Here is a 72089-nt window from a genome sequence, read left to right as displayed (position 1 = left end):
TCTTGTTCCATGCCTTCCTCACCTTGATTACCACTCTTGTCTGCTATATCCTTATTCCTCTCTCCCTTCCGTTCGCTCCGCTGTCCTTCTTGCTTTCCTGCGCCATTGTTATCCTCGGTTACTTCCTGCTGTCCTTCTTCTACGTACACATTACTTTCTCTGCTACTTTCTTCTCCTCCATCTTCTTCGACGTACTCTGGACCATCTTCCCCTTCACATTCCTCTTTGATTGTCCTGCTGCACCTTGCCATCCTGTCCTGCGACCATACCTTTCCGTCGCTCAGCAAAGCCGATCGGTCGTACGGTTCCAAAACTTGTAATGGTGGCGAGAACTTGCTTTCACCCTTCTTCTTGTGGACTGCTAGTTTTACTCTTACCCAGTCCCCTTTCTCTAACTCTGCTCTCTTCACTTTGTGGTTCTTATTGAAGTGTGTTGTATAGATCTCCTGTGCTCTTTCCAGGTTCCTTTTTACCACTGCTGGAGACCATCTGCTCTGTACCACTAACTTCCTCCACGCCTGATTGTCCTTTGTGAACGCTTCTCTCCCCCTCAAGACCTTGAAGGGGCTGTACCCGGTGCTGCCCGGCGTAATCCGGTATGCCCAGATCATTTTTTCCAGCTCCTTCTCCCAATCTAATCCGTCGTTGATGGCGGCTTGGATGGTTCCCATGATCACGCGGTTAAACCGCTCCACTTGGCCATTTCCCGCGGGATGGTAGATGGGTGGGTGCTTCACTTCTATCCCATTCCTCTCGGTGAAGGTTGTCCATTTAGTCGAAGTGAACTGAGGACCATTATCACTAATGATGATCTTCGGAATACCTTCTCTTAGGAACGTGGACTGTAGGAAGTTCACCACCGCCTCCGTGTCCATGTTTTCTCTTATTTCAATTTCCGGCCATTTGGAGAATTTGTCCACCAAAGCTACAACATATTTCTGAGTACCTGCTTTGTTTAGGACAGGTCCTAAAATGTCCACTGATAGCATTTCCCACGGTCCATCTGGTATGGGGAATTTTCCAAGAGGTGGTCTGATTAGATTTTGAGATTTGTCTGCCTTGGCACAAGATTCGCACTGTCTCACGTGCCTTTCAACTTGCATATCGATGGCCGGCCACCAATAAGCTTGCCTGGCCAGGGCTTTGGTCTTTGTGATGCCCTGGTGTCCTTCGTGTAGTAAGCCCATCAGATGTTCCAGTACGCCCTTAGGGGGTATCACCTTGTCACCTCTCATCATGAAGATGGAGTCCTCGGCCAGCGATAGTTCCTCTCTGACTTCCCAGTACCTTCGGAGCTCTTCTCTTAGATGTCTTTTCTCCGGCCATCCGTGGACAACATAGCCTCTGATGGCTTCCAAATCAGTATCTTCTTTGTACGCCTCCTCCCACTCTTGCTTACTTATTGCTTTTTCTGCTTCTTCGATAGTGGCGACCACATAGCCTTCCCATTCTTGGTCCTCTTGGTCATTCCCAGCTTCCATGGCCGCTGCCCTGCTCAAAAAGTCCGCTACTTTGTTTTGTGGCCCGGGGATGTGTTCCACGTCGTACATAAAGTCTAACAGGCGCAGAGTCATTTTTGCAATCCTAGGCGTGGCATGCGCATGACCACTAGATGTCAAAACTCGGACTAAGGGCTTGTGATCAGTTCTTACTAAGAATCTCGCTCCCCACAGGTACTGACGGAATCTCTCCATGGCCCACACTACTGCTAGCATCTCATTTTCCACCACGCTGAACTTTTCTTCGTTGGGGGCTAAGGATCTGGATGCGAAGCTGACAGTGTGCATCTCCCCCTTTTCAGTTTTCTGCATTAGGACTGCCCCCAGTCCTCGGTCACTTGCGTCCGTCGTGAGGATTGACTCTGCTTGGGGATCGAATCCCTGGAGTGGGATGGTAGCACTCATCTCTTTCTTTAGCATTTCGAACTCTTCATGTTCAGCCTGACCCCACTGGAATCTATTCTTCTCTTTGAGCAGCTGTCGAAGGTGGTGCGTCTTGGAAGCGAATTGTGGCACAAACTTGCTGTAGTATTCGGCCATTCCTAAGAATGACCGAACGTCCTCCTTCTTGCACGGGGTGGGCGCATCTTGAATGGCCTTCATGTTGGCAGTTTTGGGCCTGATCCCATCTTCACTTATTTCGTGGCCTAGATAGGTGACTGAATTCACTCCCAATCTGCATTTCGACCATTCGGCAGTCAGCCCGTTGTCCTGTAGAATCTTGAACACTTTGTGGAGCTTCTCATTGTGGTCGTGCATGGACTTCCCCATGACAAGGATGTCATCTTGAAAGAATGGAACGTCGACGACTCCTTTCAGCAATTTGTGCATCATCTTTTGGAAGACCGCGGCTGCTGAAGCTAACCCGAACGGCATCCTTAAGAATTCGTAACACCCGAATGGTGTGATGAAGGAGGTGAGGTGTGTACAGGAGGGGTGTAGCTTGACCTGATGGTAGGCCGACGACAGATCCACCGTTGAAAACCATTTGATGTTCTTGGTCTTCGACAACATCTCGTTTATGCGTGGTAGGGGGAATTTGTCGATAAGTATATTTTTGTTCAATTCCCTCAGGTCCACGCATAACCTGACTTTGCCGTTGGGTTTTTTGAGCTACCACCAAGGGAGAAAGCCACTCTGCACTTTCTATGGCTCTTATCACCCCTTCTTTCTCAAGTCTGTCCAGCTCTTGTTGTACTGCTTCTCTGCTCCTGAACGGGATGTTCCTCACTTTGTGCACCACTGGCGTTGCCCCTTCCTTCAGCTTGATTAGGTGCTTGTATCTCGCCAGCTCCCCGATTTGTCCATTAAATACTCTTGGGTACGCCCTCTTCCAAGACTCCACGTCGTCTCTCTTCTCCATGTCCATTAGCAGGATTTTCTCGATTCCTCCCGGATTCAACTGGATCCCCAAAGCACCCTGGTCTCTCCAGCTCAGCACCGATGGGCCTTTCTCTGCTATGTACAGTTTGCACACGGCTTGGCGGTCCCTGAACTCGAACGTCAAAGGACAGTACCCCAACATTGGGATCTTTTGCCCGGTGTATGTGACTGGACGCAAGTCCATGGGACATAGTCTTTCTCCATGTGTGGACACAAATTTGTCTTCCCATACCTTCCTCTGAATTATTGAGATGGGAGCTCCGCTGTCCGCTATCATCTCCAACGGTATCCCTCCGATGTGCATGTCTAATCAGGGCTTGTCATTTCCTGAGTCGTCCATCTCCAATACCTGGACATCTATGTACAGGATTTCCTCCTGGTCATCCGTTTCTTCAGACTCGTTGGTGTCGTCTTGCTGTTCTCGGTCAACGAACTTCACTGTAGCTCCTTTCGGTTTCCGGCGACACACTTTCTCGTAATGACCAAATATTCCGCAAAACAAGCACTTTGCCCGGAAAGCCGGGCATGCCTTGTCATTCCCCAGATGGTTGACGCTCCCACATCGGTAGCAGCTCGGACGTCCTCCCTTATTCCCTCTCTGGTCTGTGGGATTGGTGGACTTCTGCTTCCTGCCATCTGGATGTTTCGGCGGCTCCTTTTGCTTTGGGCGGTCCCCTCTTTGTCGTGTCGATATCTGGCACACCGACTGCGTACCTCCTGTTTCTTTCTTTGCTGCTTGGGCGCAGCGTTTTGACAGTTCAGCTTTCTTGACCATGGCCCAGATTTCTTTGAGCGGGGCATCTCCGTTCACCCATAGTTTTTCCTGGACATGGGCGCTCGACGTGTGCATGATGATTTGGTCTCGGATTAGATCGTCGTGTAGTGCGCCGAATTTGCATGAGATGGCAAGTTTTTGCAGGGCAACTACATATTCATCGACCGTCTCGCTGCTCTTTTGCTTCCTTTGGAAAAAATTGTACCGGTCTATCGCGACACACACCACCGGCCGGAAGTGCGCATCTAGGTCGGCTATGGCGTGGTTGAAGACATCAGTGTCTCCGGCATCTCTTTCCACCTTCACGATGGTGTCGTAGATTCTGATCCCTTCCGGGCCCAGGTTGTGTAGCAGGATTTTTTTTCTTCTTTTGCTGGAGTATGGGGCGCCTGCCTCTTCCTCTAGCGCGTCAAGGTAGTTAAGGAAATACCTTTTCCAGTCCTCCCAAAGCCTCTCCGGTTCCCCTGGATTGGTTAGGAACGGTACTAGTTGCGTGAGGGATGACGAGTGCACCGCCATTCTTCCCGCTCTGTTCCTGGATGGTTGGACAGAGACTGTCTTCCCTTGGGGGCTGCCTGGACTGTTCTGCTTGGTTGGGTCCCCCTCTTCAGGGTCACTCTCTGTCTGCGCGGGCACTGTCGCTACGCTCGCTCGCTCGAGCTGCCGTTGTGCTCGGTGTCCAGGGCGCCGCTCGCAGGCCTACCTCCACTGCCTGAACATCCAGTGTACCTCAGGCTGGGGTGCGCTCCTCGAGTTGTCAGGTGTAGCCCTCTGCCACGCTCCGTCCTTGTGTGGTCTGCCTCTGTTGCTAGCACGCTCGATTCCTCGACTGCTATTGCTCTTCTGCAATATGTCCGGGGTTCTGTGTCAAAACGGAAGCCTCGTCGCCATTGTAAAATCATTTAATGATGACTGCAACTGGTGATGGTAGAAGATTCTTTATTAATGGACGGAGCGCCGGGGATGCACAACTGATTCCTTGAAACGGTCGGCGCCAATGACAGAAGATGGCCGCCTTCTGTTTCCGTTTCCCCTGTTTCCTGTTCCGCCTAGCGGAACACTAGTGCGCTAACGCTAGAGCGTTACCACAAAACCTTATCCTGCCGCCGATGCCGAACGCTGGTCGGGCTCCCTCCTTGTTCTGACGACGCACACCAGGCCACTCTGCTCCACGAAGCCACACCGACGGTCATACGAACACCTACAATAGAAAAATAGAAAATTAAACAGCCCCACGGTGGGGCGAGGAGCGAGCCTGGGGAACGCGGGCACAAAGAGGCCGCTACCCGCGCTCCCCAGGCTCTTAACCCCTTCGAGGTCGCGGCCCCGCCCCCTTGGCCCGGAAGTGCACAACTACTTCCGGGGCGAGGGGACGGGGGCAAGCCACCACGAAGGGAACGGGATATGGGAGGGGCCGGGCCCCGCCATGCATGCGTGGGGGCCGATTGCCCCCCCCTTTTCTAATGTACCATACATGCCAACATTTTGAACTTGGTAAGAGGTAGAATTTGAAAAAGCTCAGTTCTCCTTTCCAGGGCTCGAGGTGGATTCTGCTTCTCTCGCTGGGGCTCAGTGTCCTCCTCGCCCCTCTTCACAGCGCTCCCTTTGCTGAGTTCTGAAGGCTGCTCTCCCGGGCTCTCTGTTCTCTTTCCTGCCGCAGCTTCCAGCACAACCTGCTCCGAACAGGGGCGTAACTCAGTCCCCCGCACTGCAGGGGGTGGGGGGGGCAGGGGCTGCAGGGGGCCCCCTCAGCACTGTACCCACGCCAGAGAGCTCTGGATTAAATCCGGAGCGAGGCCCCTCTGTGTACCTTGCAGGGGGGCCCCTACGACTTTCGTTACGCCACTGGCTCCGAAGCAGCGTAGGTTGTAGTGGCAATAACATTCGACAGAGCGGTGGCACCCACAAAGCAAGGCTGACATGGTGAGAAGAATCACACAACAGAGAAAGAGACGCAGGAGGCGGGGTACTGGGAAGAAAGTGAAAGTGTTTGGTGGAATATAGGCGAACAACAAGAGGCAACAGAACATTTGAAGTAAGAAGACATCTGCTACCAAAATAAGTGGTAATGTCCAGTCCGAGCATTTTATCAAGGATCTTCCTCCCCCAAAACATGTGTAAAATGACGAAACAAAACATGTAGCTTACAGACTTCGAGAAATAGAACGATACCACGGACTACACACCCTTAGGCTCAGGTTATATAATTCAGCACTATCTACGAAGAGACATTTAATTTACAAGTGCAGTCATCACACAGAAGAGCTACCCTTCGCTGGAAGCAGGGCAGTTTGTGCATTCTAGAGGGGGCTGCTGATCATCGTGAGCCCCTCCTGCCACCTGTAAAGTTCGGGGGAGGAGGGGGTTGGTGGTGGATCTGCTGTGGGGGCCATTGCTGCACGGACTCACTCTGGTTTGACTCCAAGTCCCAGAGTGCTAAGTGTGTTTCCCGCCCCCTGCAGCTGAGGGAAAAGTCATCTGTGCCCCCTTAAGTGCCGCTCACAACTCACGGCACCCGTCTTGCGCCCATCAGCGACAGGAAGGGGCAGGAGCACCCCCCTTGGCTGCTGTGAATTATTATGATTTAGAAGCACCATCGGGTAAGACTTTAATTATTTATTGTGCCGTCGCACTGTTACAGCACCTAGCCCACCATACTGAGACGCTATTGACATCAGAAGGTAACCACACTGCAAACTGTGGAGTCTCAAGGAACACTGGACTGCAGTTTGCGCAAGAACTTATTTTCCACAACTTCTTGGTAAGCAAGAAAGGCCACTTTATTAAGACAGGTGTAGGCAAAACATCTCTCAACATATTTCGATTATTTATTTATTAATACTCAAATCCTTCAGCTCACTGAGCAACCCTGATAAGAAGTCAACCCCCCACCAAATAAAACCTAACAAACCCAGGCAACTGAATCCTGTACTATCCCCTCCTGTCCTTTACCTGCCCTTTGAGGATGGATAACCCGCTCCAGGCTGCCCACCCCCCACTAAAAACCGCCTCCCAGGAAAACCTTTAGAGTTTTCCTGCCCCACCAAAATAGTAAAGTAAACAACGCCCCGAGAACACCACAACTGCACATCCAGAACTTTTGCGATCAAATCCGCAATTCAAAAGATAGAAGGACGGACCCATCTGAGAAAGGTGAACCCCATCCTCATGAAACAAGTGCCGCTCAGAAACCTGTAGGTGAGGATGAGCCAAAATGAAAATATCATGCCAGTACAGAACAGTTGCATAGAGTGGTTCAGTGTCCTTGCTCTGCCCATAGCTGTGCGGTGTATAGCTCCATTCCAGCGTAGACGTGGCACAAATGCCGTCCAGGTCACCATGGTGCTCGCCCAGGCGCCGTGACGACATCCGGATCCATCTGCATCATTCTTAACAAAAACAGACCAGATAGAGAAAACCAGATCATTTTCACCCAGTTGAAATTCTAGCAAGACTGGCAGACCCCCCCCCCTCCCTCACGGAGCGGAGACAAAAATGAAACAATCCCCCCAACACAGTCCCCAATTACCATGCCAATACACTTCATGCGTGAACTGCTGAGACCAAGAGACCCCCCACCAATTATGGTATTCTGCAGGGATTGCGGCCCATTGCAAAAAGGAGTGTCCAAAAAACCAAACCCTCAGTTTAACTGTGACCATCCTGCGCAAAGGACCTAGGAGAAAAAACACATCAACAAAAGAAGGTGCACTACCGTCTGACAAATTTCTCGCAGCATCTCGACCTCCATCTCCCAATTCTGCGTGTCTGAGACCAATCCCACCCCAAACATGCAGCCACAGAACCACCCCAAACCTAAAAGAATGAGTGCTAAAGTGTAAAGGAGGCAACCCCAACCCCAAAAGTACCTGCCTGAAAAACGGTCCACAACTGGGTAACAAAAAATTGGGCTGGCATCCTCACGGCAAAATGAACTCCCGGCCTAAAACAGAGGAATGCGGAAAAAACCTCCCATTCCTAAACCGGGCAACAAGAAACCAAACCACTCCACCCCAGGAAAATCCGCGTACCCCACCCAACTCATCCGTCTCAGGCCCGTAGCCAAAGGCGCAATCCATACCCCTCCACAAACACCTCCGTACTGGACATGCCCGACCCGATACGCAAACCCAAGAGTTCGGAAGCCCGAAAAGCCTAAAAAATAACCATACAAAACAAAACCGAAACATGACTCACTCAAAAGCATCAGAACAGCAAGAAGGCAACGAGGACAACATTTGCCGAAGTAAAGCAAAAGGACAGGCTGCCGCAGCCGCTTAGAACCAGCCCGTAGTCTACCCAAACCTTTCAAAAACCTGTTCAACCAAAAAACACCCCCCACCGTATCCCTCCCCCAACTGAGCTGCCCATAAAAAGAAATCCCGGCCATGTAACCAGGGATAGTGGTGTGCGAAAAAACCTCTGTCCACCAAGTGTAATTAAAGGTCCCTGGAAGATGTTGTGCTTTGCAAACAATATTCAGCTGCAGGCACCACAACGGAAAGCACACAACAGCTGCAGCACACACAAATCCCGTGCTCTTCGCCCGGGAACCAATTCCACAAATGCCAAATTATCAACCTGGAAGAACCCAGTCCTGTTCTGGAATTCCGCGCCTCAGATGTACAGGGCCACCAGCAAATGGAACAACTCTAAAAATGCAACACTGCGACCCTGACGCTGCAGTGAACAGGCCAGCTTGCAGCGCACCAGCGCCCCACCCAGAAGATGCCAAATCCCAGCAAGGTCAACTTCAAAGTTATTCCCCACAACCTGGGGACTCTAGTTCGCGGACTGCAAGTCATCCGACCCCTACCCTGCCGGGTCCCCTGTAACCAATCGTGAAACCCACAGTGAAGCCCCGTAACAAGCGCACTGCTGCATCAAAGCCCAGAGAATCCTGCAACCACTGTTCCAAGACCGTCACCTTTAAAGGAGTAGGAGCACTTTGGGACAACCGAAAGAACTGGCCTCTGTCCCCTTGTCCCCCCCATTGAAATCCAAAAATCTGTCCCAGGAAGCAGTATGTGAAAGGGTGCCTGCCCCCACATTGTGAACACATGTTTATACCTACTGTACTGTCAGGTGACACAACAACAACAACAGCATTATACCAAATCCTGGATTTTTGTTTTGCCTGACAAGTGAGAAACCAGCGGCATACCAATACCTGAATAAGGCCATTGCATACGGTTGAGCATATCCTCTTCCTCCTGGGTCTGGTGGTGATCAGAGTCCCCTGTCCGCCCATGTGAAATGGCGGCATCGTCCCCTCGAGACTTATCATTCACAACAGCGTGCCGACAGGTAGCGGTTTAATAGCAACTTGCTCCCCAACATGCTCATCCCCAATCCCAACAAGTACACGTAACTGGGAGACTCTCCCCTTGTCAACCAATTTCCGTCGAAACACCACAGGGTCCCCTTGTCGCGGCTTGCTGGACGAAGAGAAAACAATGAAACACGTGCCTTTGCGTGGTCCGCACGAGACTCCTGCAAAAACGTGCCTTTGCGTGGTCCACACAAGACTACAGCTAAAAACGTGCCTTTGCGTAGTCCATACGAGACTCCTGCAAAAGACTAAGTGAACCAGAATGCCCAAAAACTCCCCTCCGAGTCATGACTGTCACAAGTGGAACTTCCACATCTCGTAATGCAACCTCCCCCAGATTCATCATAAACATCCATAATCAGTTCATCTGCATGCCCAGCATAAAACCCCTGCCACTGGGCCAGTTTCCATCACTCCCACCATCTTGAAAGTGCCATAAAAATATCGTCATTGCGCGCTGCGCCTCACACCCCAGAAGAGAAATCCGCTCCAGATCCCCCTCCTGTGCCCCCCCCCAGACTGAACCAATTCCTGTATAGGGTAATTTTTAGTACATGTTCTGGTCCCCTTCATCATGAACCATAGGTGTAGTAGCATCCCCTGTCCGCCCATCCTGAACGGCGGTGGCGTCTCCTCCAGACGTAGCATGCACATCAGCTTGCCGCACCGGCAGCGTTGTAAGACCAACTTCCTCACCAACAGCCCCATCCCCAATCAATAGATCGAATGCGCTGAACGGGGAGACTCTCCCCCTAGTGCCACACCTACCACCTTACCTTACCCGTAGGCAACTGCAGCAATGTCCGAAAGAATGCCATAAAATCGTCATTGCGTACTGCACCTCACACCCTAGAAGAGAAATCCGCTCCAGATCCCCCTCCTGAGCCACCTCCCCAGGCCGAACCGCCTCATGCGCAGTCCGCAATGTCTTCGCAAAGAAACTGACAACGTCACCGCAGGCGGTAAAAAGGCAGCCCCTACCAACCCTCCCAACGGAAGAGGCTCACCCTAAAGCGGCAACCCCCCCACCCCCATGCTCCACAACCAAGCCAGCTGGGAAAACAGAGGTTACATTTATTTATTTATGCGTGGTTATAGAGCGTGGACCTTACCCGAAGGTGTCAGAGCACTTTACCGTAGGAACAGCCAAAATTGAGAACATGACAAGAACCAATCACAAAAACAAAAGGTACAGTACATGAGAGACGAAAGAGTCAATCGTGGGCAAACAAAATACAAGAAGTAGCAAACAGTGCATAACAGGAAGAAAAATGACGTGTGCAGGTCCCCAAAAGCGTACAAAGTACAAGTAGCAGTAGAATACCGTATTAAATGGAAGACACTCAAACACAAGAACCAACGTACGTAGGCAATGGTGGCACCTGAGCCAGTATCTAAAGCAAACAAAGATAAGAGGCAGCAAACAGTATGTCACAAGAGAACAAAGACGAGTGCACAGTACAAAAGAACACCAAACACAGGCAAAAGGGGGGGCATTACTGCAATAAATGGCAGGCTCTCAAACCACACGAGCACACTGGGAAGACACGTCCATAGACATGGAGACTAGAAATTCTCCATACGAAAGGGCCCTCCCACAGACAATTACCAAAAACCAAGGAGACACAACAGAAGTCCTGAAAGGACACTGAATGGCCTGAGCAAAAAACCCGGCCAGGACCAAGACATACCGTGAAGCAGGGGCATTGGGAGGTGGGAAACAGTGAAAGCTACTCACAACGACAGGGCTCGCTCGCTCTTTCCCTCCCCCCCCCAAGAAGCCCGCCCAAAGGACCGCCCCCGCCTCACACCAGATGCCCCCCAGCGGCCCCCCGCCCCAGGGGGGGGGGGCAGAACAGACCTCTGGAGGAGCGCCCGGCGGCACGGGGGCATCACCTACCAACTTGCACCCGACCCCCCCACTTACCGGCTCATGGGGCATGGCAGCAGCGCCGTCCGTCGAGTCGACGGCGTAGACAGGCAGGCAGAGACCGCCTAAGCCACGCCTCCAGCCACCGTCCTGCAGGGACGTGTGCGCCCAACCAGCGACACCAGAAGCTCCAGCCACTATGGGGGTCCTCCCGGCCCACTTCCCGAAAGGACTAGGCGAGCCCACCCAACCTCCGCAAAACAAACTCCGCTGTCCGCCTCCCGCCGAAAAGCCCTCTCTAAACCCTGCCCTGGCCCTATATATAGACTCTCTCTCTCCCTAATTAACCTCACCTGTGGCCATTCCGTCTGCGCGAACCTTCCCAGGGAGAGACCGGCTCGCGCACGGCTCTCCCTGGGTCCCCCGTCATGTAAACTAAACAAAAACCAGGCTGGGCATGTCATAGTGAGGGTGGTCTCGGGGTGGTTAGCATCTTGTTCTAGTTTTCTGTCGTTTGAGCCTTTGTTTAGCTGTCAACGGACCACAGGTGCTACAGGATAGACGAGTGACGTTAAAAAACAGTGGTGCGTGAGCCGGGGTTTTATATCGACAGTAGGCAACAAAATGGGGAGGAGGACAGGCCCAGCTAGGGTCAAAACCGCTAGTACATCCTCACTCCCTCCAACATCAATAGATACAATGCTGCAGAGGGCCATAGGGGTGGTGGACACCGAAATTGAGTTAACGGAAAGGCAGCTTTCACTTACCCCCGATTTATGTATTCCCCCATCTGATTTGATCATGCTGCCAAACACGCCCAAAACTCAGCCAGACGTTCAGCCCCTACTATCGCCTGTGGTTGTTCCTTACAAGAAAGCGGTGCACAAGAGTAAAAATACTACGAGTATCCCCAAGAACGGAAAGCGCAAACAAACAGCTGAGGTTGGTTCTAAATTAAAGAAATTTTGCGAAGGGCACTACATCTAGCCCAGAGGGGGGTGAATAGCAAAAACATACTTTAGGGAGACCGCCACAAGCCAGCCCAGATAAGACCTATCCATTGTGGGCCCTGAATCTAATGGCAGATTTGCAGAATAACCTGAGGGCCACTATCATAGAAGAACTGTCCCCCAACTCCCCCGTAAGGCTTTTAGATATACAGGAGAAAGCCTTGGCAGAAGGGGATGCCAGACCAACTGACACAAAATCATTCCACGGGCAAGTCAAAGAGGGATTGATATGGGTTGTCAGGCGGACAGGGTGGGTCCAATTCCTCCGCCTGGGTTGGAGATGAATACACACAAGGGACCCTCGACAAGCTGTGAGACAGGGAACCAGAGTGGTCATAGGCACCGAAGAGATAGGAGTGCTAGCTCAGAGTACAGAGCAAAAAAACAGGTCATCCCCTCCCAGGCATCGAGCCACACATAGCCCCCAAGACCAAGCCACCAAAAGACAAGTGAGTAGACAACCCGTACAATAATACAGTGAGGGAGGAATGCTTGCCCAAGCTCAAATCTGCCGCATATAAATCTTCCTCCTGCTTGCTCCCCATACATAGCTATTGTAGCAGGTGAACCACCCATCGAATCCAATATAAAGGAAAACAAACGCGAGTTGAGAAACAAATGCCTGTTCTGGCTTGCAAGGTGTTGGACCCGGCCCATTAGGCAGGTTCACCCCTAGACTTTTTGCGTTTTCCTAGCCTATTGATGGAACCTGGTGTTGGTGATTTTAGGCCTCTGCGCACTTTTTCACTGTGGTACAGTGTAAAGTGCTTGAGCTCTCTGTGAATGAATGGTGAGTGACCTGCCCTCCCATAGGAATGAATGGGGAATATGTATGCCCATGGTAGTTCCTGATGCGTGGGGAGTGCAGGGGCGAGTTTGGTATGAGAGAACTCGTGAGAATGAATGCTGCAAAATGATGTATGCAACATGGCTGTGTCTAGTCTAGAAGTCCTACTTTTGGAAGTTGGCATATTTGTGTAAGTTGGTGCTAGCGTGTGATTGGCTGGTGAGCCTGGCCCAGAGTGCATGGGCCTGCTTGTGGATTGACTGTCTGGTTTGAGGATGACAGGGGCTGGAGAGCCCAGGAGGTTGTCTGAGTCAGCCCATGGATGAAAGGCAGCATCTGCTGCCAGGGAAGTGGGAGGAGATGGCACCTGATAGTGAAGGGCTGTTCCTGTGTAACTACAAAGCTGGCTCCACCTCCCGCTGGGCGACTGACACCTCTGTCCCTGATACTGAAGGGGACTTCCCTCTAAACCAGTCCAGCTGGTTCTCACACTGCCTGCTTCAAAGGACTTCAAAGAACTTCAAAGGTTTTGCACTGTATAAGAAGGGGTTGTATCCCCTTCCAAATTGTTCTTGTTTTCAACTTGAATCTGCCAGGAGCATGCTGCTGCTGGGGCTCAGGGGGATCCCTGGGCCCTGCCCAGCTCCTGGACATCTGATGGACTGCTGGGGGACTCTTCCTGGCTGTCCCCCTGCCTGGCTGCACCTTTGAGGACTGTTTGCTGGACTTTGTTTTGGCCCTGGAAGCCTTGACCTGTAATGCCCTGCAGCTGCTGGGACCCTCCTTGCTGTGGGGGTCCTTTCTGGGGCGTTTTGGTGCTTTCTGGGCTCCCCAGCGCCTCGTGGGCGCTTTCTTAACCTGATTGATGGCAGGGCGCTGTGGTTATCCCGTGGGGGGAAGCGCTCCTGCCCTGTGACTGTCCGAGTGCTTCGTGTGCACTCTCATCTGATTTGCGGGTGCCACCCCGACTATGGCGCCCTTTGCGAGTGCCTACCTCGCTTAACTATTTTATATTACTTTTGAGGGTGCCCAGCCCTCGATTTGCCCCCGTAATCACCGCCGCGGCCCGAGCCGCGCACAGGAAGTCAGGCAGCGTTTCGCCTGACCATAGGCGGGACTTCCGGGTTGCAGAGGAAGTCCCGCCCCATTGCCGCGCTGCGATTGGCTGCCGGCAGCGAGAGGAGAAGCGGCCGAGAACGGCGGAGCGGGCCGGCGGGGCTCCGTGGTGGAAGAGGAGCCCCGCGCTGGCCAGAGGAAGGAGCCGCCGCCCGGATGAGCCCCGCAGAGGAGAGCCCGGTGAGTCTGGGCTGGGGCTGGGCAGAATGGAGCAGGGGAGGGGCGCCGGGACACATTGCCGGTGTCCGCCCCCCCCCCGCAGTAGCGCGAGTTCGCGCTGCTTGTTTGAAGGAAGCCATGAAGGCTTCATGGGCGGCCCCGATTGGCAGCGGGTCGCCCCAACGTTTGAGAGCCCCAAGAGGGGCAGGGGGCATGTGGTGATTTCGAGTCCTCCGTGAAGGACTCCAACGACGGGGCATAATTAACTTTGGTGCAACTAGGGCGGCCCCGGATGGCAGTGGGTCGCCCCACCGTTGGCTCGAGCCCCCGAGGCTCCCCAGGGACATTTGCAGTTTTGAGCCCTGAGAGAGGCTCGTGGGGGCATTTTGGTCTATTTAGAGCCTGAGGGGCTCCCTGCCGCATTTTCTTTTGCTCGAGTCCCCCGTGAGGGACTCCAACGACCCCCGCAGTCTGAGAGAGCCTGTGTGGCTCAGAGGGGCCATATTTTGTCCAGAGCCTGTGTGGCTCCAACGTGCGCAGTGTTGGCTTTAGAGCCTGTGTGGCTCAGCTGGCGCAGTTTTGTTGATTCTTCAGGTGCCCAGCACTTTGTGGGCACCTGCCACGTTTAGGCCTTTCTGTGATGTACACAGTTGCCCAGCACTTTGTGGGCAACTGCCACGTTTAGGCTTTTTGTACTTTGGACTGGCGCTGCATGGCAGCGCGCCCTGACTTTGGACCCAGGGCATCCTTGCCCCATCAAGGCCAGTTGGCCTAGGGACTGCCACAAGTAGTGGCTTATGTAGTGTAGGCGCAATGTGATTTCTATGCTTTTAAATAGTAATTGCCTACTGTGTGTTTTTGCGCTATTGACTTATGTTATGGCACCTCTGAATGTTTATGCATTATGTGTCTTCCTTTCCATGCGCTGCACCTCTGAATGTTTAGTCATCATGTGTCTTCTTGCGCTGCACCCCTGAATGTATTTTATTGCATCATGTGCTTTATTCTTAACACCTCTGAATGTCTTGGGCGTCATGTGTTTTCTCTTTTCTACTCCTCTGAATGTAGGTTTATTACATCATGAGTAAGGTATTCTTTCTAAGACCCCTAAATGCTGAGTGATACTTAGGTGGTTGTCTTTTCTACTCCTCTGAATGTAGGTTTATTGCATCATGAGTAATGTATCCTTTCTTAGACCCCTAATGCTGTGTGATACTTAGGTGGTTCTTCTTTCTTAGTACAGGTGGTCCTAGTAAGGTCCTGGTTCCTGTTACCAGTGGATACTGGTGGTTATCTTTGATTATTATTTTATGTTACATTTATTCTTTATTCTAGAAGTGATTTGATAATCTACATTTTATCTAGAAGTGCTATATCTGAATATGACAGTGGCCCTTGTGGCCCTGTCTTGTGTACATAATCCCTGTGAATATTGCCCGTGCCAGTTGGCACCATGTATATGTGTGATTTTATCTGATGTGTTTTTACAATACAAAAGTTATTTTTATAATAACCTTGTGTGGAGTCTCTTCTGTGGTGTGCCTAGTATGTTGTTGCTGTTGTGCGCTGGCGCAAATGCTTTACACATTGCCTCCGAGTTTAGCCTTACTGCTTGAGCCAAGCTACCAAGGGGGTGAGCAGAGGTTATCTTGGCGTGTGACTTCCTTGCCCTGACTAGAATGGTGGTTTCTGCCTGGCTTTGGCGTCAGCCTTAGCCTACCAGAAATAGCCAGTTCTAACATTGGTGGCAGCGGTGGGATTTTGGACTTGTGTTTGCGCAGTGCCATAGCGACAACTGGCTACATTACAAAACTCTGCAATTGTTTTTTTCAGATAGTCACATGTTTGGGATTATTGTTTTTGATTTTTTTCCTCCAGAGTGTCATTTTCAAATGTGTTTCTGCGCTTTATGTTTAGTGGCAGATGAGAGAAAGTGACAGGGCGGGACGCCATTAGAGGGGGGAGGTTCCCATAGATTAGGAATCCCTTGCTGGGTCCCGTGTCCAATCCCAAATCCTGTCCCTGTGTGGGTAGACGGAAGAGAGGGAGTGTGAGGAGAAATGACTAGCTCAGGAGGGTGGTTGTTCACTGAGTGTAGTGTGTGTGTCTGGATTCCCCAGTGTGGTAGGATCCAGTGGTGGCAGCTTTAATGTGTCCAGTGTGTTAATTCCCATTCCCCGCTCCCAGAGTTTGGTACCTGTGTCACGTGTGGTCAGGTTGAGTGATCAGGGGTGGTGGAAACTGCCTTACCAGTCCAAGGGGGGGGGGGAGTGTGCGAATGAGTGATGTGCTGAACTGGAGGAGTTGGTGTGAGTTTTCTTTTTGTTAAAGAGCTTGCAGGAGAGGTGTACCTCTGGTGGTGTGCAGGAGGTCCTGCAGAGGCACTGGACAAGAAGGTGGATGTCTGGCGGTGTGCTAAATGTCTTGCAGAGGCATTAGGGAGTGGTTCCAAAAGGAGTGGCTTGTGTATCTGATGATCCTGTAAAGGGGAAGAGGTTCATGTGTAACCCAGCTTGGTCCCAGTAGTATGGTAGGGGTGTAGGGGCTCACGCCCTGTCTCAGTGGAGGCGGAGTGAGTGTGGGACGGTGTGTCCCACGTCGGCCTGAAACCCTATCTCAGGGCCTGGAGGGTTCCCTAAGGGAGCGCCAGGTCAGGGGCCTAAGCTGTACATAGGTCATTTGAGGAGGATCTTCCTGTGTCTAGAGGACGGGGAGTGTCTGTAACCAGAACTCCGGCGGTCCTAGTGTTGGGCAGTACCGCTCCTAAGTGGAGGGTGCAGAAGTCCTGGCTCGCTGAGCATTTGACCGTCTAGAGAGCTTGATCATTTGTGGGGCCTCTGGAGGTCGTTCCCCGAGGAGGGGGGAAAGCCAGGTTGGGGTGTGGCCTGACCTGGAAGGAGTACTGGAGGAGAGTGTGTCGCTGATACGCCGCTGGCGTGTGCTCTGTCTAGCCTGAGACATACTGGAACTGGAAGGGGGTGCAGAGGGACGGTGTCCTTACTTCTGACCCCGGTGTAACCTGAGGGTTTAGATCTTAGGTTGGGAAATTAGGAAACTTCTAGGTCAAGAGGAATCTCTACCAAAGTGGATCAGCTGAAGAGACTGAGGGGGCTGCCCTTGCTGTGTGTTCTGGGGCTCACCTGCAGTTTGTTGTTTTCACTAAGGTAGAGGAAAGGGGACTTTGCTGTGTGCTGTGTCCCCCCACCTGCTTGAAAAGGGACTGTGCTGTGTGCTTTGTACCTCAGAAGTGGAATAGTTTCCAGGTGGTAGACTAGTGATGGAGTGAGGTCCTGATCTGGTAGGAGAATTGTGTTCTGGTGAAGTGCTTTTCTGTGAGGGTGCGGAAACCCAGAAGTAGAGGTAGGGTGGGGCATTCTTGCCCGTGACCTCTGGTCAGCCTGAGGGTATGGTCCCTAGGTTGTTGGATCAGTGGTAGTTGTAGCTACACTGAGAGAGAGAGTGGAGAATGGCTATTGTGTGCCAGGGGTTACTACCCCCCACTCTGTGGATTAGTTAGGACCTGTGATTTGGATGGCCTATGGCCTGGTCTTGGCTGTGGATGACTAGTGTGTACCAGTGGGGTACCCTAGTTGAGTCAGAGAGTTATTATTTGGAGGAAACCATGTAGGGTCAGAGTGGCGCAAAACTGGACGGTGTCCCTGCTGTGCGAGGCCGTGTCCGTGGTTTTGTCGCCCAAAGCAGTGAAGCCCATCAGTGGTGTGATTGGTCTACCCTGCCTTTTGGCTGGAAGGGGGTTGTGTTGGACCCGGCCCATTAGGCAGGTTCACCCCTAGACTTTTTGCGTTTTCCTAGCCTATTGATGGAACCTGGTGTTGGTGATTTTAGGCCTCTGCGCACTTTTTCACTGTGGTACAGTGTAAAGTGCTTGAGCTCTCTGTGAATGAATGGTGAGTGACCTGCCCTCCCATAGGAATGAATGGGGAATATGTATGCCCATGGTAGTTCCTGATGCGTGGGGAGTGCAGGGGCGAGTTTGGTATGAGAGAACTCGTGAGAATGAATGCTGCAAAATGATGTATGCAACATGGCTGTGTCTAGTCTAGAAGTCCTACTTTTGGAAGTTGGCATATTTGTGTAAGTTGGTGCTAGCGTGTGATTGGCTGGTGAGCCTGGCCCAGAGTGCATGGGCCTGCTTGTGGATTGACTGTCTGGTTTGAGGATGACAGGGGCTGGAGAGCCCAGGAGGTTGTCTGAGTCAGCCCATGGATGAAAGGCAGCATCTGCTGCCAGGGAAGTGGGAGGAGATGGCACCTGATAGTGAAGGGCTGTTCCTGTGTAACTACAAAGCTGGCTCCACCTCCCGCTGGGCGACTGACACCTCTGTCCCTGATACTGAAGGGGACTTCCCTCTAAACCAGTCCAGCTGGTTCTCACACTGCCTGCTTCAAAGGACTTCAAAGAACTTCAAAGGTTTTGCACTGTATAAGAAGGGGTTGTATCCCCTTCCAAATTGTTCTTGTTTTCAACTTGAATCTGCCAGGAGCATGCTGCTGCTGGGGCTCAGGGGGATCCCTGGGCCCTGCCCAGCTCCTGGACATCTGATGGACTGCTGGGGGACTCTTCCTGGCTGTCCCCCTGCCTGGCTGCACCTTTGAGGACTGTTTGCTGGACTTTGTTTTGGCCCTGGAAGCCTTGACCTGTAATGCCCTGCAGCTGCTGGGACCCTCCTTGCTGTGGGGGTCCTTTCTGGGGCGTTTTGGTGCTTTCTGGGCTCCCCAGCGCCTCGTGGGCGCTTTCTTAACCTGATTGATGGCAGGGCGCTGTGGTTATCCCGTGGGGGGAAGCGCTCCTGCCCTGTGACTGTCCGAGTGCTTCGTGTGCACTCTCATCTGATTTGCGGGTGCCACCCCGACTATGGCGCCCTTTGCGAGTGCCTACCTTGCTTAACTATTTTATATTACTTTTGAGGGTGCCCAGCCCTCGATTTGCCCCCGTAATCACCGCCGCGGCCCGAGCCGCGCACAGGAAGTCAGGCAGCGTTTCGCCTGACCATAGGCGGGACTTCCGGGTTGCAGAGGAAGTCCCGCCCCATTGCCGCGCTGCGATTGGCTGCCGGCAGCGAGAGGAGAAGCGGCCGAGAACGGCGGAGCGGGCCGGCGGGGCTCCGTGGTGGAAGAGGAGCCCCGCGCTGGCCAGAGGAAGGAGCCGCCGCCCGGATGAGCCCCGCAGAGGAGAGCCCGGTGAGTCTGGGCTGGGGCTGGGCAGAATGGAGCAGGGGAGGGGCGCCGGGACACATTGCCGGTGTCCGCCCCCCCCCGCAGTAGCGCGAGTTCGCGCTGCTTGTTTGAAGGAAGCCATGAAGGCTTCATGGGCGGCCCCGATTGGCAGCGGGTCGCCCCAACGTTTGAGAGCCCCAAGAGGGGCAGGGGGCATGTGGTGATTTCGAGTCCTCCGTGAAGGACTCCAACGACGGGGCATAATTAACTTTGGTGCAACTAGGGCGGCCCCGGATGGCAGTGGGTCGCCCCACCGTTGGCTCGAGCCCCCGAGGCTCCCCAGGGGCATTTGCAGTTTTGAGCCCTGAGAGAGGCTCGTGGGGGCATTTTGGTCTATTTAGAGCCTGAGGGGCTCCCTGCCGCATTTTCTTTTGCTCGAGTCCCCCGTGAGGGACTCCAACGACCCCCGCAGTCTGAGAGAGCCTGTATGGCTCAGAGGGGCCATATTTTGTCCAGAGCCTGTGTGGCTCCAACGTGCGCAGTGTTGGCTTTAGAGCCTGTGTGGCTCAGCTGGCGCAGTTTTGTTGATTCTTCAGGTGCCCAGCACTTTGTGGGCACCTGCCACGTTTAGGCCTTTCTGTGATGTACACAGTTGCCCAGCACTTTGTGGGCAACTGCCACGTTTAGGCTTTTTGTACTTTGGACTGGCGCTGCATGGCAGCGCGCCCTGACTTTGGACCCAGGGCATCCTTGCCCCATCAAGGCCAGTTGGCCTAGGGACTGCCACAAGTAGTGGCTTATGTAGTGTAGGCGCAATGTGATTTCTATGCTTTTAAATAGTAATTGCCTACTGTGTGTTTTTGCGCTATTGACTTATGTTATGGCACCTCTGAATGTTTATGCATTATGTGTCTTCCTTTCCATGCGCTGCACCTCTGAATGTTTAGTCATCATGTGTCTTCTTGCGCTGCACCCCTGAATGTATTTTATTGCATCATGTGCTTTATTCTTAACACCTCTGAATGTCTTGGGCGTCATGTGTTTTCTCTTTTCTACTCCTCTGAATGTAGGTTTATTACATCATGAGTAAGGTATTCTTTCTAAGACCCCTAAATGCTGAGTGATACTTAGGTGGTTGTCTTTTCTACTCCTCTGAATGTAGGTTTATTGCATCATGAGTAATGTATCCTTTCTTAGACCCCTAATGCTGTGTGATACTTAGGTGGTTCTTCTTTCTTAGTACAGGTGGTCCTAGTAAGGTCCTGGTTCCTGTTACCAGTGGATACTGGTGGTTATCTTTGATTATTATTTTATGTTACATTTATTCTTTATTCTAGAAGTGATTTGATAATCTACATTTTATCTAGAAGTGCTATATCTGAATATGACAGTGGCCCTTGTGGCCCTGTCTTGTGTACATAATCCCTGTGAATATTGCCCGTGCCAGTTGGCACCATGTATATGTGTGATTTTATCTGATGTGTTTTTACAATACAAAAGTTATTTTTATAATAACCTTGTGTGGAGTCTCTTCTGTGGTGTGCCTAGTATGTTGTTGCTGTTGTGCGCTGGCGCAAATGCTTTACACATTGCCTCCGAGTTTAGCCTTACTGCTTGAGCCAAGCTACCAAGGGGGTGAGCAGAGGTTATCTTGGCGTGTGACTTCCTTGCCCTGACTAGAATGGTGGTTTCTGCCTGGCTTTGGCGTCAGCCTTAGCCTACCAGAAATAGCCAGTTCTAACACAAGATATAAGCAATTTGACTATGCCAGAGCAGGAGAGATTATAATGGCTCGCAGAGTGGGGTTGGTAGGAAATCGCAGAAAAAGTGATCCGGGTGAGTGTGTAGTTACCAATTTCAAAAAACCCCACACTGTCACCAACCTACTTAAAACCACCCTTGACTGCCACAACGCTCCAACAGGCAGAAGCCTGCGCCCCTTGTACTTTTTAGGGCTCTGACTAGCTTACACTGCGCAGCAGCGTCGCGCAGCCGAGATTTAATGTTTACAGTATGGGGGCTTGAACCCGCCCCTCTTCTCCATTGGCTGGCTTCCTAAATGGAGGCCAGCCATTGGAGGAGAGGGGCGGGTGTTTTTGACGTTCTTTTCTTTCTCTCCTCTTCCCATTGGCTAGAATTTTACATTCCAGCCAATGGGAAGAGGAGAGAAAGCAAAACACGCCAGAATGCAAAAATGGGGCGCTTTCCTGAAGCCATTTCTGCCCGACCGCCGCAGAAAGAAGTCTAGAAGCTGCCGAGTCCTCCGGTGAGTGCTCTCTTTTCTTGCCTCTCTTCCCTGATTGTGCCCGTGTTCTTGCCCATCATTGTGCATCTGCCCCCTCACTGTGCTTGCTTCCCTGCCCCCTCGTTCGTTGTGCTTGCTTCCCTGCCCCCTCGTTGCTTGTGCTTGCTCCCCTGCCCCCTCGTTGCTTGTGCTTGCTCGCCTGCCCCCTCGTTGCTTGTGCTTGCTCGCCTGCCCGCTTGTTGCTTGTGCTTGCTCCCCTGCCCCCTCGTTGCTTGTGCTTGCTCCCCTGCCCCCTCGTTGCTTGTGCTTGCTCCCCTGCCCCCTCGTTCATTGTGATTGCTCTCCTGCCCCTGCCCCCTCGTTCGTTGTGCTTGCTCGTCTGCCCCTGACCCCTCGTTCGTTGTGCCTGCTCTCCTGCCCCCCGTTCGTTGTGCTTGCTCTCCTAAACATAAACATACTATGAATCCAATTGTAGAACATAGCTGTCTAATTATGTTACCATATCACTGCTGTAGTAGCGCAAACACAATTTAGATTCTATAGTAAAACCCAGCGGGAACGCAATAGTACTCTGCAACGTCAAGTGACGAACCCGGATGTGAGTCTGTGGCATGTTGCAATGGTGAGTGCGGAAAACGACCCTCCACGATATTCGATGGAGAAGACGGGGGTCTCCGCCATGTTGGTGAGGGCAGAAGCGGTTCTTGGCACCCTTTCCTGCTCTCTAATTGCAGCATGGCAGCTCTGAGCGGTATTACCAACGGGACGCTGGAGGGTGGCGACGGGGGCAACCGGGTGACAGTAGTGCTGGGCGCACAATGAGGCGACAAGGGCAAAGGGAAGGTAGTCTACCTGCTTGCCATGGGTGCGACCCTGGTGTGCAGGTGTCAGGTAAGAGCCCGCTTAGAGGAGACGGAAAGCACCGCCCATCACAGAGGTGGGAGTTTATTGATTGAGGGCTAGATAAGAAGGTTAGTTAGTCAATTTGAAGGACAGTCCACTTTACTAAAATGTACATTTTAATTGGAGACTGCGGTGAAAGGATAGCCATTTTCAGGTCGGAAGTTATCTTTTGCCATATTAGCCTATAATACACATCTCACACGGCGAATAAGCTATGATCTACCCATAATGCATAGTCAAAATTTCACAACTCTGATTAAATGCTGCATCATTCTCGGACGTTGTGTCGACATTGCCCACTAGGGCATTTCAGTGAAAAATATTTCTTCAGATACTACGTTACCAAATGAAAGACTGCACCTACTAGATCAGGTGTACTGTAAGACAATGGCTTGCTCTAATGCCCCCCCTCGTTGTTTTGTGGAAAGTGAGCCAAAGTGAGCCCATAATCCTAACGATGCCCAGGCTGCTGGCGCAAACCGCCTCTCAGTTCCCATTCTGAATAATTACTAAATAAAGAGACGGGCGCTGGGAGCAGGAATCAAGAACAGAGTTTATTTCTCATGAGGAGAGCAAGTCATTTCGGACACGAAACACAGTGTCTTTCGGGAGGTGCTCTAACAAGTGAGCGTGAGACTCCGGCTTTTATACATTTGCAGAACATTTGATGATACAATCAGGTCAATGTGTCGCAAAAGGGAAACATTCCTATAATCCTCGTGATGATCCTATTCCACATACATTCACAATGGGGACCCTTGACCTGCTGATAAGAGGGGAGGGCAATCATGCAGCCGAGTGTGCCGTAGGATGTGTGCGCCTGATCATGGCCCAGGGGGTGGGGTGGCTAGGCATACAATAAGGGCAGTAAATGGTATCTCCTGGCTTAGGCGATGGCCTCGGACATGTGTGGTCAGCCGGACTCGGGGGAAGGGGTCATCAAAGGAGTGGTATTCAGGCCTGCGTGGACAATCGAGCGTGGAGGGAGGGCTCGTCAATAGAGGGGCATTCATGGAAGGGAAGGAGGTGCTGGTCAGGCGCGGCCGTGACTCTCAAGGACAAGGCTTTGCGGAAGAAGAGGGTTTATGACTTGTTCATGTGAGGAGAAGGAGGGGGGACGGGGTGCGTGCAGGACCAGAGCCGCGCAGAGAGGGAGAGAGAGAGATCTTACGACCTGTACATGGGGGAACAGGGGCAGCCAGATACAACTGGGGGGGCCATGTCAGCTGAGGCGAAGGATGCTTCTTCGAGAGGGGAATGGAGAAGACCTGGGTCAAGCAGGAGGGTTACCTTTCACATCAGGGTCGCGCAAAGGGAGCGGGTTTCATGGCCTATACATGAGAGAGGGGGTGCAAGATACGCGCAGGAGGGAAGCTGGGGAGTCTAATGGGTAAAAAGGGCCATGGTGCCTAGAATGGCCGTGCATATACACAGGGGTACGGGTTCTTACTGGCAGGGTGATATAGTCAATAATTTACAGTATCCATGGTGCCCACAGGGAGAGGAGTGGGAGAAGAAGTGAAATGAATGCTGTCTATGTACATCGAATTTGTCAGATTTCACAGTCGCCCCTTTTTACATAGCAGCAATCATTTTTACAGCTGATGACATTACGGGCAGGCAAGCATCGATGACGAATTAGCACTTTGTCGATACTAACATGTGGCGTACAATCATAGACAGTTAAGGTGAAGGGAAGAATGCAGTACATACGAAATTACATTTTCGGTGTGTTCCTAGCAGTTAAACGCATTACATAGCACAAGGCTTTCTGACTTAAAAAATGTGACCAATGAACAGTTTTGACCAGGCAGTTGAGAGCGGAATTCAGTTCAATGCACAGTATTTCTTCGTCACAGTGTCTTTTTATCAGCGAGCCATCACTGGTAGGCTCTAATCCGGGTACTTTCGGTGGCGCTGTTGAGCACCGGCGATGGAGCTACGGGTCCAGCTCGGTTCCATCCTCACGCGTTGCAGGGTGCGGTCAGTCCTCTGCTGTTAGACCACAGTCCTGTTCCCTAAACAGTCCGTTTGGTGGCGCCTTATGCTCGGCACCTATAGTTCTATGGCAACACCCTATTCCCATATGAATGCAGTTCTTTCCTTTGGCAAAAGGTGACGTGGGAAGGTGGGTGAATGTTGTTCAAACAGTCAATGGGAGAAAGAGTGAGCGGAGTTGGGTCAGAGTTCCTGGGACACACAAAAGGGACCAAGGGAGCAAAGGATAACAAGCAGGCAGGCCCATCAATCGGGCCCAAAGAAGGGGGACGGAGACTCCAGGCACACGTGGGTTAGCAGACGGAGGGCTTCAGGGCAGCCCGTCATTTTTCATTTTCCACGTCGAAAGTGCTGTCTCGTCCGTATCTTGTTGCTCTGCAGCTCCACCTTCGGTCGAGGTCACACGTGTCCCAAGATCTGTAGCCAGGCTGTATGTCACATCCGACCCATCTCCTCCGGTGATCGTGAATCTTTGAATGGGTACAAGACAATGTTTTAGAGAAATGGCAGAAGAAGATATCTACGCATGTGAATTCCTCCCTCAATTTTTCGCATTTGAGTCCTTATGGTCATTGGTCACAGTCAGAGGTCTATTACCAAGCAGTGCATGTGTCAGCATTCCTACTGAATTTATGGCAGGTATATTCATTGGCCCATTTATGATTCAAGTAAGGACAAGATAATATTTCCATCAACTGTGCATTACATCATTTTCAACATTAGCGCAGCATTTCCCTTCAGAACCGGCTAACATTTTCAGACAGGGCGGGGGTGCTATCGTCGAGTGTCGGGCAAAACAAGATATCCTCAAGGGTCAGCAGCTACCCATGGTCATTATGTTTATACCGGGGACAACGGAAGCGGTTCTATCAAAAATGGGGCGGGGATGCTTCAGGCGCTTGCGCTTGGGTGCAAAGGGGTGGGGCAATCTGGGTATTGGGTGTCAATCTAGACGTTGGCGTTCGTCTCTGAAGAACAGACATAGGATGCCATTGACATACAGTTCCCCTAGAAATGGCCTGATTTGGGGGACTTTAGTCGTCTTACCTGTCCTTTCCTTATTAGCCAATTCAAGTTCATTCATTTTGCAGAAAGGAGAGGCAGTAACATGGCAAGATACAGTCATTTTAGTTTTGGTCAATTTCGCTGAACACCTTCGTGTTCAAATACGTATCAAATCGGAGTGGTGCCGGTGGGGCACAATTTTACCAAATGAGCGAGGAACAAATAGGGAGACTCTCATAGAGAGTGAGAGTCGTCCGCAATCTAAACTAGCCATTCGGTACACGTATGACATGTAAGGAGAGACAGAGAGAGATAGAGAAAGAGACAAAAAGGAGCGGAGAGAGAGACGTGTACGAAAATAGGTCATTTAGTGCGCTCACAACACAGAACGGCAAAGGTCAGGTGACCTATAGATACAGACAGAGGGGAGACACAAATTCGTACGTTACATACACACAGACTCAGACAGGGAAGACGGCACATATATTACGCATATACAAGACATCCACGACGAGACAGGAAACAATTGTTAGTCTACAAGATCTGTTTTATATTTTCTACATATCGTTACTATCCTATTTATCTATGTGCTTAGCTCGTCCTGCCCTTCCCCCCTTTTCCTTCTCGTTTGTCACGCCTGTGAGCGTTCCCAATTACCAATACTCACACCTCCGTTGGCTGATCGGAAATTAACCTGGTCATGCTAGTTACCCATGGTTGGATCTTAAACCATTTTTCTGTTCCCTCCTTTGGTGGGAAGTTCTCCAGGCTGAGGCAACGGCAAGTATTGATCGGGAAAACAGTCGGACAGCTTGGCTATATCTGTAAGAGTGTGAGAAAGGGAGTAGTGCATTTTGAACATCGGCGACATTTCTAACTTCCTAGGCGGATGGTGCCGTGGCAACCCTTACCCGTACAATTTTTCTTTTTGTCCTTTCCCTACCTAGTCAAAACGTCCAGTCATTTCATCTAACGCGTCTTTTCTAGTCAATTTTATTTTTGTCACCCAGTACCTGTCCAGTCTCTATGTCAGTCCATCCTCCCATTGCTATGCTCTAAGGAGGAACAGTCATGTTTAAGTCTACGTTCTTTAAAAAAAAACCTTTATTTGTCCTAAGGACCATGCTCACATTCCCCTTCTACCCCTCTCGTCGGCGGTTCGGTCGTCGTCCATCCATACATCAGCCAGTGTTCCGACGTGACCTGCAGAAGGGAGGAAAAAGAAGGGGTGGGGGCAACATTCAAAAAAACTCATCAACGTGCAGTAATCCGGAAACGCTTTACCTACCACATACTCGACCTATTTTCACGTAGTGCATTTCCCTACCATCACGGCGTTTAAGCCCAGATGGACCAGAAAGGTCAGACAGATAATCATTGACGATCTGTGCGACATGAGCTACTTGGTCGTAACCTCTTTTGATCGGGTACAAGGGTGGCGGCCAGGTGGCATTTCTGTGGTGTCGTTTCAGGGCTTCTAAAGCACCTTTCCGGCTGCCTGTCACACATAGTGTGGCTGCTAAATATCGGGTCCTTTTTAACCTTTAGCCTTCATCATACTTTCTCGTTGCTCATAGTAGTAATTCATTCAAAACTCATTAATGCAATCCGCTACAATGATGCTTTCGTTTCCAAAATACCTTTAATAAAAGAGGGTTGACACATAAATACAGGCCTACAACCCGGTGGGCTAGCCACGGAGCAGATTGGAACTGTGCATGGGAAGAACGAAGCTAGTGGCAGTTCATTGTATAAAGTGCGGCAGTGCAATAAAATCATATTAAAACTCTCCTACAGAGCAAGCATGATGCATGTCAGTAATTCATCTTAAATACGTTCATAAATACATCGTCCAATGATCATTCATTTATACCAATTCATTTCCCAACTCATAAACAGTACCCACCCTTAAGTCAATTCATTGTTCAAGCACATACTCAATACCCTTCATATTTACTTTCATTATCCAAACGTTATATATATCTTGGTGCAAAAAGCTTGCGCGATCAGGGTGCAACAAAGTTCATTAAAAAACGTCACATTTCGCGTCGGCGCCATTTTGGGTGGGGTCAGGCGAGTTCTAGCATAGTCAGAGTGTCTCTAGTCTCGCAAGGTTGGCCCAGAACTTTCCATTGGCAGTTCAGAAAGTCTCGTGCAATGTGGTTAACAGTCTAACAATATGGACCATGAGTCAAAGAGTGGGAAGGGCGGCAACAATTTTCCTACCGGGTCATTCTGATGTTCCTCCGGAACTGAACAAGCCTGTGCCGTGGCGGTATCTTAGCCATTTCCGATCCAAGTCTGGTGCCGGCAGGAGCAGCACCGATGTCGAGGTTCCCAGTGAAGGGGGCGGGGGCACCCATGCAGAGGGTCGGGGGCCCCCCGGCTCTTATAGAATCTTCAAGGTCGAGGAGAGGCGATATGGAGCGTGTGCCCGTCCTGGGCAGAGGACCTCTTTTTGATGTTGACCCTTAAGCGAAGAGCGTTGGGGTGTCGCTGGAAGCCTCCACCTGGAGGGAGGTGGGGGAGGGCCGTTCGCGGCACCTCCCCCTTCCAGCGACCCTGCGCCGCTCCCCGGCTCCATAGTTTTCGACATCGGCCATGCCAGCCATTGATGATGGGGGGGGGGGGGTGGTCGGCGGCTGAGGCAAGACAGCCCCCCCCCTTCCCTCGGCGACATGTGGCGGGACTACCTTCGACTCTCCAGGGAGCGTGGAATGTGGCAGGACTGCCTATACCTATGAAGGCAGGCGGTGAATTTGGCATGTGGCGGGACTATCTGATTTGCCGCCGTTCTTGCCTTGGCTTCGGCTCTGGACCAGCAGACGATGGCATGCGGCGAATTTGAAATGTGGCGGGACTACTTGATTCGCTGTCGTTTCGCCTTGGCTCCGGCCCTCAACAGGAGCCGGATCGGGTGAGAGAGAGGGGTGGTCGGCGGCCGAGGCAAGACAGCCCCCTCTCTCCCCGCGGCCTGCAGGGCGGCAGAAGGGAGAAGACGGAGAGGTCCTTGTCATCCCTTTTGGACCGCCTGCCCAACATCGTCTCCTTCTGACCGTGGGCAGGCGAGTCCCTCGTGCCTTCAGGCCTCGCCTTCCGGATGGGCGTAACCGCGGGCCTGTTGCACTTCGGGAGCTTCCGGAATGGGGGTAGGTACCTATTGAGTTGTTTCTATTTCATGTGACCGTTATTTGGGCGTGGTGGGCAATGAGGCAGACATGTTGGGAACAGGAACAGGCAGTGAAGCCTAGCTACCTCGTGGCTATGTTCTGATGTCGAATCTTTTCGCCTTTTTACATTTCTTATTACGAACTACTTCTAATGTTTCTTATTTTTGGTGAAGTCAAAAGCTCATCAGGGGGTTACTGACTTAGCCTGATTTCCTTTTATTTTTCTTTCTCTTCCTTAGCGTGTTTCGAGCTAAAGCTTTTTGTTAGTAGGGAACGGTGATCACTTCATATTTTTATGTGTCCTTTTCACTAGGGGGGTACATCTGGACGGACCAGACGAGTCCCCTCCAATAAATGGTCCGGGGTGGAACGAGATTATCGATCAAAAGGGGAACATATATTCCTTCATTAGGGTATCATCCTGGACAGACCGAGCGATGTACTTCCACTTACTAGGGTAGCCTCCTGGACGGACCAGTCGGTCTATTTCTACTAAATGGCCCATGAGTAGAGAGCATATGTCCTCCATAAGAGTAGTCTCCTGGGCGGACCATGCGAGCTACCCCACAATAACCAACCAGTGGGGAGTGGGTAGGACTGACGAATTCACAAAGGGGCATAACCTACCCTTTTCTACTTGCAAAGACTAGACAGAGTGTTTCTATTTTACGTTGTTTGCAAATAGAAAATACCTCAAACGAAACAATTCCTGGAACAACAATGTCCAGGCAACCAACCAATCAGTGGGGAGAAAAACAGGCATGACGGATTACAACGGGGACAAATGTCTGCATTACCTGCCCTTCGCTATCCATAAAGGGAACAGAATATTCCTATTCATCTCTGTTTGTGGACAGGGAAGATCTCAAAGAGCAACAATCGATTATTAATCGACTTCAAACAATTCAGTGGGGAGAAAAGTAGGCATGACGGATTACAACGGGGACAAAAGTCTGCATTACCTACCCTTCTCCATCTGCAAAGAGGGACGACGTTCCTATTCGCCGCTGTTTGCAAACAGAGAATGTCTCGTTCTCACAAGAGAACCAATATGTCAAGTAGCCCTCAAAGCTAAATGAACCAATACCAACCAATACAATATCAGTATACAAATACCGATTTCAATACAAACAATCAATCAATCAGGTGGACAGGGCCACCCTACCAATCAGGTGTAAAAACACCCTACTTAATCTTACCCGGACCGGACCATACGGACAGTTCTTCGACTCCTTCCTCCAGCGCCCGATCGTTCTCTTACTCCATGTAGCATTCCTGTGGGATTCCAGTCAGGACAATAGGTCACTCAAGAGAGGTCCGTTCAGAATTGGTGAAGTTCTGTCGATCGGCAGCCGGGCTAGGGCCCTCTCAAGGCAGGCATACCCCGATCATTTTAGACGTTCACTTTTTCGTCTGGATCTCTCTTACCGAACCCTATGTCACTGATGGACCCCGCGTTGGGACGCCAATTGTGGAAAGTGAGCCCATAATCCTAACGATGCCCAGGCTGCTGGCGCAAACCGCCTCTCAGTTCCCATTCTGAATAATTACTAAATAAAGAGACGGGCGCTGGGAGCAGGAATCAAGAACAGAGTTTATTTCTCATGAGGAGAGCAAGTCATTTCGGACACAAAACACAGTGTCTTTCGGGAGGTGCTCTAACAAGTGAGCGTGAGACTCCGGCTTTTATACATTTGCAGAACATTTGATGATACAATCAGGTCAATGTGTCGCAAAAGGGAAACATTCCTATAATCCTCGTGATGATCCTATTCCACATACATTCACAATGGGGACCCTTGACCTGCTGATAAGAGGGGAGGGCAATCATGCAGCCGAGTGTGCCGTAGGATGTGTGCGCCTGATCATGGCCCAGGGGGTGGGGTGGCTAGGCATACAATAAGGGCAGTAAATGGTATCTCCTGGCTTAGGCGATGGCCTCGGACATGTGTGGTCAGCCGGACTCGGGGGAAGGGGTCATCAAAGGAGTGGTATTCAGGCCTGCGTGGACAATCGAGCGTGGAGGGAGGGCTCGTCAATAGAGGGGCATTCATGGAAGGGAAGGAGGTGCTGGTCAGGCGCGGCCGTGACTCTCAAGGACAAGGCTTTGCGGAAGAAGAGGGTTTATGACTTGTTCATGTGAGGAGAAGGAGGGGGGACGGGGTGCGTGCAGGACCAGAGCCGCGCAGAGAGGGAGAGAGAGAGATCTTACGACCTGTACATGGGGGAACAGGGGCAGCCAGATACAACTGGGGGGGGCCATGTCAGCTGAGGCGAAGGATGCTTCTTCGAGAGGGGAATGGAGAAGACCTGGGTCAAGCAGGAGGGTTACCTTTCACATCAGGGTCGCGCAAAGGGAGCGGGTTTCATGGCCTATACATGAGAGAGGGGGTGCAAGATACGCGCAGGAGGGAAGCTGGGGAGTCTAATGGGTAAAAAGGGCCATGGTGCCTAGAATGGCCGTGCATATACACAGGGGTACGGGTTCTTACTGGCAGGGTGATATAGTCAATAATTTACAGTATCCATGGTGCCCACAGGGAGAGGAGTGGGAGAAGAAGTGAAATGAATGCTGTCTATGTACATCGAATTTGTCAGATTTCACAGTTTGCGCTTGCTCTCCTGCCCCCCGCTCGTTGCTTGTGCTTGCTCTCCTGCCACCTCGTGCTTGCTGTCCTGCCCCCTCGTTGCTTGTGCCTGCTGTCCTACCCCCTCGTTGCTTGTGCTTGCTGTCCTGCCCCCTCGTTCATTGTGCTTGCTCTCCTGCCCTGCTATTGGCATTGTAAATGACAATGCCATTTATTTCTGTGTTAAAAACAAAAACATTAATAAAAATGTCATGAGCAATGCCAATAGCTCTAACTTTAAGAATGCCGAGACCATTGCATTGTAAATGCTTGTTCTATTTGCAACAGCAAACATACCCAAGAAGCCATGTACCCCCTTTAATGCCAGTAATTGCCACATGAGAGCAGCTGGTTTGCCCACAATAGGCTTCCCCTATTTACGAATCCCGTGAATAACAGATATGCCACTCTGGAGGAGCTAGGTTGACTGGGGAAGGGACCATGTAAGGGTGGGGACCCACAAACGCTAGGAGATGACCCCATGGGCAAAGTGAGCTGCGGCCAGAAACAAACTACAGAGGGTAAATGTTTAAGCATCACCCAGTAGACTGCCCAGGAAGTAGGGAGATCTAAATCAAGTTGTGTTCCTGATGTTATATCCCCGCTTCACGGGGTGACATTAGCAGAGAAAGTGAACAGAGGAGGGATACGGTTAGGTGTTGTGCGGTCCAACCAAGTACTTCGCCACCACAGAGTGCTAGTGCATACAAGGCTGAGAGTGGGCAAAGTAGGCACAAGAATGGAATCGGGATACTTTCAAGGAACCTGGCAGGTCTTAAAAACAAATTGCCCTGCCCCGAATGGGATGATTTTGAGGATAAACATGATATCCGTATCTTCCACGAGACTTGGGCGAGGGAGGACTTTCAGCGGGTGGGTTTTGCCACATTCAATAAGCTAGCAACCAGGGGTGGGGGGGGGGGGTCTCTGGAGGTTTATCCATCTGGGTGGGCAACAACCTTGGCTGCAGAGCAGATAACACCCACAAATGACATTCGGTGTGTCCTGCTCTCTTTTCCCGCAAAGATGAAAATCACCTTAATTAACGTGTATTCTCATCCTGTTAACATCAGCCAAGAATCTGCCACCATTGCCCGATTAGGACATTTAATTCCAACCTTTGACCCAGGGATATGGCTGATCGTAGGGTGTGATTTTCATTGCCATTTTGAACTCCTCACTGACCCTTCTCACTCTGTCCCTACGGAAGAAGACATGTACTGGTCTTTACCCGACCCCCTGACCATTTCCATTAACGTATGGTTTCCATTGGCCATAAAGCTTAACTCACTCACTTTAGCTCTTTCGTTAAGGGTATGTAATGGCCGGACTAAATCCGATCAGCCAGGGCAGCCCATATTTAACAGAGTAGGTCAAGCCTCCCCAATTCATCATGGTGCAAACAAGACTTGGGGACAAGGTCCTTGACTTTTTTTTATCACATAGATGCCTGACAGTGACCATAATGGCCTGATTATGATTTTAAAACCATGGGACCTTGGCATTTCTCCTGCTGTCCCTCTAAATGTGACCAGTGCAATAACGGTAACAAACAACAGAAGAATGTCGGATGGGGCCACTTACAACAATTTCCATTCAAGCTGGCTAAAGTTTATCAGCTAGCAATTCCATTCTTAACCAAAATGGGGGAGGCAGCGCAGGTGGCGGGTCCCACCTTGGATCTAGACAAGCCAGGGAAAATACACGCAGAGCTTGCCTTAATCCTGAAATGAAATGAAATACCAGTATTTGTAAAGCGCACAGCTACCTCCGAAGTGGTGTCCCAGCGCTGGGGGGCCTCGAGAATAATAAGCGAGCTATTGCCTAGAGTCACATGGTGCTGGGCTAACCTGCCACTGGCAATCGAGCCGTGAACACAGTAGTCTGGAGTCAGGCACCCAGGCCGCTGCGCCACACCTCTTCTACTATACACAATACTAGCGGATGTATTTCTTCCGGTTGTGCGTACTAGGGAAAATAGCTGAAACAAATGCGCCCGTTTTAACGATAAGTGGTGTAAGGTCAAGTGGGACCTTCTGGATGCAGTGAAGGCGAAGGACAGGCCACAAATTAAACTTTCTAGGGACAGGCACAAATGGACCACCCGTGTATGTAAAAAACTTCCTAGGCAGAGCACATTGGAAAACATAGGGCATGAAATTACAGCAAAGGCAGGCCAAAAGGTAAAAACTAAAATATAACATGAAATTAATAGACACTTATTTATAAAAATAATACAATTTATTCCACAATTTAAGCTCTTTAGTCAGGAAAAATAAAATCACAAAGTATACATTTTACTAAAAACAGTAGTCATCAACATGTACATAATTGAACAGTTTCTGTCCACAGAAACCAAGCATGAAGTGGCAAATAAAATCGATGCACGTTTCGGCGTGGAACACGTCTTCTTCAGGAGCCACAGAATTTGTAAATAAAATAATCTGAGACATACATAAAAAGAAATTCATCACGTATTATTCATTCACAGTCCTGTATTTAACTACATTCTGAAGTATACTTAATACTTTCTAAATTCACATAGTGCATTAATTTAATTATAAAAGAGACATAAAGGCACTTAACTGACATTTCATTTCCTATATATATATCTCATTGTTTTCCAAACAAGAAATGTAGCATGATGGTGACAAATTACAGTACCTACAGTTTTGGACACGAATAAAGATTAATGACGGGGGGGGGGAAGAAAAAAGAAGGGGGGGTTAAAAAGGGGAACAAGGTAAAAAGTAGATAAACAAGGAATTGATAAAACAAGTGATACAGAGGCATAAGTAAATCAAGAACTCAAGCGAACATTCTATTACAGTTTAGATCTTAAATGTTACAATGTTTTCCAATTGGAGGACCCCCACTGTACAATTCAATGGGTTATATTTGGAGGGCCCAGCTAGTCACTATTTATCAAGGATAACAAAAGAGGTATAACCATTGGTAAAGGTTATATATAATTTAAAAAGTGAGAGACTTACTGCTAGGATAACAAAGAAATATAACCATTAATAAAGGTCACATATAATATAAAAAGGGGGGGGACTTACTGTTAGTTAAAAACTCACTGCAGGTAGCAGTAATCTCAATACAATTTCAGTGGATTGGTTGCAAACAGGAAATAATAAGCTCCTATTGTTCCAACAGATATAATGTTACAGTTAAACCTTCTTTATCCTCACAACTATTCATGACAAGTCAACAAATAAATATTTTATACATTGGATGTCTTATGTATGCCCTAAATTGAATGCACATAAGAATTATACATAGGGGTTTTACCCATATAGTTGAGTAAATATCGAAATAATCAGGTATACTGACCGATTTGTGATACACCTTTCGTATGAACAGTATTATTTTCTGATATGTGAATACTCAATATCCACCTAGGCATATGGTTAAGACACGAGTACGAAGCTGGGGATACCTGGTAAGCTAAAGTACAACAGACCTACTAACTATTATTTTGCTGTCAAACAGCACCCCAGAGGCTGCAAAAACAGAGGATAAAGCGATGTCACAGTCGATGGATACTGTCTCAATATTGTCAATTTTGTGTTTTTTTATATAAAAAACAGTGATCAGGACCCGGATTGTTATGTACAAATCCCTTACTGTTATCATATTACATAACGGACAAAAAAGAGAGATACACGAACATTAAATAGGTATGCCCACCTTTTACAATTCTTCATGCAGGCGATAATTTCACGATGAATCAAGACAATAGATATTGGGCGCTCAATATCGGATATAGAAGCGCTGTGGCATATTGTGAGCCGAGTTCCTAAAGGGGTATAGTAATTAAAAGCATATCCTTAATACCCACAAGGGATTAAGAGGACGATAACAAAGATAGTTAAGGGAGGGTAAATACCTTCGAAAAGTTAGGTGTACTTGTCTTGCTTGAAGGAAACCTTAATACAGCCAAATCTTTTTGTTTCCCCGAAGAAAATAATTTTCTTCAATGCGATGGTAGGTCTAAAACTTCCTATTGGTAATCAGGAATCTATTAAAACATAAATAAATCTCCTTTTTATTAATGGAATGGCTAGAAGTTCTCATCAATTAAAGAACTAATAACATAAGACTCAGTATGCCGAAATAACTCTGGGTCCGCGAAGATCCCAATGAAAAATATGAAACCTAATCGTGGGGCGCTTACCTTGGATAGAAGAGACGTAATCAGTCAGTCCGATATGGAGGCCACCCGCGAGGTCGTCGGCCTGGATACGGCAACAAATGAAACAAAGTACTTCACAAGCAGTCCGATTTAAAAAGCCCGCCATAACGTCATATTACGTCTTGGAATACAAGTTCTCATGGGGGTAGAAAGTTGACTCCTTGAAAGCGTAACTAAAAATCAAAAATGGACTAAATCGGAAAATAACAGGCATGGTGTCCGCCGTAATAGATAAAAAAGACATCAAGGGGCAAATATTGTGAAAACCCATAAAAAGGAGCAAGATACATTAACGATATAGCATATACGTCTAAAAATAGGAGTCATATTCGTACTCCACGGCTACTGATGTCCTCAATGTATATAGAATACCGCATAAGAAACGGTCACAAGGTGGACAGCTAAAAAGTTAGATGAATATCGTTGATCACGATAATAGCGGCCAAATACGAAACAAAAGTTACAAATATAGCTTAAACAGGGCCATGCCTATTAACTAAAAAAAATTTAATAATAAAGAAACCCAATGGGACCAAAGTGAGGAAATAGAAATTTTTATGGTCAATGTGACCCCCACTCGCACCCTATCCATGCACCTGTGCCCCATGTATGTCCTGTAATTCCCTTCCCGTGTCTGCCTTGATAGTGCCTCTGCATTTCCGTCTAATGTTAGCATGTCTTTTAATGAACCCTCCATGTATAAAGTACTGATTCCGCATTAAGGCCTACGTTTCCAATGCATTTACATGGTGCACTTTTAAATATCGCAAAGCACACGTTCTCCACGTTTTTCTGGCTCAGTCGAGCCAGGTCACTAATTGAGGCTCCGAGCCTCTTCTGTCTCAGAAAGCTGCAGTTTAGGTATGCATCCCTGACCTCTACCTTACTTCCTGCCCAGCCGAGCGGTGCCCGGCTCGGCCTGGCCTGCCTGCCAAGAAGGTATTTTGCTTACAGATATCTGCTCATCCTCCGCAAAAACACATTCCAGTCTAGTGAAATAGGTAAACATATTCCCGGCTGCAGAGCAAAGGGCCCGGCCTTCCTGTCTCCTTGCAAGTGATTTACCGAACCCGTTGCCATGGTAGGCCCATGGCCCCCGCGCATTGCATGAGGAACCATATGCACGCACTAGCATTCAGTATTGAACGGCCTCTGCCCGAGAGACCTTTTACTTCAGATAATACATCCTCTAAACACAAGATACCAGATATGCTATAGGTGCAGGTCGTTCTGACATCCCAGACACCAGACTCCTCTACTAGTGCTAAAGTCAAGCCCCCACCTCTCCCCAGTTACACGTCTACACCACGTCATGCTCAGTTGCGCGCGCATATGTGGTAAAGGTTTCTGCTGACCCTGCAAACTTTCTCTAAGCATCCACCCACTTGTGACACTTCTCTGACTCATCAAGTACACGCCTACGTGTACGCCTCCTTACACGCCTTCTTTTACGCCCATGTGTTCTTATCTCTCTCTCTTTTCACTTGTTACGCCTACTGTATTCATTTCAATTATACAGTTTTACTATATATAATGTGTGATGTTAATAAAACGTTGAATATCCCTTCCTGAACCTTAGTGGTGATGGAACCCGATGTCCAGTGTCTCGAGCCACTTAATTAAAGCCCGTATGACTCAGATACCACGGACTCTGCCTCTCATTTTGTTGAGCTATCCTTATTGTCATTCAATGTATAGAAAAATAGTCCCGGTAATTTTATTTACCACATAATCTGGCGCCCGAATAGGGACCCCTCCCCTTCCCCACGCGCCGGCGATGTAACGCAGGCGCCTGACCCCTTCTACAGCCGTGACGGACTCCTGTGCACACCCGCGGGTTTTCCTGCTAACTCCCTCAGGCCCACGGAGGAGACGGAGACTGCGACCCGACATCCAGACGAGGCGGTGAGGAATGCGGAGAGTCCCGACCAGAGCCCAAGCCGAGAGAGCAAGGTCCGAGGTATCCGGAGGCCCACCTGTTCCGAAGCGCATGCGTAACAGCCAGACGCCGTAGCAGTCCAGTCCAGTATCGAGTTTCCGAGGCCTTCAGTTTTGCTTCCCGGTGAGTACCGTTGTTGGGAACGCATCTAGACGGGTTCATTAATTTGTGCCCGGTCAAGACGGGTCTGGGTACACAGACCCGGTCCAGACGTGTTCACTTAGGTGAATACGGTATGACGTGTCTCTTTATGGGACCGGTATGTCTGTACTGTTCTAGCAGTGCATCCAGTAATTCAGTATTCTAGTAGTCGAGATTTTCAGAATTGTGTTTTTCTATGTACTAGGTAGTATCTGTCCGAAATGTTTTAATGTGTTTAATGTCGTGGTATGAATGATTGTTTGCAATTTATTACTGTGTTTATTGTGTTCTCGTTCAAGTCAGTTCAAATATGCCGCTGTTTTCGAAATTACGTCAGATAGGAACCAGGAAAGGAATACTCGAAGAGGCAGTTCCCGTCCCGCCTAGGGACACTCCCGGACATTTTATGTACCATAAATATGGCTTAGATGCCATACTGTACTTAGACTTATGGGTTGACTATACCAAGGATCTGGAAGAGAAGTATAGATGGCCTGTCTCAGGGACATGGGATGCTGAATGCATCATGAGAGTAGAAGAAGCGCTATGGAAAAAGAAAGCCAGACAATCTCAGAAAGATGCCATAGAATTATGGCGTAAAGAAGCGCATAGAAGAACAGAGAAAGAAATCAAGAAAGCAGAGAGAAGTAGAGAAGAATCTGAAAAAGCTAAAGAAAGAGAACTACTAGAAGAAGGTGAACGAGTTGAAGCAGAACAATTAGACAGAGAAAGAAATGCCCTTATTACGGGCATGTATCCTGTTCTTGCCGAGGGCCTACCCCGGAAGTACCCTGTAACTTGCCGCCACCATTGGTCCCGACTAAACTCCGTCATAAACAGACCGCAGCGGATATTTTTCTTTCTTCCTACTTAGATGACACTGTCCCAGAGTATGTAAATACAAATCCTCCTCCAAATATTCACCCTCACAACCCTGTTAACACGATTCCCCCCACTGTTCATCCTGTTACCAACCCCCCTCCCAATCCTTTTCACACAGCACCTGTAACTCAGGACCAACCTACAATACCTACACCTACTTTACCAGCACCAATATTACCAGTGCCAGCGCAGCCTGCAAGCCCCGGCGGCTCACATCTAGGAGCCGCAGCAGGAGGTTTCTCCACCCCTCCTCAAGTAAAACGAATATCGTTACGAGACTTAGCACTGGAACAAACGCCAAAGGCAACATACGCAACCCTTAGAAAGAACCTTACTGATTGTATATATGATCCAGTACCGGGTGAGGATTCATTGGTCTTACACTCACTACGATTAAGGCGCGTTGCAGATTATTTGATCACTTTACCAAGCATGAGAGAGAAATTAGACAACATATATAACTTCATTAGAACGGGGGAGGGACCAGAAAGTATACAAGAGAACATGGCACACAGAAAGGTGGAAACCCAACGCATGGTTTTACAGTTCTTGATAAATTGTTTGATCAGGGAACAAGATCAACCACACAGAGAAGTTACTAGACGTATGTTAAATTGGAGTGACAACATAGCAGTCGGAAAGAATGATAAACAAAGTTGTGTAGAGTCAATGTACAGGAAAATCCGTAAGGAAATTATTGACATACGTGAAAAAGAACGGGCCTTGGCACAGGCCGACGAGAACGAAACTGAGAAAGAGGACGACGAAGTTTCAGAGGACGAAGATGTGACTCCAGTGAACATAAGTAAAATAAGTTACGTAGGTAGAGCAAGGCCTTTTGATAGGCCGATACGTCTAGAATACAAGAAACGTTCTCTCTCTCCCATACCAGAACACTATTCCCTTGAACGCATATTCCAAGCCACTGACCAAGAATTGAAAAAACGAATAGGGAGTAGTGAGCTTAGTACTTTGCACGAACAGGAACTAGCCCGGTCGGCAGTTCAATGGGCTAGCAATTCTACCATATATAAAGATGACGTAGTAGCGCAAACATTTTTGAATCTTTCCCCAGACGAACAACGATTAGCTGGTATGTACATGATCCAGCATCTCATTACACTATATGAGAGTCAGCATTCTGACCCAGCCCCCCTATATAACTTATTGGAAGACTTATTGCTAGCTAGATGGAGAGGTTTGGGTACCGAACTAATTCATAAAATTTTGGAACAACGACATAGATATATGACTTTCCTAACTCCCCACTTCGTTCCTGTCCCTACTCGAAATCGAAAGACTTTTTTCATGGACAAACTGAATCCCTTACGAGAAGTTCATCCCGTTCGGACAACAGGTGGTGAGCTTGAACGAGTATTTGTTTACACCCCCTTAACGAAAATAGAACTATTGGAAATGAAAAAATTAGTGCCCTGTCACGATAAAGATCCAGCAGGGTTCCACCGTGAATTAAAAGATATGCTCCGCATGGGGGAGTATACGTATCCCGATATTATTAAAATGTTAAAGGTACTGTTGCCAGCCGGCATTTACGAAAAACTTAAAGAAAAAGAGTGGGAGGTGGGAGAGAAAAAGATTGACTGGGCAGAATTAGAAAACGAAGACAATACACGAGTCCCTGGTACTGGTCTTGGGGAAAAAGCCAGAGCATTGCCCGAGTTGTTAATACAAGTTTTGCCAAGATTACTAGCTACTAAAAAGGAGGACTGGGATGCAATCTCAGCCTGCAAACAGAAACAAGACGAAGACACTAGTGATTTTTATTCCAGATTCGAGAAATGTTTCATTATTAATAGCGGCCTGAAAACAAGTAGTGAATCATACCCACATCTTTTTGTGACCAAATTAGTAGAGAATTCCTTACCACAAGTTAAAAATAGAGTACTGAAAGTTGAGAGTACATGGCAAGCAAATAGCCCTTCCCAAATGTTACAGTACCATCAAAACCGAATTAGAGAAGAGCACGAACACGAACAGAGACGTATAAAGGACACGAAAATGAAAGTACTAGTTGCTCAGTCTGTCCCAGCTGATGGTCAGAAGAGGGGTACAGCACCGCCCGGTCATTCTGCAGCTCCTGTTAACGGGAACTGCAATTACTGTAAACAGCCAAGTCACTATATAAACGAATGTGCCGTTCTGAGACACAATATCGCTACAGGCAAGACGAAAGAAAGACCGCGTCCTCCTAGACAAGAACATGTTCCACAAAATATCCCGCAGAACACGCAACCTCCACAGAATGCACAACAGACAGTAGCTGTACCCCAACCCCAACCCATTGCTGCCACACAACATGTCACGCAACAAATGTACCAGTATGCACAGTCAGACTACCCAGACTATCAGCAGTACTCATGAAACAGCCTAGAGAGGGAGGTTGGCTTGCCCCTTATCGAGGTTCCTGTAGATCAAGAGGGTCCCTATGTACATAGTCAGGTATTAGGGAAAGACAGAAAATTTTTGATTGACACAGGGGCGAGCAGAACTACCATCAGTCATGACGAGGTTCCAGGGGCACCCCTCTCAGGCTCACAGAATGTTTCCCTGGGATTTTCAGGAAAGCCTATTGTTAACGAAGTGTCAAAGCCAGTTTCCCTAGAAGTTGGTCCATTGTCCCGTACTACAGACTTGTTGCTTACGAAATCATGTCCTGAAAATCTGCTTGGTATAAAAACGTTGAAAGCACTAGGAGCAGTGATATGTTGTTCTCCGGAAGGAGTGAGATTGTTTTTACGTGATTTTAAAGGACATTATGTGTTGAGAGATTTTGATCCAAGATTGCAGAATGTACCACAGCATTTATGGGCACAAGGTCCGACTGATGTAGGTTGTATGCACATTACACCATATCGTGTTACTCTCAAACAAGGAGTTGTCCTGCCCCGAATCCGACAATACAAGCTACCACCTGAGGCTGTAGCAGCCTTACTGAAAATTATTGACAACCTGATTGCACAAGGAGTGGTTGTAGAAACCGACTCCAATGTATGTAATTCTCCAATCATTCCGATCCTTAAACGAACTGACCCAAATGCACCTCCGGTCTACAGACTGGTGATTGACCTTCGAGAATTAAACAAATGCATAATACCCCAGTACCCAGTGGTCCCAGATATTTCCTCCCTGTTAACTGCCATTGATTCCGAAGCTGTGTTCTTCACTGTAATCGATCTCAAGAACGCCTTCTTTAGTGTCCCCATACATCCGGAAAGCCAGTATCTTTTCGGATTCTGTTTAAATGGCCGAAGCTTCAAATTTGCACGTGCTCCTCAAGGGTTCACGGAAAGTCCTAGTATTTACAGCCAAGCCCTGAAACGACAACTAGACAGTATTCACATGCCTACTGACACTGCCCTACTCCAGTATGTTGACGATCTATTGATTACAGCACGGACAGAACGTGACTGCGAACGTGCATCACTGACAGTCTTGTATTTCTTGGCCGAAAAGGGGCACAAAGTGTCCCCTTCGAAGCTGCAATTCTGTGCCCAGCAAGTGGTATACCTTGGACACTTGCTGTCCAAGAGGGGTAGACAGTTGACACCAGACCGCATTCAGTTAATTGCACATCTTCCACAACCCAAGACACAAAAGGAAGTACGGGCCTTCATTGGCCTCACTTCTTACTGCCGACAATGGATTCCTCAGTATGCATATCTAGCCAAGCCACTCATACAGTTGACAACACAGGAGGCAGCGACTTCGACTGTCCTCCCTTGGACTCAGGAACATACACAAGCTTTTGATGAACTGAAGAAAGCTTTATGTCAAGCACCTGTTTTAGCGACACCATGTTACAGCAAACCTTTTACACTTTTTGTCACTGAACGCGATGGCACAGCATTATCTGTTCTTACACAAGATCAAGCAGGAAAACACAAGCCTTGTGCTTATTTTTCTAGTACATTGGACCCAGTAGCCCAGGCTCTGCCTGCGTGCCTAAAATCCATTGCAGCAACAGCTCTAGCAATCAGACAAAGCGACTCAATAGTGTTAGGACATCCCCTGACAGTACAGGTTCCACACTCCGTGGAAGTTCTCCTGAACCGAACCCAGACACAACACCTGACCATAGCAAGACTGACAGGATATGAATTGACACTGTTTCAGCCACACATAGAGATCAGACGTTGCAACATTTTAAACCCTGCCACATTGTTACCCTCGAGCACAACTGACCCTACACCACATGACTGTGTGGAAGTCATTAATACTGTAACAAAACCAAGACAAGACTTGACAGATATTGCATTGCCCGACCCAGACCTGACACTTTATGTGGATGGTTCATGTATGAGAACAAGCACAGGAGAGTTAGTGGCCGCATATGCAGTGACCACTGAAACTGAAGTCATAGAAACGCATCGTATTGACACATTGTCTGCCCAAGCAGCAGAGCTCATCGCTCTGACACAAGCCTGCATACGAGCCAAGAACCTGAAAGTAAACATATACACAGATTCACTGTACGCATTCGGAGTCGTTCACGACTTCGGTGTTCTCTGGCAAGAAAGAGGTTTTTTGACTTCTCACGGCGCCAAGATACAACATGGTCCCCTCATTCAAGCTCTGTTAGATGCAATACACTTACCTACATCCATTGCTATCATGAAGTGCAAAGCACATACGAAAGTTACTGACACCATTTCCCAGGGTAACGACCTGGCAGATCGAACAGCTAAACTCACAGCTCAGACTCAAACAGACATACCGACTGACCCGACAAAGACTGAAGTATCATCACAGACACATTGTATGACAGTTAAGGATCCCACACAAGATGTACTCGACATACAGACACATGCCACTCCAGACGAAATCAAGAAATGGACAGAACAAGGAGGGGTCCAGACAGATCAGGAATGGATGACGAAGGGAAGAGCCACATGGTTTCTCCCCGACTCTATGGTTCAAGTTATCATAAATACAGCACATAGTCCAGCACACTTAGGAGAAAAAGCCATGTTAGACAGTATACAGAATATTTGGTCCAACAAACATTTACGTGCAGCAGCAAAACAGAAAGTGCGTACCTGCATGATCGGTTGTCAGTTCAATCCAGGCAAAGGCATTCCTGTGGAACAAGGTGGATTTCATCCTCCTGACCACCCTTTCGAAGTCCTCCAGATGGATTATATCCAGATGGACCGATGTCGAGGTTTCAAGTATGTCCTCGTAGTTGTATGTGCCCTATCCAGCTGGACAGAAGCGTACCCAGTCCCAGATTACACTGCTGTGACCACTGCCAAACAGTTGGTCCGTGAATTCTCCCCGCGATACGGCTTGCCCCGTGTCGTGTACTCAGATAATGGACAGCCATTCTCGTCCGAACTGATGAAACAGGTATCACTCCTGTTAGGGTACCAGTGGAAATTCCACTGCGTACGACACCCCGAAGCAGCTGGTCTCGTTGAGAGACACAATCAGACTCTGAAAACACGGTTAGCGAAGGTCTGTGCAGAAAAAGGTGTAGATTGGATGGTAGCCATGCCGGTTGCCCTCTTTTACATGCGTATGGTAGCTCATTCCAGAACCGGACTATCTCCTTATGAGGTAGTGTTCGGCAGGCCACCAAATATGTGGGGTACGCCTATGCCGCGTAAGATCACCGATGTTGATAGTAATATGCTGACAGATTACCTGGCTTCCTTGATGTCTGCACTACTCTCTTGTCGTTCACAGGTCGCGGCTGCTTTCCCGGACAACACCCAAGTGAAACCGCATGAAATCGTTCCGGGTGATTTCGTTTGTATACGGAACTTTGACCGCTCAAGCCCTTTGGAGCCCAGGTGGCGGGAGCCGAAGCTGGTGTTGATGACCACGAGGACCGCCGTGAAAGTCGAGGGAAGGAAAGGCTGGCTTCATTCCAGCCACATAAAAAGATTCCATGGACTGTGTCCAGAGACATTTCCCAAGGACTGCCCTGATTCTGATACTAGGGAAAGAAAAAAAGGCTGGGTCCTGTCTCTGACCGGCTGGACCACTCTTTTATAACAAACACAAGAAAGTGCCGGACAGTCTGGATAGAAGCAAACAAATGCACACCTAGTATAAGTAATTACCAGGTGGACAACCCATTCGTGATTGATCACTTATATTTTATAGAAAAGTTTTTTTGAAATGTTTTTGGCATCAAAAATTACACACCACATTCACAGAAAGTACACAAATGCATTGAAACCAAAATACAGTACATAACATAACATTATAACATACAAATATAGTGATTATGAATACAATAAACAACTGTGCTATGCCTCAAAATGTAGTGTTATACTGAGGCACCAATCCTGAATTACAAATGAACAAGTGGACAGAGAAATGAAATACTAGCCTACTTGTTTCCACCACCCTAGACACGTGTTAGTTTTAACATATGGTACAAAAATAGGAACACACAAAAAACTAAGCAGACATGTCGAATTTGTGCGAATTCTGTTCCTATTATGCCCTAATATTCGCAGTGTCTGGGTGGAGCAGGACGCCGACGCGTTTCGAACCCATAGAATTAGTAGAGGGTTCTCCTCAGGACAAGGATTGGGGGTCGTTGTTGCTGTGAATTTAAAAAAATGGTATCAATGGAATGTTGACTACCACCTTACTGAGACTACCACACTGTACAAACACGTAAGGGTACCTTAGACTTGCAATGTCAGGAAACTCTCTGTGGGTTTCCCTGTGGGTGAGATGATATAAACCCTAATTAATCACTAAGCCACATACAATGCGTGAGCCTCCAAATGATCAGGGGAAGATGGGCACGTACCTTGGTGGATACACCACTATGAAGTATGGGGGGTGCCGGTGTGCGTGAAATCAGGAGTTACAAGGATTATGCCTGAGGAGATAAACAACGCTATGTGTCAAAAAATCGGACTCCTAATGCCCCAGATAGTTTTTTGCGCATGTAACTGTCACTGCCGCAGAGGTGAGAGGAGCACGTACCTTGTTAGGTAGACGTTCGTTACTCTGCACGAACTCGAGCGGCAGCCGCCGCTGTAGTTCGGAAACTGTGGGGACACAGAGAGACGGTGATCAGTGTGGAGCCTAAAGGCGTTTGCTGGCTCATTGTGGAAACGCTATATCGAAGCGGGACTTACATTTTACACGATTGAATCGGTCTCCACACCAAACACCCAAGCTTCGCTGAACAGGTAGCGCGAGTGTGTTGGGGGCGTGTCCTGGTCTTTTTAAACGCGTGATGCGTTAGTGAAAGTATGGACGAGGGAGTACTGGGACTTGTAGTCCGCTAAAAAGCGAGGGCATGTCCCGGTATTTTTAAACCTGATGCGTTAGTATGTGGGCCATTTATAAAACTACAAAGTAGAAGAGGGCAGCTGGAGCCTTGTGTGTCCACTGAATTGTCACTCAAAGATGTCGTGTGTTTGTGGCAGTCTGGCCCTAATATGATCATGAAGGGGGGAGGCAGGCAGTGTGGGTACAGGATATTTATAAGCACATGAGCGACTGGCAGCAAAAGCAGATGACGGCTGCAGACAAGCTAACTAGAGGTTACTTAGTTCATTAAGATCATTTAGTCCCACCATGGCAGTATTGAACCTCAGAATGAGGTAGGCCTCTTTCTGAGCGAGCCGGACATCAGGGTCCCCTCCGGCTCCCGGTGTGTTCTTGATGTTTGACAGGACTGTCCACTTCAGATCATTGGATGAATGTTCTTTGCGCAAGAAGTGAGATACCAGGGGCGCAGTCAGTACTTTGTTGTTTATCCTGGATCTGTGCTGGATGATGCGTTGGCGCACCTCCTGGGTTGTTTTGCCGATGTAGACCTTGCCACAGGGGCACGTGATCGCATAAACTGCGTACTTGGTCTTGCAGTTGGTGAAATTATTATGGCGCCAAAATTTCTGACCATCGGTGAACAGGGTTCCTTCTGTCGTCAGGTTGCACACTGAACATGTGCCACATTTGCGGTGACCCATGACTGGGCCCATATTGAAAAGGGTACTCTGTGATTCTTTTTTTGTGGCACCTCTGGTAGATGAAATTTGTTGACCAATGCTCCTGTTTTTTTTAAGAGCAAACAATGGTTTGCCGATGTGAGGCAGGATTTCTTCAATCAAGTGCCAATTACTGCGAATTATTTTTTGCACCGGATTGGTATGGGGGCCAAAGGTGGAGACGCAGACCATTCTCTCAACGGTAGATTTTTCTCTCTTTTGCAAAAGGTGTTCCCGTGGGGTCCATCTTGCTCTCTTCATGGACTGTTTTAGAAGTTTTGCTGGATAGCCTCGTGCCCTCAGCTTGTTCGTCAGGGCATCGCCATGAGTGGTGAAATCTTCTGTTCTTGAGCAGTTCCGTCTTACTCGGAGGTATTGGCCGTATGGGAGGTTGTTCTTCAGGCTTTTCGGGTGGAAACTTGCGTAATGTAACGCATTATTCCCGTCTGTTTTCTTCTGAAGAGAGAAAAATCTACCGTTGAGAGAATGGTCTGCGTCTCCACCTTTGGCCCCCATACCAATCCGGTGCAAAAAATAATTCGCAGTAATTGGCACTTGATTGAAGAAATCCTGCCTCACATCGGCAAACCATTGTTTGCTCTTAAAAAAAACAGGAGCATTGGTCAACAAATTTCATCTACCAGAGGTGCCACAAAAAAAGAATCACAGAGTACCCTTTTCAATATGGGCCCAGTCATGGGTCACCGCAAATGTGGCACATGTTCAGTGTGCAACCTGACGACAGAAGGAACCCTGTTCACCGATGGTCAGAAATTTTGGCGCCATAATAATTTCACCAACTGCAAGACCAAGTACGCAGTTTATGCGATCACGTGCCCCTGTGGCAAGGTCTACATCGGCAAAACAACCCAGGAGGTGCGCCAACGCATCATCCAGCACAGATCCAGGATAAACAACAAAGTACTGACTGCGCCCCTGGTATCTCACTTCTTGCGCAAAGAACATTCATCCAATGATCTGAAGTGGACAGTCCTGTCAAACATCAAGAACACACCGGGAGCCGGAGGGGACCCTGATGTCCGGCTCGCTCAGAAAGAGGCCTACCTCATTCTGAGGTTCAATACTGCCATGGTGGGACTAAATGATCTTAATGAACTAAGTAACCTCTAGTTAGCTTGTCTGCAGCCGTCATCTGCTTTTGCTGCCAGTCGCTCATGTGCTTATAAATATCCTGTACCCACACTGCCTGCCTCCCCCCTTCATGATCATATTAGGGCCAGACTGCCACAAACACACGACATCTTTGAGTGACAATTCAGTGGACACACAAGGCTCCAGCTGCCCTCTTCTACTTTGTAGTTTTATAAATGGCCCACATACTAACGCATCAGGTTTAAAAATACCGGGACATGCCCTCGCTTTTTAGCGGACTACAAGTCCCAGTACTCCCTCGTCCATACTTTCACTAACGCATCACGCGTTTAAAAAGACCAGGACACGCCCCCAACACACTCGCGCTACCTGTTCAGCGAAGCTTGGGTGTTTGGTGTGGAGACCGATTCAATCGTGTAAAATGTAAGTCCCGCTTCGATATAGCGTTTCCACAATGAGCCAGCAAACGCCTTTAGGCTCCACACTGATCACCGTCTCTCTGTGTCCCCACAGTTTCCGAACTACAGCGGCAGCTGCCGCTCGAGTTCGTGCAGAGTAACGAACGTCTACCTAACAAGGTACGTGCTCCTCTCACCTCTGCGGCAGTGACAGTTACATGCGCAAAAAACTATCTGGGGCATTAGGAGTCCGATTTTTTGACACATAGCGTTGTTTATCTCCTCAGGCATAATCCTTGTAACTCCTGATTTCACGCACACCGGCACCCCCCATACTTCATAGTGGTGTATCCACCAAGGTACGTGCCCATCTTCCCCTGATCATTTGGAGGCTCACGCATTGTATGTGGCTTAGTGATTAATTAGGGTTTATATCATCTCACCCACAGGGAAACCCACAGAGAGTTTCCTGACATTGCAAGTCTAAGGTACCCTTACGTGTTTGTACAGTGTGGTAGTCTCAGTAAGGTGGTAGTCAACATTCCATTGATACCATTTTTTTAAATTCACAGCAACAACGACCCCCAATCCTTGTCCTGAGGAGAACCCTCTACTAATTCTATGGGTTCGAAACGCGTCGGCGTCCTGCTCCACCCAGACACTGCGAATATTAGGGCATAATAGGAACAGAATTCGCACAAATTCGACATGTCTGCTTAGTTTTTTGTGTGTTCCTATTTTTGTACCATATGTTAAAACTAACACGTGTCTAGGGTGGTGGAAACAAGTAGGCTAGTATTTCATTTCTCTGTCCACTTGTTCATTTGTAATTCAGGATTGGTGCCTCAGTATAACACTACATTTTGAGGCATAGCACAGTTGTTTATTGTATTCATAATCACTATATTTGTATGTTATAATGTTATGTTATGTACTGTATTTTGGTTTCAATGCATTTGTGTACTTTCTGTGAATGTGGTGTGTAATTTTTGATGCCAAAAACATTTCAAAAAAACTTTTCTATAAAATATAAGTGATCAATCACGAATGGGTTGTCCACCTGGTAATTACTTATACTAGGTGTGCATTTGTTTGCTTCTATCCAGACTGTCTGATTCTGATACTGACACTAAGCTCCCCTTGTTAGAAAGAACTCCGCAACAGGAGTATAGAAGCAAATTACGGTCTAGTAAGTCAGACAGCGTTTAATTGTTTAAGTCCCCCTCGGGTGAAGCGGGTAGACAGGTTTTTCACATGTATGAGATAGACCCAAATAGTGAGAGAGATAGACAGAAAGTCAAGAAAAACAAATACTGCAAGAATCTGCGTAGTAGATGCATTATTTCCTTAATCATTATGTTTTTTCTGAGTATATCGATTATATGTATAAGCTTGATGGTACATGTTTTCTTTCCTCCTCTTGGTTCCCATGTACATTCTTCCTTTAATGACACCGTAGAGCACACTTTCAATGACTTGCCCCCTCACGAACTATCCTATCGATTAGCAATGCGCAACAACACTTTCATTCGTATGTTACACCATACTCACCAGACCAACAATGCCACAAATTGCTGGGTATGCGGCCGACTCCCACCTTATCAGAAATACAAGGGAGCTCTGCCCCTCTTTCCCTACCCGTTTACACATAATGGTTCGTGCGGAGCATGGTTTGCTTTAATGTCCTCCCTAGATAGTAAGTCCAAAGTTTCCCAGGGCAATTGGATATGGGGGAACCTGAATACAGTCATGAATAAAGCATGTTTTCCAGATGCAGACGGTCTTCCCCAAAGGAAAGGGACCGATCTAGAGAATGAAGTGTATGAATTAGGCAATTTTTCCCTCAACCTCATGATTCTGAACGTTCAGTCTGAGACTAATTCGGACTTGCCGTTCATAACAGTTTTGCCAGTGAAAGGCGAATTATGCGTTAAAAAGAATGGTTCAGTACATCTAGGACACAGTGATTGTAATACTGTGGTCGAATTCAGCGATAAAGGAAAGTCTACTTTCAAAGCTTCTCGCCATTCCTATTTTATTTGTGGTCAGACAGCTTATGTACATCTGCCCCTGGATTGGGATGGAACGTGTTACATCGCGTTCCTATTACCACCTGTTTTTCTAGCCCCATCCGATTATCATCGAAATTCACACCTCGTACATATAAGACATAGAAGGGAGATCGAGTCCCCGATTGTCGATCAGACAAACAACATTGGAGCAATATACCGATTTCAATAAAGGATTCTTTTTCTTCATAGGCCCCATTCAAAATAGTAAATTAATACGTAGATTAACCAGAACTTTGGAAGCAGTAGTGAATGAGACTACTTCTGCCTTCGGTAACTTGACCGAAGAGCAGTCTGCTATGAGACTTGTTGTTCTTCAAAACCGCCTTGTTCTTGATGTCATCCTGGCCGATAGGGGCGGGGCTTGTAGAGTGATCGGATCCAGTTGTTGCATGTTTATTCCTAATAACGCGCCATCAGTGTATAAAGCAATAACAAGGCTTCATAAAATAGCTCACCAGATACACCAGAATCCTGGCACCTGGACATGGTCCGGTTGGCTCTGGAGTGTGATATCCGCCTGGGGATGGAAAGTGTTGTCATTCCTAGGAATAATACTGCTCGTTTTATTCAGTTGTTGTCTCTGTCTGCAATGTGGGCCAGCGATTTGCGGCTTGTGCGCCACTGCTTGTATTCCCCATCCACGTTCACGTTCCCGTTCCCGAATGAAAAAAGATGAGCAAATGATGTTATACGAACAGATAGATGGTCTCATGAAGATAGATATATCCTAAAGGGTGAAGTAGGGGACAAGGAGGGAATGAGGAAATAGAAATTTTTATGGTCAATGTGACCCCCACTCGCACCCTATCCATGCACCCGTGCCCCATGTATGTCCTGTAATTCCCTTCCCGTGTCTGCCTTGATAGTGCCTCTGCATTTCCGTCTAATGTTAGCATGTCTTTTAATGAACCCTCCATGTATAAAGTACTGATTCCGCATTAAGGCCTACGTTTCCAATGCATTTACATGGTGCACTTTTAAATATCGCAAAGCACACGTTCTCCACGTTTTTCTGGCTCAGTCGAGCCAGGCCACTAATTGAGGCTCCGAGCCTCTTCTGTCTCAGAAAGCTGCAGTTTAGGTATGCATCCCTGACCTCTACCTTACTTCCTGCCCAGCCGAGCGGTGCCCGGCTCGGCCTGGCCTGCCTGCCAAGAAGGTATTTTGCTTACAGTTATCTGCTCAGCCTCCGCAAAAACACATTCCAGTCTAGTGAAATAGGTAAACATATTCCCCGCTGCAGAGCAAAGGGCCCGGCCTTCCTGTCTCCTTGCAAGTGATTTACCGAACCCGTTGCCATGGTAGGCCCATGGCCCCGCGCATTGCATGAGGAACCATATGCACGCACTAGCATTCAGTATTGAACGGCCTCTGCCTGAGAGACCTTTTACTTCAGATAATACATCCTCTAAACACAAGATACCAGATATGCTATAGGTGCAGGTCGTTCTGACATCCCAGACACCAGACTCCTCTACTAGTGCTAAAGTCAAGCCCCCAGCTCTCCCCAGTTACACGTCTACACCACGTCATGCTCAGTTGCGCGCGCATATGTGGTAAAGGTTTCTGCTGACCCTGCAAACTTTCTCTAAGCATCCACCCACTTGTGACACTTCTCTGACTCATCAAGTACACGCCTACGTGTACGCCTCCTTACACGCCTTCTTTTACGCCCATGTGTTCTTATCTCTCTCTCTTTTCACTTGTTACGCCTACTGTATTCATTTCAATTATACGGTTTTACTATATATAATGTGTGATGTTAATAAAACGTTGAATATCCCTTCCTGAACCTTAGTGGTGATGGAACCCGATGTCCAGTGTCTCGAGCCACTTAATTAAAGCCCGTATGACTCAGATACCACGGACTCTGCCTCTCATTTTGTTGAGCTATCCTTATTGTCATTCAATGTATAGAAAAATAGTCCCGGTAATTTTATTTACCACAAAAGGGACCAAGCGCCCTCAAAAGCGGTCGCGTTCCAAGACTTACAAGCCTAGGATTATGCAATTCGAACGATGGAGAATAAACCCAGCACACATGTTGGCGAGTAGAAAGTCCAAATGGACAACCTGTTCCCGAGGATGGTCATTATCCCGGAGAACATCACCAAACTGTAGGAGAATCATATAAATCCCTGAAATAATTATCAATGTAAAAAAGATGTAGTCAAACGTACTGCTAAAACCAGTCAACTAATGCCACCGGTAAAGAAACTGACATATTATTCTTGTCTATCAGAGAAGGTACAGCTAAGCGGGATTGCTAAAGTGAACTGCAGAAGGGATATGACTAGATAACACTTAAATTATAGCATTTTCCCACGGGATCTCACTGTTAAGCCCGTGTTTGAATGTACCCAAGCTAAAAATCCAGAAGACTTCCCTCTTCTTACGCACCTTGTTTCCTCCTTTACTTTCAGCTAGCCTGATCTTTTCTATGATCCGCCACTTGAAATCTTCAGGTTTGTGTTTCTTCTCTTGAAAATGTCTAACCAGTGGTGCTACAGTTTTGTTAGTGCGTATAGCTGAACGATGCTCAGTAAGTCTGACCTGTATGGGCCTAGATGTTTCGCCAACATACCCCAGGTGACAAGGGCATAAGATGAAGTAAATACAGTTGGCAGTCTTACAGTTCCACAACCCTGTAGCATTCACGAGGCATCCATTATGCTCAAAAGACTCACCATTTAGAATGTTGTTACAGGATTTACAGGCTGAACATTTAACTGTGCCTTTAACAGGAAAATTGTCTGCTATAGATCTATACACAAATTCAGACTGTACATGAACATTGGTGAATCGTGAGTGAACAATCAGATCTTTCAGGTTCTTGTTCCTTTTATGAGCAAAAAGGGGTTTAGCTAGTTTAACATTGGCAGTCGGGTTTGCATTCAGGATATGCCAATTGGCATTAATTATCTGTCTTATTGTATTATCCAGGGTGGAGTGCTTGGTAATACACACTAGACGTGTGTTTTCTTTTGGTGGTGTGGTCCTTAAGAGATAATCTAGATCAAAAAATCTAGCTCTCTTATACGAATCACGTATTAGTCTGTGAGGATATCCTCTATTAAGGAATTTTTGTCTCATCACAGCTGCTTGAAGATCAAAGTCTGCCAAATTAGAGCAATTTCTCCGGACCCTGAGAAATTGTGAAAAGGGGATGCTCCGACGTTGACTTCGGGGGTGAAAGCTATTGAAATGGAGCAAAGTGTTACGTGCGGTAGGCTTCACAAAAAGATCTACTTTCAATTTGTTATTTTGATGTTTAATCAACAGGTCGAGGAATTCTACCTGCTCTGTATTGAATTGAGCTGTAAAGTGCAAATTTACATCAGCCATATTTATCCAAGCCAAAAACTCCATTAATGTGTCCTCCCCACTGGTCCAGATAAAGAAAATATCATCAATATACCTGGACCAGTGGGAGATGGACTCAAAAAATGGGGCCACTTCATTGTATATATACTTGGTTTCAAAAGCCTGTGACCTTTATTAATGGTTATTTCTTTGTTATCCTAGCAGTAAGTCTCTCACTTTTTAAATTATATATAACCTTTACCAATGGTTATACCTCTTTTGTTATCCTTGATAAATAGCGACTAGCTGGGCCCTCCAAATATAACCCATTGAATTGTACAGTGGGGGTCCTCCAATTGGAAAACATTGTAACATTTAAGATCTAAACTGTAATAGAATGTTCGCTTGAGTTCTTGATTTACTTATGCCTCTGTATCACTTGTTTTATCATTTCCTTGTTTATCTACTTTTTACCTTGTTCCCCTTTTTTATCCCCCCCCTTCTTTTTTCTTCCCCCCCCGTCATTAATCTTTATTCGTGTCCAAAACTGTAGGTACTGTAATTTGTACACCATCATGCTACATTTCTTGTTTGGAAAACAATGAGATATATATAGGAAATGAAATGTCAGTTAAGTGCCTTTATGTCTCTTTTATAATTAAATTAATGCACTATGTGAATTTAGAAAGTATTAAGTATACTTCAGAATGTAGTTAAATACAGGACTGTGAATTAATAATATGTGATGAATTTCTTTTTATGTATGTTTCAGATTATTTTATTTACAAATTCTGTGGCTCCTGAAGAAGGCGTGTTCCACGCCGAAACGCGCGTCAATTTTATTTGCCACTTCCTACTTGGTTTCTGTGGACAGAAACTGTTAAATTGTGTACATGTTGATGACTACTGTTTTTAGTAAAATGTATACTTTGTGATTTTATTTTTCCTGACTAAAGAGCTTAAATTGTGGAATAAATTGTATTATTTTTATAAATAAGTGTCTATTAATTTCATGTTATATTTTAGTTTTTACCTTTTGGCCTGCCTTTGCTGTCATTTCATGCCCTATGTTTTCCAATGTGCTCTGCCTAGGAAGTTTTTTACATACATTGCTATCCCTGTCCTAGGAGTCTAGTTCACTCTAATATTCAGGGGGTCCTTGTTTTTCGCAATCCACAAATGGACCACCCAGCAGGAAAAAGAAAAACTGGGAGCTAGACAGGTGGGAATCTCTCAGGATTTCCCTGTATGACAAAGATCTGAAAACCTTTTGGGCAATAGTGAGCTCGGGCGACAGGGAAGGGAGATCAGCCATTGAGCCTAATATAGAACCTGAAGCCTGGGAGACTCACTTTGGCCCATTGTAATCCTCCAGGGATGGTAGTCCTGGCAACACCGCTATTTCCAGTATGGCACCGGAGTTCCAACAGGAGGGGGACATGTAGATCACTATGATCGAAGTGGGAAATGCTATTAACAAGCTTCACAGTAATAAAGCACAAGGTCTAGACAAATTACCGGGGGACCTCTTCCGCGAAGAACCCAAAATATGGGTTCCATATTTGTGCGCCCTATTTAACGCCATCCTGAAGGGCATGGCTCCACCCCCCAATACCTGGTGTGGGGCTGAGAGTACCCATATTCAAAAAAGTTTGTCCCCTTTCACCCTCCAACTACAGGCCGATCAGCCTAATTGACATCACCCAAAAACTCTTTGGCCGGGTGCTTCTGGACCGCCTTCAGGGCTGGCTGGAAGAAGAACAAATTTTAAGTCCCTACCAGGCTGGCTTCAGAGCGAATATGTCAACCGTAGACCAGCTTTTCAGACTACAACTAATCTTCTGGAAAAAGGTGACTATAGAGGGTGGCAACCTCAATCTAATATTTGTTGATCTGAAGTCGGCCTTCGGGAGAAACTGTGGAAGGTGATGCGTGACCTTGGGATCCCTCCTAATCTTCTAAATGTTATAGAGAGGCTCCACATTGAAAAATTTGCACAGGTGCGATACGGAAAATATGGGGAACTCACCTCCCGTTTTCCTGTTCAGAAGGGGGTACGACAGGGAAGTGTTTTAGCCCTTACTTTATTCTGTTTTTTTATCAAGGGTTTTATTGACCATCTTAAGAAAATTGAGGACAATAATGCCCCCAAGCTAGTCTCTGGGAAGGTCCCAGCACTGGTGTTTTCAGACGATACCCTGTTACTTTCAGAAACATCAATGGGTATCCAGCACACTCTTGATGGCTTCGCCAATTTTTGTAAGCTATGAGGGCTGGAGATCAATCTAGCAAACACTAAATATATAGTCTTTCACCCCTACAACACGACCCGTCCAAACCTTTCTTTACACTGCATTCCTCTGGAAAGAGTGAAGATATTTGATTATCTGGGAGTTACCGTCTCAGAGCCTTTTGAATGGGGGCCACAGTTGGACAAAGCAAGACTCAGGCTAATCCAGACAGTAGGTGGAATAATGAAACTGTCTACAACCTCAGCTTTTAAACCAGCCGCCCCTGTGGTGGAAATCTATAAAGCACAAGCAAGGGGTGCCACATTATACAGGGTGGAGTTGTGGGGGCATTGTCCTACTACCAACTGGATGGTGGAGAACAACTTCATAAGACAGCTTATAGGCCTACCCCGTAGTACCCCACTTAACCCTCTTCGCATGGACCTGGGTATTAGGCCCTTTATGAAGAGATTGCCCTGAGACCTCTAACCTTCTGGCGGAGATCGTGAGTGACTCCAGAGTTGTCTGTATACACGGCCGAGTTAAATGACCTTTTAGTCATATGCACCATCAAGAAAATTCCATGGCTTTGCCACATAAGGGATCTTGCCTCTAAGTTAGGCAAGTCTGACCTCTGGAAAACTCTTGAGACTTCATGCGCCACGATTTCAAGGTTGGAACTAGTCAAACGCTATAGACTAGTCAAATTAGTGTCCATTCATGAAAGTACCTCATGTGGTTGTTTGACAGCAGACTTCCAGCTAGTGAAAGATGTATACAGCAAGGAAAACTTCCTGGATTTCATTCAACCACCATTGGCCAGGAAATTGTATGTACAATTTAGATTAGGGACTCTTCCACAATTAGCGTTCACTAGCAAATGGGTGAAAGACCAAAGTGGTGAATGCCCTGCATGTACCTACAAGGAGGGGTCCAATCTACATGTTTTGATCCTCTGTCCTGCCTATCGACTGCTGCGCAAGCGTTTGTTATTCCAGCTATGCAAGAATTTGGGCTTTGTGCGCTGCATTGTGTACGACACCCATCCACCAATTGTCTTTGCTGTATCACGGTTCTTAAATTGCATGCGACACATCCGGCGGGCCTATCTAAAGTAGATCCAAAGGGGAAGAACAAATGCACTGAGTTTGCACAGGTCGAGTAACTGTTTACTCATGTTTGGGGACTTGTATCTTTGTCCTATATTTTTAGCCTTTAAAAAAAAAAAAAATAAGATTACAGCTTACTTTGTATAGTTGCTTTTATTTTGTTTTTAATGGGTTGAAGACCGTTTAATACATAACTCTACATTCCTGCTGTATCTCTTATGCACTGTGTGTTTTCTTTTTTCTTGTTCACTTGTGGGATGAACTCTGTACAAGAAGATGATTGGGAGTTATCCAAATTTTTAACTATAAGAGTACAGTATTTGTTTTATTGCTCTTGCACTTTTATGGCCCTAGTGGAATAAAGTCAATAAATGGAAATTGTTAGATTTGGGGGTGGCTAGTTGGCACAGGTAGGCACTTGTGACAAATAGGGACCCTTGCCTCTAGTCAGGGTAAGGGGGTACACTCCTAAAAGGACCCCTGCTCACCCCCTTGGTAGCTTGGCAAAGCAGACCTGCTTATCTCAGAGGAAGTGTGTAAAGCATTTGTGAACACATATAGTAAACAAGTGACAACACTACAGATGAACACCACACAAGTTTTATATAACAAATAAGTATTCTTTATACAGACTTATCACAAGACCACAAAAGACAAAAATCCACAATCCTGTACTTGAAATGGTAGAATTAGCTTAGTGCTCTTTAGATCTTAAAATGAGACACTGAGTCAATGTACCTTAATATGCGACACGTAGGGCAGCAAAAGTGTTGCAGGAAAGGTGATGCAGTAGTCCTTTACACGCAAGGATGGTGATGCGTTGAAGATCTGGTGCAAAGAAATAAAGATGGCGCTTTCTCCTTGATGCAACGCGCTTCCCGGTGATGCGGCACAGTTTGCTGCGACATCCATCCTCTTCTCCGGCGATGCGAGATGCTTTACACGATGCAAAACCCAACAGGCCCTGAGACACGCTTCCCAGTGATGCAGCGGCGTCTGCTGCGACGTCGATCCTTTCTCCTGGCGATGTGAGTTGCTTCCACAATGATGCGAGCCGTGACAGACCCTCTAACACTCTTCCCGGTGATGCAGCAGCGTCTGCTGCGACGTCAAGCCTCTTCTCCGGCGATGTGAGGTGCCTCGTGTTGTGAAGCCGCAGTTTGGCGACAAACTTCCTGTTCTTTAGTCACGCTTCCAGCTCCTTGCAAAACGCAAGTCCTCAAAAAGTCCAGCACATCTGCAGGCACTTCAAGAAAACTCTTGGGGAGCCGGTGGGTGAAGTCTATGGTCCCTGAGACTTTAGCAGGAGGCAAGCTCTGTTCCAAGCCTTTGGAGATACTTACAAGTTGATGAAAAGTACCCAAAGTTCCTCTCTCCTTTCTTTGGCAGTCAGGGAACCACTGCAGGCCAATCCCCCAAGAAACACTTCAGCTTAGGGATAGTCTCTTCTCAGTCTTTCTGGTTCCACTCCTCAGCAAAGGTTTCTTCTTCTTGTTCAAAAGTGTTTTAAGTTCTTGGGTTCAGGGTCCCAATACTTATACCCCAAATCATTTGTCCTCTGAGGGCAGAGGGGCCTTTGCCCAGTCCAAACCAGTTCTGGAGAACTCTGTTTACATGACTCCACCTTTCCTTTCACAGTGCAGGACAGTGCAGGGCAGAAACATCCGACACCCCACGGGAGGTGGAGCAAGCATTGTGGAGGGATGGCACAGCCCTGGAGCACTCTGTTGACATGACTCCTCCTCTCCTTTCACAGTGCAGGGCAGAGACATCAGACGCACCACAGGAGGTGGAGCCAGCATTGTGGAGGGAAGGCACAGCCCTATTCAGATCCAACTAGCTAACCAACTTCTCTAAAAGATGTATTTTATCATTCTGAGTTCAGCCATACTAAACTCTAATTTCTACCATGTTTCCTGAGTCAGTTAGGATTATAAAATGTAATAATCTAACTGCCAATTTTGGCCTATGGAGAACAGGTAGCCTTGCAATAGTGAAATGGCTGTAATTCACTATTAGGACATACCACACACACCAGGACATGTGCTACCTTATACTTACAATGCACCCTGCCCTTGGGCCTACCATAGGGGTGTCTGATGTGAAGAAAATGGAAGGTTTAGGGACTGGCAAGTGGGTGCACTTGCCCAGTCAGCATGGCTGTACCAGACTGCACACAGGCTTTGCAATGGCAGGCCTTAGAAACACACTTACAGGCTGCTTCTGTGGGTGGCACAACCAGTGCTGCAAGCCCACTAGCAGCATTTGCATTACCAGCTCTGGGCATTCCTGGTTCACTGTACTAGGGTCTGACAGGTAAACCAAACCAGCCCAGCCAATCATGGAATCACTAATCCATACATCAATTTACAATAGGGAGCACTGGACAGCAGTGGCACAGTGCCCAAAGCATCTAACACCAGCAAAAACACACAAGGCAAAAGGGAAAAATGGAAGCGAGACCCACACCAAGGTGCCAGGTCTAACAGAAATGGAAAAAGAATGCTGATATTTCCCACTGCATTACATTTAAAACAAGCATTTGTAATGCAATAGGTCTTGCATTAATTACGTGTGAGCTATTGGCATTGTGAAATATTGCAACACCAATTGCAACAAAAGTCAATACATTGTAGGCCAACAAAATGTATATTTATTTTTGTAAAATACAAAAAAGGGGGGGAGGTAGAGGAAAAACAGCTAGGTTCGCCCTCCACAGCCTAGTATACGTAAACAACAATCTGAAAGATCAGATCAAGAGAACCTAGCTGACAGTATGAGACACTTCCAGGATGGGATATGTCTCAAGGAAGACAAGTTGGGCAAGGGGAAAAAAACTTTTTTTCTTTAGTCCCCTCACTCACCGGAGTTTCCTCACAGTGACATGCTTCATCATAGGGGCTTCCCAACCCGCTGCGGGTTGAGGCGTGCTGCGACTAACGGTATTGCGTAGGAGCACTTTTAATTGTAGACTATGTGTGGTGTCATGTGAGAAAAGGAAAGTGGGTGGAGTGGTGTGGGTTAAAAATATCCTACTAGTGGGCTAAAAAAACTTTATTCGTGCGCCTAGCGGATACATTAAAAGTGGGGTGGTTTACTAGGTAAGCTAGTTCTATTATGAAAACAGGACCCTAGTAAAAAAAAACAACTAGTTTCGAGCTGTACCCCACAGCTCTTCTTCAGGACGTCACAGGGTCCAGCCCATGACATGAGAAATCAAAAACTTCACCAATTGCAATACTTCGGGTGTAGTATATATGATTACCTGTTATTGTAACCTACACTACATCGGTATGACAACCAGAAAGGCCAGTACAATAATAGTGAACATAGAAGCAATATAAGACGAAAAAAGAACACAACCAAAATGACATCCCATTTCATCGAAGGCAACCATACACCAAATGATATTAAGTGAGTTATTCTAGACAAACTACATGGACAGGACAACCTGGAACAAAGTCTTCTGGAAAAAGAACAACGTTGGGGGTACAAATTGAAGACTGACACTAATGGATTAAATGACACCATCCCTAAGGGCCTCCTGGCTAGACAATCATAAGAACTTTAAAGTCTTAATTGCAATATCATTAGTACACCCCTCGTGCATGACCACCGCATGATAGTTCTATCTTTCACCCCAACACAAAAAGACTGTAAATGAACATCTTTAATAAATGATTTTGAGTCCCACTGTGTTTATGTGGTCTGTCTTTTGGTACTTTATTTTTGATATATTATCATCGCTAGTATTCAATGATGGAAGCCGTTCTGTTCCAAAACAGACGGCCATCTTGGATGAGCATCCGCGGTCTAGCTACCCACCGGAAGCTGGACCACGACTTGGGAAGCTTGATATGGAACCTGCAAGACGGAGATGGCGTCTGCTGGTCTCGAGGGAAGCCGAGTAGGTTTTCCGACAAGAAAGAGCCCCGTAACAAGTAAGACCCTTCTTTTCCAGATAGCCACATGGAGTTGTTGTGACGACCGCGTTTGAAACACACGGCACACCCAAAACAACTTGGTAAGACCTAACTAACCCACGATTACTCCACCATACAGGTGTTTACGTGGACTCCATATCCTTTCCCGCGATTGACCATGAGGCCCAGTATAGCCTTATAAAAACGTATGTTTTCCTTCTTGTTGTGATATTCGTGTTCTGTGTTGTATATAGGCACTGCACTATATTTGTGGTTTGAATGTATATATTTCTATATTTTGTTACACTCGTTTTTCCGAAATTTAGGAATACACGATTTTTAACGGTGCATGTAAAATTGGTGCAAGTCTAAATAATTTCCTTTTCTAGGGACACCACACTCATTTCTATGAGCACCACAAGACTGTTTTAATCACGATCTTATCGACTCACTTCTTTCTCAATGCACAGTACAAGAAAAGAGACGCTCTGAGCCTATAATATTTGAAATTTTACTTTTCCAACAGATACGCCATTGAATTGCAGATAAATTGTATGTATAATTTTATACTAAAATAGGCATACATTTCACCTTTTGGAGTGGTACTCACAGTGCTGGACCCTGTGACGTCCTGAAGAAGAGCTATGGGGTACAGCTCGAAACTAGTTGACTTTTTTACTAGGGTCCTGTTTTCATAATAGAACCAGCCCACCTAGTAAACCACCCCACTTTAATGTATCCGCTTGGCGCACAAATAAAGTTTTTTTAGCCCACTAGTAGGATATTTTTAACCCACACCACTCCACCCACTTTCCCTTTCTCACATGACTCCACACATAGTCTACAATTAAAAGTGCTCCTACGCAATACCGTTAGTCGCAGCACGCCTCAACCCGCAGCGGGTTGGGAAGCCCCTATGATGAAGCATGTCACCGTGAGGAAACTCCGGTGAGTGAGGGGACTAAAGAAAAAAAGTTTTTTTCCCCTTGCCCAACTTGTCTTCCTTGAGACATATCCCATCCTGGAAGTGTCTCATACTGTCAGCTAGGTTCTCTTGATCTGATCTTTCAGATTGTTTTTTACGTATTTATTTTTGTAGCAATGGTAGCATGCAGGGCTTTAGATGAATATGTTTAAAAGTAAATTGTGCCATACTACGATTGCTACAATAGTTAATTGTGGATGCGTTAACAATTTATGTGTGCACTGATGGCTGGTGGAAGTGTGCACTGCCGGCTGGTGGTGTGTGTGCCTGGCGGAAGCGTGCACTGATGGCTGGTGGTGTGTGTGCCTGGTGAAAGCGTGCACCGACGGCTGGTGGTGTGTGTGTGTGCCTGGTGAAAGCGTACACTGACGACTGGTGGTGTGTGTGTGCCTGGTGAAAGCGTGCACTGATGGCTGGTGGTGTGTGTGTGTGTGTGTGTGTGCCTGGTGAAAGCGTGCACTGATGTCTGGTGGTGTGTGCCTGGTGGAAGCGTGCACTGACTGCTGGTGGGGTTTGTGCCCGATGAAAACATGCACTGACGGCTGGTGGTGTTTGTGCCTGGTGAAAGTGTGCACTGATTGTGTGGTTGTGTGTGTGTGGTTGTTTGTGGTTGTTTGTGGTTGTGTGTGTGGTTGTGTGTGGTTTTGTGTGTGTGGTTTTGTGTGTGTGTGGTTGTGTGTGTGTGTGTGTGGTTGTGTGTGTGTGTGTGTGTGTGGTGTGCATGTGTGGTGTGTGTGTGTGGGGTTGTGTGTGTGGCTGTGTGTGAAGGTGTGTGTGAGAGTGTGTGTATAGTTGTATATGTGGTTGTGTGTGTTGTGTGGCTAGGTGTGTGTGGCTGTGTGTGTTGTGTGTGTGTGGTTGTGGTAGATAGATAATACTTTATTTGATTTGTGAAAATCATAAAAGGGTGGATCTTACCACCATGAAAATGACATTAACATCTTTGAATCGGCATAAAAACAGCATAAAATCACATAAAAAAATATAGTAAAATAACACAAAGCTTAGCAAATTGCACAGATATGCAATCACTGTGTAGAATTAAAAGACACGAGTGTGGCCGAGCAAAGGTATGACTGACTCGTTAAAGCTTCAAGACAACAAATGGGTATTCTGAGGGGGGATACAAAATGCTTGGGGGGTAAAATGTAACTTGGTGGAAATAACACATTGTTTTTGGTTTTTTTTAAGTTCAATATCAATCTTTATTATCATAAGGTTGCACAGATAAACACAGCCAATGGCCTACAACCCTGGGGTTGGCCGCGATCAGGAGAAAGACAAGATTAATCACTACACAGCCTCTCAGCCGGCAACCCGAGGGTCCGGCGGCAATCCTGCTACAGTAATATGGCTTCATGTCTTGTGAAATACACTCAATTGGGCCCGACGTGCGTGAGAACTTCATTTTTTGGATTTTGTTGAAACTCTACATAACAGAAATCCTAAACAGAAGAAAAAACCAGGACAATACTGCACTCTGTCGCCACCCGTGTGCTACATGCCATTGATCATTTTGTAGGTAGGTCTAATTCATCACATTGTGCATAGAGTCGGCGGTGTCCGTGTGGGTATCACCTGCCATGCCTCAACAACCCCAAGTTATACAGCTTCCTCATCCACCTCAATGGTAAGTAAATAGTCTGTGAGGTAGCACCAAAAGTCTTTGGGACGCGATCTACAGGGTAGTTCTTCCTCATATGTGAGCAACTTATCCCTGCAGTAAGTCATATCATTGAGCCAGGCTTTGATGTTCGGCACGGTGGTTCCCCCCCAGCCTCTGGAAACCTGTCTCTTAGCTAATAACAGAGCAATGGCACAGAACTTCCGTTTCCCTGCTTTCACATTCGGTAATAGACCCAGTAGACATATTTTCATGGTACACTCTATATCGACTTCCACCATCTTACCCAGCATATTAGTGACTGTCTCCCAATATGCATGTAACCTTGGGCAATGCCAAGCTAGATGTACAAAATCAGCCTTGTCATATCCACAACGTTTACACCTGGCATCCTCACGTAACCCATATTTATACAGTTTTAGTGGTGTGTGATATGTTTGATGTAGATACTTGAGATGTGTGATACGGAGGTTAGCATTCGGGGAAAGTAGTTTAAGGAGTGTGCAGGTCATGGACCATTCCTTATCCGTTAGTGGCTCCGATAAGGAAGTATTCCATCGTTGCAACGCTTTATCTGAAGTGTATGGTATTTCACTTTGGGCTACTGTGTACATTCTAGACACCAGATGGGAAACATTGGATGACTCGATAATCAGCTGCAGAGTTTGCAAGGCCGGTGGTTCCTCTGGGTAGGTTGTGTATAGTTCCTTGAGTGCCCTCTGTAGCCTATAGTAAGTGAATTTGAAAAGTGGTGTAGGATTGCTGATGTAAGTTAGGTTTTCCACTGTGCGGAAGGTGCCATCGTGATACAGATCACCAAATGTGTCTATGCCCACTAGCTTCAGAATGGACATACCCACTTGTTCGGTCGTCACTGAAAGAGCAGGGTGGTGCTGTAATGGAAGCGCTGGGGCATATAACGGCAATTTTTGGGCCATCCTTCCTAGTGCCTCCCATGCTTGGGCAGTAGTATCTATTGTGTTAATGTCCCTTGCGTGAAGTGGTGGTCTTTCGTGGGTGATTATCGCAGTTAGCGGTATTGGTTGTGCATCTCCCTCCTCAACAGCTAAGTGTGTAAGGTAAGGAGTGGGGTGATACCAATGAGCTGCATATTGGGCCTGTGCGCCCAAGTAGTATAGTTCGTAGGGTAGTGTGAGTGTTCCCAAGTCGATCCGTGCCTGTTTGCCCGCCCATATCAGTTTCAGCACCAGTGAGGTTATGTTCTTAAAGACAGCCCTGGGTGGAGTGATTGGTATGTTATTAAATAAATAGAGTAGTTTGGGCAGGATATTCATCTTTAACTATGGCTATTCTATCCGCCTGGGATAATGGTAGTTGTATCCATCTATCTACTTTACTGCCTAGATCCGTAAGCACTCTGCCATAATTGGTCCTTATCACTTCCTCTGGATCACGACTATACCAGATTCCTAGATATCTACCTAGTAGGGTCAATTTGCCAATCCAAAGGAAACTCTGGGTCAAAGGGTACGGTGGAGTCAGTGAGGGGAATGATAATGGATTTCTCCCAGTTAATTTGTAACCCAGAGTGTTGACCAAATCTTACATATTTCCACAACAATGGGCTAAGATTTTGTTCAGGATCTCGCACATAGAGAAGCATATCGTCAGCATATAACGAAATATGCAAAGGCCTCCCAGGGAAGTGTAGGGCCGAGTGGTTATGAGTCTGTCTGATAATGCAGGCAAGGGGTTCCAGGACCAAAGCAAATATCAGTGGTGATAGCGGGCATCCTTGCCTTGTGCCTCTGGCTATGGTGAAAGGCTCAGAAACGTACCCATTCACCCTCACTCTCGCCTGTGGGTTCGTGTACAACAGTGTTACCTATGTGATGAACCTAGACGGAAATCCCATCCGCTGCAGAATCGCTAGAATACAAGACCATTCGATAGAGTCGAATGCTTTTGCAGCGTCAAGCATCACCGCCACCGCTTTAGTCTGTGGAGTAAGATAGTGGGACAGTGCAAATAATGTTCTAGTGTTATGGGAGGTGTCTCTCGTCGGGATGAACCCAGCTTGGTCCGGTAGGACCAAGTTCGTCATCAGGGGCTGCAGGCGGTCCGCCAGCAATTTTGCCAGGATCTTTGAGTCTACATTTAAAAGAGAGAGTGGACGATAGGAGTCACAGTCATCAGGTGTTTTACCCGGTTTTAGAAGGGTGATAATTACTGCCTCCCGTTGCGACAGGGGCAATGGCGCCTGGTCAAAGGCGGCACCGTACATTGCGACCACATGCGGGGCAAGTAGGTCCACAAATTTCTTATAGAATTCGCATGTGTACCCGTCAAGCCCAGGAGCCTTACCGTTTGGGAGTGCATGGATTATGGCGGTCACCTCCTCAACAGTTATGGGTTGTGCTAAGTATTCTCTTTGTCCATTCGATAACCATGCAATGGTTATATCCTGTAAATAGCGCAATGTTTCCTGAGATGTCGCAGGCTGTCGCGAGGTGTATAGGTCTGAGTAGGTGTGAACAAAATTACGAAGTATGTCAGCAGCTTGTGTATGCAATTGACCGTTTTTGTCACGGATCTGAGTAAGTGTCTGCACCCCTCTTTCCCCACATATTTTCCTCGCGAGAACTCTGCCAGGTCGCCCCCCTTCTCCAAATTGTCGAGCCTGCGGGTGTTTGGTGATGTATTTCAGTTCATCGTCTGCAAACTGTTGGTGCTCAGTAAGTGTCTGTTTAATCTCGCCAAGCAGATCCGTTCTACCCGTGCGTGCATGTTCCTGTTCCAGGGTTGCCAGTTTGTGTTCTAGTCTAGTGATCTGCGCCCTAATATCTTTCAGTATCCCAGCGGAGGTGCTGATACACACTCCTCGGAGTGTCGCCTTGAATGCTTCCCATAGGACACATGGGTCCTCAACTGAACCTTCATTTAAGCGGAAGTAGTCTGTAATGGCATCCGACACAGCAGTGACATATGTTGGGTCTAGTAACGCACAGGCATTGAAACGCCAACTGAATGGTGGAGGTGCATGGTGAGGAATTTGCAGAGTGAGCACCACAGGATTGTGGTCTGACAGTGTGCGGGGGAGTGTGGCTATCTTCGTGGCCCACAGTAGTGCATTTTCTGTTCCTAACCAGAAATCAATCCTGGACCAACTCCCGCGCGCCAGGTTGACGTGTGTTTCACCTGGTCTAGTTGGATTGCACACTCTCCAGATGTCTCTGAGCTTCCTGTCCTCTATAATGTCACGCAATTTCTCCCTGGCTTTCTTGTGAGGCTCAGTGGAGGTTGCCGAGCGGTCTTCCGCAGTCCGCAACGTGACATTGAAATCACCCCCCAGACTATCGTAGTGTCTCGAAAGTCTAGCAAGCGATCCCAGAGTTCCTGGAAGAACTCAGGGGAGTCAGTGTTTGGGCCGTACACATTCACTATCGTTATCAGTTGCCCCCTTAACTTCCCTGATACAAGCGCATATCGGCCATTTCTATCTATAATTGTGCGTTCAATTCTGAAGTCAATGCCTTTCTTGACCAATATCATTACCCCTCTAGAGTACGAGGAATATGCCGCCGAGGTGCATGTCTCCGCCCACCGTGTTCCAATAGGTCTACGCAAGGTCGGAGCTAAATGGGTCTCTTGTAGTAGCGCTATATCAATATGATGTCTGTCTAAATATGTAAAAATCTGGCGCACCTTCTTGGGATTTGTGAGGCCTCGTACATTCCATGTTAGGAGATTCAAAGCATTACTATTCACGTCTGTTTGCATATTTCCCCATACAAGCCAGCATTTATCGATCCGCCCACTCCCAGCACAGTGTAACATAACAATTGAGCATTTGAGTTCGACCTAATAACACATATCCATAAGCGGCTTCCAGCAGTGCATCTCAATCGTCCCGGTTGTTTGAAACTCAACAAGCCCCAACTGACCCATGTCCCTCCCACTCCAGCAACCCAAATCTGCCGAAGCCATTGTACCCTGCAAACAACAAATAGCAACATAACTTGTCGGGGACCGCCCTAGTAGAGGTCCGCCGGGGAGGCATCACCCCATCCTAACTAAAGGACGTGGGCAGAACTAACATATGTTAACAGATCACATCTGGATAGCAAGTAAATGAACACGATGAAACATATCAGCCACTTAAGGTGTCTGTGAAAGTTCCATATACAATCAAATGAGACATCCAGAGCGCCAAAGGTGGTAGCAAAAGTGGCAGTTATAAGTCAGTGAATTAGCTCATATAGCCCTGCAGTACAATGCCTCCTGTCATGTAGGAGTAATCAGTTATCATCTCAGACACATAAATCAACCCAGTTAGCAGGCAGTCGATTGGATATCATTGCGCCCTAACGATTCCTGTTCACTGCAATAGACAATGTCACTAGGCCTTGTACGCAAAGTCTGGGCGCAAGATATCAATCTTTGTCGAGAGAAAACAGGGTCGTTTGCGCCAGCAGATGGGTAGTAGTTGGAAACAGAATACCCCCTGAGCTTACCGTTATTCTGAGTCCATGTGTCTATCCTTGCGGTTGGACCGTTTACCTTTGTGTACCGTAGTCTTGATGAAGTCCATCGCAGCTTTGGGTGTCGACAGGAAGACTGGCTTGCCCTCCCTGATGACCTTCAGCCTAGCGAGGTACAGCATGGCGTAAGGGATCTGCAGGTCTCGAAGCTTGGCTTTGACCTCGTTGAATTCCTTTCGTGCTTGTTGTACTGCAAACGTGAAGTCTGGATAAAATTCCAGCTTGTTGCCTTGGTGCTGAATGTCACCTTTTTCACGTGCCTTCCTCAATATAGTGTCTCTATCCCGGTAGTTGAGCGCACGTGCTATGATAGGTCTTGGCGTCGCTCCTGGCTTGGGCTGCGGCGCTAGGGATCTGTGTGCGCGTTCGATAATGAAGATGGATGACAGGTTGTCGGCGCAAGACAAGTCTTTGCAAAGTTGCTCCACATAAGGTTCCATACAGCCTGTGTTGGTGGATTCCGGCAGGCCCGCTATTCGTATGTTGTTACTTCTCGCTCGGGCTTCCAACTCCTCAGACTTGGCCTTAATAACTTCCAGGACCTTCTCCATGCCTGCGCATTTAGATGTCGTGGTGTGCGATTCGTCCTCTACCGCAGAGATTCTGGTCTCTGCAGTGTCCAATCTTTCGCCTTGTTTGTCAAGTTTCGCCGCCATGCTGTCGACTCTGCCTGTTAAGTGGTCCAGTTTGCCATTAATGTCCTGCAAATTCGTTTGGATGGCCTTCAGGATAGTTTCCATGACGCTACCTTCTTGGGGGTCTGTGTCTTGTTCCTCCTCCGTCGTTCCAGTTTGACCATGCGGCCTCTTCCGCGCCTCAAAGTTGATTTTCGGTTGTTTATTATCCGGTTTTCCCATGTTGTATGGCTCAGTGCACTCTGCAGGCTCGTCAGGATGTCACCCCCAGTCGTTGTGGTCCTGTGGTAGCGATAGTATCAGTTAGGGAAATGGCGTAAGCGCTGCGCAGTAGTGTGTCGCCGTCCGTATGCCAGGAGCTCACCGCGTTTGAATGGCAACTTCCCGCGTTATATAACCCACATAGTTCAGCTGCAGTGAGCAGGTCATGTGTGTGCACTATCTCCGGGTCAAATATCAGTGCAAACCGGTGGTCGCCTCATCGCAGCCTCGGTGGATCCACTCTATGCGCTGTAACGTTCAACGAATATGCGCCCTTGTGCTCCCAGGAAAATAAATCTGCCACATATGTCGCATCCACAGCAGATATACAGCGCCAGTGTCTGTTGTACACCGCCAGATGAGCCCAATCACATACCATGTCAACGACACAATCTGACGCACAATGGCAGTGGTGCGGGATCAATGGCAGTATGTTGGTTTCGCGCTTCTTTCTCTGTATAGATCCCTATGGCGGCATGTGTATTTAAGCTGTGCAGAGTTCCAAGGGTCATCACTGGGTGAACAGACTCTGTATCTGAATCATCGCAGTTACTATGGGGAATCGTTAGTACATCTTGTCCACCAGAACATGGCAGAATGGACGATGGTGCAATCTCCAGCTTGTCATTTGGTGTTATCTTCCGTGTATAGGCGCCGGAATCTTGCGCAGGTTACGGCCGCCGCATGGTAAAGAAGCGCTCTGCCGCAATGTAGGGTGGAGGGTCCCACAGACTACAGGGATAGTGGGTAGAGGATTCCAGAGGCTTACCGGGGATGCGGTGTTATGAGGCGCCGTGTAGCGGGGATGAGCTGTTACTCGTCCTGCGCGGCCGCCATGTTGGCCGTGCGAGCCCCGTACAGACAGCAGTAAGTCCCCTTCTCAGATGCAGCACCGCCGTCGCAAAGACAGTCATCCACAGCCCCGCACCCCGTACCTTCAGGGCCTCCACAGCGTCTGTGCTTTCCGGGCTTTAGATGATCGCAGCTCACCGCATCCGTTCCCGGCTGACCCGAACTCCGCCCGCCATGTTGGAGCGCGCGGCCGGTGAGAACATCAGGCTGCATTCGGGGCATCCGCGGCTCAGACGCTCTCCTTCCTCACACTGATTGTGCTCCTTATCTTCCCATACACGGTGGCATGTTTTGTACCGTGCTGCGATCTGTTTTATCGCATGTATTTGGCGATATAATGTTCCGCCCGGCGGAGCTGCTAAGCTAGGCAGCGATTCCGCAGTGCGCCCCCTAGCGCCTCCAAAATAACACATTGTTGACTCAGAATGAAGTGCTTATGCTGGAAGATTGAGGATAAAGGGTGTCCATTAGGAAGATAAGGGAGAGTCCAGGGCCAGCCGTGAGGAGACCAGTTCGCCAAGGTCCTCTTTAATTGCTGCCTTGTTTTCCAGCTCTTGGGCAGCGTGAGCCAAGAATTTTATAGTTTTGCAGGAAAGTTGTATCTAAGACCCGCTAAAGCATTTAATCACAGCCGCCCTGCAAGTTCTCACTTGCGCTTCTCTTAGGAGTGGTAACAAGAGTGTCTTCCTTAAATTTTGGAGTGCCGGGCATATACATAATAAGTGCAATAATGACTCTACACCCTTGCCGCAGAGGCGACAGTCTGAAGTTGACCAGGTCCGTACCCATTTGGGGGTAAGGTCTTTACTCGAGAACCAGCCCAGCCTCAGAAGGCTTAATTTCCTCTTGTAATAATCCCTAAAACAATCTTGCAAGTATGGCTGATGTTTCAGATGGTTATATGTTGGCAACACAATCCAGGCGTGGCTTTTGCCAGCCACTGCGACTTTGTCCATTAGCAGCGATGCTTGTTTGATGGCTTTGTTAGTAATCTGTTTAAAAGCGTTGTAAGACATGGGTGAAAGTCAGGCTTCTTCCAGCTTTAACGACTGAAGCGCTTGCCTAAGGGACTTATATGTGGAGTTGTAGAACCCAGCCTGTTTTTCGACTTCTTGCGAGCAGAGGTGGGCAAGTGAGTGGTCTTCGGCGTCCCTCATGCGCCAGTAGTATTTGGCCAGGGCTCCTTGTCTTGCCGGAGTCTGATTTGTTAATCCATATTCCAAACGTATTTGGGCTTGTGAGATGTGTCACGGGATCGAAAAGAGGTTTTTAAACAGTTTGGATTGGGCAAGATTTAGCACTGTAGAGTCCCTGGTTGCCATAATTTCCGAGCCATACGTGAGCGATGGCAAGAATTTAGCAGCTGCGATCTTTAACATATGGCCGGTTGAACTTCCACTTAAATGTTTTTGTATGGTTTTAAAGGCAAATTGGAGTTGTTTGGCTTTTGATTTCCCCAGTTCTAAATGGTATTTGTACTTTAGTTGATGGTCAAGTAGGATGCCCAGGTATTTGTATTTGTCAACCTGTGTTAATGTAGAAGAATTTATCCTCCAGACGAATTTTGATTGTTTCTTTCGGGAACTGGAGAAGCATAGGATGTTTGATTTTTTTAAATGTATTGGTAATTGTGCTTTGGAGATGTACAACGCAAGTTTGGAGATCAACCGTTGTAGGCCAAGCGGAGTTTGTGAGAGGAGCATGATGTGGTCTGCGTATTGTAGACTCACTACAGGTGTTTGTCCCAATTTCGGTGGATCTCCCTGAATTGTACGTAGGTCACTTTCTAGGTCTGCGGTGTAGATGTTAAAAAGGCTGGGGCTAACACGCAACCTTGCTTTAGGCCGTTAGATGTTTGGAATTTCTTTGTTCGGCATCGGCAGTCTCCTTTCTTTATTTGGACCCAGGTATGCGAGTATAGTTCTATGATTGCTCCCAATAACTTAGGCGGCGCACCCCAGGCTTTCATTTTGACCCAAAGTTTAGCTCTAGGTACTTTATCAAAGGCCGTTTTCAAGTCTAAAAACAAGTGTAAAGCGTGGTGGAATTATCGATTGCCTTTTTAGCAAGGAGGGTTAGCGCGGATAAGTTTGTTAGAGTGTCCATTCCGGCCCTGAAGCCTGTTTGTGTCAAAGGGATTAACCCTTTGCTGCTAACCCAAGACTCCAGTTCTACCAATAGATTTGATGCGTAGATCTTGGCCTCCACATCTATTACGGCTATTAGCCTATAATTGTTGGGATCTGAGCGGGACCCTGATTTGTGTATTGGATGTAGAATGCTGCCCCTCCAGGAGTCAGGAATATTCCCGGTCCTTATGCTGTGACAGAACAAGGGGGATGATTGACTGGCCCAAAACATTGGGTCTTGCCTGAATAGGGCGTTGGGAAGGCCATTTGGTCCGGGGGCTCCGTCTGCTCTCAAGTGTTTTATGGTGCTCGAAACCTGCATTGGTGTAATCTGGTCAGTTTCTCCTATGAGCTCCAATGGCAGTGGCTTGCAGGTAACTTTGGATTGAGGCGACTTTGCTTCTGCCATTGATCTCAGGCTTGGTGTTGGAGTGGGCTCAGATGGAGTTGAGAGTGTTATCTGTAGATGCATCATGCGTAAAGTTGTATAGTAGATCGATGTGAGTGCCTCAAAGCTGATCGGTCATATCTGAATTGAACTGCCGGTGTTTGCCGTTAAGCATGAAATTTATTTTTGCCCAGAAATCTTTGGAATTCCGCAGTTTGCTAGCTTGGAGTATAGTACACTCTAATTTTTCCTTGTGAACTTGCTTGGCCAATTTGGTCTCGCATTTAAGCTCTTTTTTTTAAGGATTCTATTTTTTTAAGGGTTTGTTGTGATAGTTGAGGAACCTTTTTACGTTGAGCCCTGAGA

Source organism: Lissotriton vulgaris, chromosome 11 (assembly GCF_964263255.1).
Source record: "Lissotriton vulgaris chromosome 11, aLisVul1.2, whole genome shotgun sequence".
Lineage (NCBI taxonomy): Eukaryota > Metazoa > Chordata > Amphibia > Caudata > Salamandridae > Lissotriton > Lissotriton vulgaris.
Note: the sequence above shows the minus strand (reverse complement) of the source record.